This window comes from Callithrix jacchus, chromosome 10, assembly GCF_049354715.1.
Source record: "Callithrix jacchus isolate 240 chromosome 10, calJac240_pri, whole genome shotgun sequence".
Classification (NCBI taxonomy): Eukaryota; Metazoa; Chordata; class Mammalia; order Primates; family Cebidae; genus Callithrix; species Callithrix jacchus.
The window spans coordinates 7,009,917-7,062,947 of record NC_133511.1 but is presented as its reverse complement, the minus strand read 5'-3'; the positions used below and the strand labels follow the sequence as shown (position 1 = coordinate 7,062,947).

At 37.9% G+C, this 53,031-nt stretch overlaps 1 long non-coding RNA gene across 1 annotated transcript; it reads left to right on the top strand.

Annotated features, from left to right (window-relative positions):
* Nucleotides 1–14,697: 14,697 nt before the first annotated feature.
* On the top strand, nt 14,698–27,548 carry LOC144578029 (uncharacterized). Its single transcript, XR_013523001.1, has 2 exons — nt 14,698–16,468; nt 21,856–27,548. It is a non-coding gene; the product is annotated as an uncharacterized LOC144578029 (long non-coding RNA).
* The last annotated feature ends 25,483 nt before the right edge of the window (nt 27,549–53,031 follow it).

The following is a 53,031-nucleotide window of genomic DNA, read 5'->3' as shown; positions in this document are numbered from 1 at the left end:
CTGTACATTTTTGCAGTTCCTAAAACGCATCTTACATCTTTTTCATAAAGGAAAATCTGAGTAGATAACTAGTTATATTCTAATTTAGTCCCCAGGAAGCTTGGTATACTATAGAGTGTTATCTTAAGAAGGCTGCGCATGTCTTGCTTGTGTCAGTGATTACAATGTAACCTACGCTTCTGCTGCGCAAGGACAGATTCCTAACTGATCCTTTATGTTTTATTGACTCTTTTGCCCTCTCATGGTTGCAAGAACATGAACTTTGTAAAACAAATATATTCCTATGAGATTTTGTGGTGAGGTTTGTTTTTTTGCAAACACAAAGATAAAAACAAAACCAAAACAAAATCACTAGTGAGGAGATTAGAGCCTGAAGAGAATGAGCCAAAGTCTGGAGAGGAGAGGAGGTCAGAGGGTTCCCAAGGTAGGGTGGGAATCCAGTGTTAAGTGAGGCTAATGTTTCTAATGACCTTCCCGTTTTCTAAATCATTTTTTAAAAAAAAACAATAACAACATCCCAGCACTTTGGGAGGGCGAGGTGGGTGGATCACGAGGTCAAGAGATCGAGACCATCCTGGTCAACATGGTGAAACCCCGTCTCTACTAAAAATACAAAAAATGAGCTGGGCATGGTGGTGCATGCCTGTAATCCCAGCTACTCGGGAGGCTGAGGCAGGAGAATCGCCTGAACCCAGGAGGTGGAGGTTGTGGTGAGCCGAGATCGCGCCATTGCACTCCAGCCTGGGTAACAAGAGCGAAACTCTGTCTCAAAAAACAAAAACAAAAACAAAACAAACCTTTGCAGCAACATAGATGAGTTGGAAGCCACAATCCTAAGGAAATTAATAGAGGAACAGATAACTAAATACCATATACTCTCACTTATAAGTGGGAACTAAGCATTGAGCACACAGGGACATCAACATGGGAAAAATAAACACTGTGGACTAGTATGGGGGAGGAAGGGAAGAATGGGTTGAAAAACTACCTATTGGGCACTATGCTCGCTACCTGGGTGCTTGGGTGATGGAATCTGTACCCTAATCTTTAGCCTCACACAATATTGCCATATAACAAACCTGTACATTGACCTCTTGTATCTAAAGTAAAAGTTAATTAAAAATAAAACAGAAACACCTCAAGGCCTCCAAGGTTTTAAGCCTAGATGATTTACATTTATCTGAGTAGCCACATTCTTCTAACTCTTGATTTATATTGGGACAAAAATACCCTTAGAATTAAGGCCCTGAAAGCCCCTTGCAGGACAAGCTGTTATCAAGGGTCATCTGGGAAGGGAAACTCAATAATACATTAAAATTCATCAGATTCTTGCTGAGATTAGCTGCCACCTAGCAAGACATCGAGGGAAAGGACATTAAAGCAGGTAAGGAGGAAAAGATCAGGAAAGGTTCCTGGGGAAACTTTGCTGGGCAGAGCAAGAGGAATCCATCAGGAAACTGCCTGAGGGCCCGAACTGTTGGTGGTTCGGGGCTGCTTAGAAGGTGGTAGAAAGACAGTGACCTACAAAGAGACTTAGACTCCCACACAGTAATAGTGGGAGACTTTAACGCTTCACTGTCAATATTAGATCGACGAGACAGAAAATTAACAAGGCTATCCAGGACTTGAACTCAGATCTGGACCAAGCAGACCTAATAGACATCTACAGAACTCTCCACCCCAAATCCACAGAATATACATTCTTCTCAGCCCCACATCACACCTACTCTAAAATTGACCACATAATTGGAAGTAAATCATTCCTCAGAAAATGCAAAAGAACGGAAATCATAACAAACAGTCTCTCAGACCACAGAGCAATCAAATTAGAACTCAGGATTAAGAAACTCACTCAGAATCACACAACTTCATGGAAATTGAACAGCTGGCTCCTGAATGTTGACTGGATAAACAATGAAATGAAGGCAGAAATAAAGATGTTCTTCGAAAGCAATGAGAACTAAGACACAATGTACCAGAATCTCTGGGACACATTTTAAGCAGTGTCTAGCAGGAAATTTATAGCAATAAATGCCCACATGAGAAGGGAGGAAAGATCTAAAATCAACACCCTATCATCAAAATGGAAACAGCTAGAGGAAAAAGATAAAAAAAAAAAAACAAAACAAAACTCGAAAGCTAGCAGAAGACAAGAAATAACTAAGATCAGAGAAGAACTGAAGGAGATAGAGACACAAAAACCCTTCAAAAAATCAATAAATCCAGGAGGTGTTTTTTTGAAAAGATCAACAAAATAGATGGACTTCTTGCCAGATTAATAAAAAGGAAAAGAGAGAAGAAGCAAATAGATGCAATAAAAAAACAATAAAGTGGATATCACCACCGATTCCACAGAAATACAAACTACCATCAGAGATGACTACAAACAACTCTATGCACATAAACCAGTAAACCTGGAAAAAATGGGTAAATCCCCGGACACTTGCATCCTCCCAAGCCTAAACCAGGAAGAAGCTGAAACCCTGAATAGACCAATAACAAGGGCTGAAGTTGAGGCAGCAAGTAATAACCTACCAACCAAAAAAGCCCAGGTCCAGATGGGTTCACAGCTGAATTCTACCAGACTTACAAAGAGGAGCTGGTACCACTCCTTCTGAAACTATTCCAAACAATCCAAAAAGAGGGAATCCTTCCCAAATCATTTTATGAGACCAACATCATCCTGATACCAAACCCGGTAGAGACTCACCAAAAAAAGAAAACTTCAGGCCAATATCCATGATGAACATAGATGCAAAAATCTTCAATAAAATACTGGCAAACTGATTGCAACAGCACATCAAAAGGCTTATCCATCACCATCAAGATTACATTTATAGACTTGTATACATTGAACCAGCCTGGCATCATCCCAGGGATGCTTTGCTTTGGGAGGACAATTTCCTGGTAGGCTTCCAGACCCTCTGTGCTGATTTTACATCCATTAGGGCTTTGCTTGTTTGGATTACTGTTGCTGACATTCCTACTTCAAAAGTGGCATTGACCCACTTTGACACCCCTTGTGTCAAAGTGGCTGGTTCAACATATTCAAGTCTATAAACATAATCCACCACACAAACAGAACCAAAAACAAAAAACACATGATTATCTCAATTGATGCAGAGAAGTCCTTTGATAAAATTCCACAGCCCTTTATGCTAAAAACTCTCACAAGGAGCCAAATGTTAATCACCAAGACAATGAAAAAAAAAAAAAAATCTCAATAAACTAGATATCGATAGAGTGTATCTCAAAACAATAAAAGCTATTTACAAAAAACCCCATAGCCAATATCATAGTGAATGGGCAAAAACAAAGCATTCCCTTTGAAATCTGGCATATATAAAGACATATGCACATGTACGTTCATTGCAGCACTGTATACAATAGTAAAGCATTGGAACCAACCCAAATGCCCATCGATGGTAGACTGGACAAGGAAAATGTGGCACATATACACCATGGAATACTGTGCAGCCATAAAAAATGATGAGTTCATGTCCTTTGTAGGGACATGCATCCATGTCCCTACATTTGGAAACTATCATTCTCAGCAAACTGACACAAAAACAGAAAATCAAACACCACATGTTCTCCCTCATCAGTGGGTGATGAACAATGAGAACACATGGACACAGGGAGGGGATTATCACACACTGGGGTCTGTTTTGGGGGCTAGGGGAAGGACAATGGGGGTGGGGAGGTTGGGGAGAGATAACATGGGGAGAAATGCCAGATATAGGTGATGGGGGGATGGAGGCAGCAAACCAACTTGCCATGTATGTGCCTATGCAACAATCCTGCATGATCTGCATATATACCCCAGAATCTAAAGGACAATAAAAAAAAGACAGTGACAAAGAGGGTCATAGAGGGCTTAGCAATAAATTTCTTCAGTGTGTGGTACTGCCCAGCACAATGCATAAAGCATAGTAAGCCAATACCACATATTGGTTAATTTCCTTCCCTCACAACTTCTAGGATGGGCTTGTCCTGCAGTGTCCCAGGGCTTGATTTGGTTGGACTAAGATGAGCTTTGTGGTTTTGATCCTTTTGTTTGATCAGCTCTCTGACTCAGTGTTGTGTTAGTGTCTCCCCTTCCCTATTAGACACTCCATACATTTTGACCTCAATTCAGGACTACCCTAGCACCTCTCTGGTTTGTGTGTGTGTGTGTGTGTGGCTGTAAGACTGCGTGATATCATCCTCCCTGTCATCCTGCTCTCTCCTTCCATGAGTTCCTGTGTCAGGGCCAGAAACATACACCATTCTTATAATTAATGCATTGAGCTTCATAGATATGATGTAGAGCCTAATTTTACATTAAACAGTCTCAAATATTATCAGATTATTCCATCCCAAGTAATCCAATCTTGCAAAAAGTTTTGTTTTTGAAACTAGAGTATAAAGACAAGCTGCTTCCTTAAGAATTGCATTTCAGACGTCTCAAATGTTTGCTTTGGGAGGACAGTTTCCTGGTAGGCTTCCAGACCCTCTGTGCTGATTTTACATCCGTTAGGGGTTTCCTTGTTTGGATTACTGTTGCGGACATTCCTACTTCAAAAGGGGCATTGACCCACTTTGACACCTCTTGTCAGATGTGGACAGAGATCTTTCTGAAAATGGCTTTACAATGGCTGTGTTGAGTGTCCACACTCACTGTATTAAATTATTTGTGATGACAATGGGAAATAATGAGTTTAAAATATCATCTTTAGTGGCATCTTCACAAAATATTGCTTTACTATTTTTGTCAATGTAGTCTGCAGAAAGGGTCTTCAGGTTACTTATAACCGTGAAAATGGCTTCTATGACTGAGAATCTAGGTTCTGCGACTCTGATGTATAATGTGAGTGTTTTGTGCTCTCTTCATAGGCTTCTTTTTCTTCCGTATCCTAGGTCATGTTTTAGTCACAGGAAAGAAAATTTTAAATGTTACCGGGAGATTTCAGCTCAGAAATGGAGCTGAAAATGAAATCTTCCTTGCTTGAAGGATGTGGAAGCCATAGTGGAAGCAGAGCCACTACATTCTGCCATGCTTCCTTAGACCAGAGTTTCTATTTAAACACTTCATACCCAGTACTTGAGAACTACCCCTGCACATCTTATGTTTTCTAGGAAAGTTTGTACCTCTAGTGTACATATCTTACCCTTTTATAGAACTTTTGATCTCTTTAAACACTTTTCCGAAAGGTTGCTCTTTCCTGTTGAAAAATCCCAGTCTCCCTTGCTTTGTTAGGCCAACAGGAAAAGAAATTTTTCTACTCATGTCACCCAGTCAGTTCTATATCCCATATTCTAAGAAATTCTTGGGGGGAATCCCTTAAAAACTATTGTATTCATTGTTAGAAAAATTATTTTTTTCTATTTTCCCTCTACCTCCATACCCTTATTGTCCCATTCCTTTATGGGTTGGAGTTGGGGTCATAATCTATATGCTTTGGATGCTATCTGTATTTTAAATATAATAGTATCTTTGGAATAAAAAAGCAAAACTGTAGGACTCTTTTGGAGAAAGATTTGTTTACTCATCAATTTTCACTATGCTGAAAAATATAATGCAGCTAATTTAAGAACTCCTATGTAGATGGGCTTATACTCCTTCTTTTAGAGGTAAGTAAGGCAAAGGACCTGTCTAAGTGCACCCAAGCTTGAGGCTCACCTTGGTTAATGCTGGCTGTACCCCTATGAACCCAGACACCATGCCAGAATGCCTAAAGTACCCAGCAACAAGCTCACCTGTGAACTGTGGCAGCCAGCCCACCCAGAATCTCTTGATGATCTGACTGGTAAAGGGCTTTCCCTGCCTAACTTGCCTGTAATGATTGAACAAGGTATGTGTTTCTTCATTTGCACAGATACCAACACAAGGTCACAAGGACTGTGAATTATCAGGGAAACATGTCACCACCAGGGGAAAAAAATGAAGTCCATAACCAACCCTTAGAAATGAAAATCTATGAACTACCTAACAATTTTAAATGATCATTTTAAAGAAGCTCAGTGAGCCACAACAGAATGCAGATAGATGATTAAATGGAATCAGGAAAACAATATATGAACTTCAACAAAGAGAAAGTATAAAAAAGGACCAAATAGAAATTCTGGAACTGAAAACCAGAATGGCTGATTAGAAAAAATTCCATAGAGAACTTGAGTAGCAGACCTGATTAAACAAAAGAAATAATTAGTGAGCTGGAAGACCGTCATTTGAAATTACCCAGTCAGAGGAACAAAAAGAATGACTAAGAGTGAAGAAGGTCTATAGGACCTATGGGCTACATCAAGGAAGCCAATATAAGCATTATGGAAATTTTAGAAGAAGCAGAGAAATGAGGATGGGGACAGAATGATTATATACAGAAATAATAAAAGAAAACTTCCAAAATTTGGGTAGGGAAATTAAGCACATTATAATCAAATGCTCAGTGGTCAAAGACAAAGAATTTTAGAAACAGCAAGACAGAAGTGACTCACCAGATAAAAGGGAACCATTATGAAACTACAGTAAATTCCTCAGTAGAACGCTTGTAAGCTTGGAGAGAGTAGCATGACATATTCAAAATTCTGAAGAAAAAAATTCTGCCAACCAAGAATACCAGACTTAGCAAAGCTATCCTTCGGAAGTAAAGGAGACATGAAGACTTCACCAGACAGAAGCTGAGGGAGTTAATCACCACTAGACCTTTCTTAAAAGATATTTTAATGGTAGTTCTTCAAGTTGAAACAAAAGAACACTAACAGCATGAAAATATATGAAAGTATAAATGTCACTGTAAAAGGGAGAATATTATCAAATACAGAATACTCATACTGTAATGGCAATATAAAAGTTAAAGATCAAAAGTATTAAACATAACACAATAGCTATAATAATTTGTTAATGGATTCACAATATCAAAATATATAAATCATGACATCAATAACATAAAATGCAGGAAAAAGTTATAGTGTTTTTTCATGAGTTAAGTTCTTACTAGCTTAATATAGATGATTATAACTATAAGATGTTTTGTGTTTTATCATGGTAAAGAGAAAAATGTAGTAGATTCACAAAAGATGAAGAGAAAGAGAAAGGAATCAATACATACCACTATGTAAAGCTAATGAATCACAATGAAAGGCAGCAAGAGGAAGAAAGGAATCTTTTCAAGCACACACAGAATATTCTTCAGGGTAGACCACAGGTTAAGTCTTGAGAAAAGTCTTAGCAAATTTAAAAAGACTGAAATTATATCAAGTATCTTTGGTGACCACAATAGTATGAAGCTAGAAATCAAAACTAGGCAAAAATGGGAAAATTAACAAATATGTGGAAACTAAAAAACACAATGCTGAATAACCAATGGGTGAAAGAAAAAAATTTTTAAAAATAAAATCTCTTGGCACATGATGGTTAATTTTATGTGTCAGCTTCACTGGGTTAAGGGATACTTAAATAGGTGGTGAAATGTTATTTAAGTATGTGTGCGGATAATTCTGGAAGAAATTCGCATTTGAATCACAGACTGAATAAAGAAAATCTGCCCTTACGAATGTGGGCCACCAGTATCCAATCCACTGAAGGACCACCTGAATAGAACAACCAACCACCTTAGTAGAACGACGAAGTGGAGGAAGGGAAACTTTGCTCTCTCTTCTTGAGCTGGAGCATATTCTTTGCCCTCAGGCATTGAAACTATGGGTTCTTAGACCTTCAGACTGTGGGCTTGAATCGGTGCCCTCCCCACTGCATATTTTCTAGACATCGAATTTGGGCTGAATTTCACCACCAGCCTTCCTTTGTCTCTAGCTTCCAGATAGCATATTATGGGACTTCCTGACCTGCATAATAACCTGAGTCCATTACCATAACATCTCCTCCTATATCTCTCTGTATATCATATTAGTTCATTTTCTCTGAAAATCCCTAATTAATACATGAGACCCAAAATATAAAAGCAACATACTAAAATTTATGGAATGTTCAAAAGTAGTTCTAAGACATTTTATACCATTAAACACGTAAGTGAATAAAAAAAATGAAAGCTCTTAAATAAAGAGCCTAATTTTACATCTCAAGGAACTAGAAAAGGAAGCCCCAAATTAGTAGAAGAAAGGATATAATACATTTAATAAAGATCAATACAGAGATAAATGAAAAAGAGACTGAAGAGTCATAGTAAAGATAAAACTAGTAGTTGTTTTTTTAAAAAGATAAAATCAACAAACCTTTATCTATATTAACTAAAAAAAGGAGGAAAGAAAAATAAAATCAGAAATGAAAGAGGAGATATTACATTGATACCAAGACTCTGGTGAAGATTTCCCGGGCATTTTTTGCTAAAGCTTTGGCTAACTTTCTCAGAATACCCTTGTAATAAGCATATGTTATCATTCTTTGGACTTCTAGAAAGTCAAGAAGAAAAATGCTCTGAGAATCAGAAAAAAAACTCTTGTCATAATACATGCTCTCAACTTGTGTGCTTTTGCCTTGACTGAGCCACTTCCATTTCTTGGTAACCATTGTTTTAATGTACTTGGTCTTCAGAATCATACTGATAAAACCATATTTTAGATCTTGTTACAATTCTTTGGAAGAACTGCTTCAGGATCTTGATCCCAGTTGTTTAAAATTTCCATTGAAATTTTATCTGCTCTTATCTGCAGCTAATCTGGGTACCATGGTTTTGGCACCCAACAAGTGGAAAGTTTCCTCAACTTTAATTTTGTAGTCAGAATTGTGTAAGATGAACTCATTAAGATGACTATGGTGTTGGCTGTTGCTTCTGCTGTTAATTATTGGTCCTTTTCAGTTGGGGAATGAACAAGATTAATTTTTCCTTGTGAATTAATGTGGATGGTCTGCAAATGAATTATTCATTTGTAGATGGTCAGTTTCTTTAGGATATTATCCCCATAAATGTTTTATAAAACTTAAATGATTTCAGTATTCTTCCATCCAAGCTTCACCATAAATTTGATGTTTTTTCTTCCTTCAGTTTTAGCAGAATTCATATCCTTTGATAGGGGCTCTTTCAAACAGATATCCTTTTTAATGCTTCAAACCAGAACTTTTTAGACATGTTGTAATAAGTTAGTGTAAAGTTATTTTGGCACATGAGATTTTGAAATCCATGCGTAATTTTTCCGTAAGATGAAAATTTCACTTTTTTTTTCAAAGACCTCTTGTAGATAAGAAAATCATACCACTCAATAACAAGAAAACAAATAACCATTTTTTTTTTTTTTAATGGGCACAAGACCTGAATAGACATTTTGGTAAAGAGGAGATACAAATGCCCAACACATATATGGAGAAGTGCTTAATATTATTAATCATTAAGGAAATGTAAATCAAAACCACAGTGAAATATCACCTGCTGCCTTTTAGAATGGCTATTATCAAACAGACAAAAGATAGCAATTGTTGATGAGGATGTGGAGCCTTTGTACACTATGAGTGAGAATGGTAAATTGGTGTAGCTATTATAGAAAGCAGTATGGAGTTCCCTAAAACAAATGAAAAGTAAAGTTACCATATGACTCAGCAATCCCACCTCTAGATACATGTCCAAAGGAAATGAAATCACTGTCTTGAAGAGATACTTGAATTTTCGTGTTCATTGAAGCATTATTCTCAATATCCAAGATATGGTATCAACCTAAGTGACCATCAATAGATGCATGGGTACAGAAAATATGGAACATATTACACAATGAAATACTATTCAGCCTTAAGAAAGGAGATTCGCTTATTTGAAACAACATGGATGAACTTGGGGGATACTCTGTTAAGCCAGGCACAGAAGGACTGAGGCCTCATGATGTCACTTACGTGTAGATTCTAAGAAAGTCAGACTCACAGAGGAAGAGAGTAGAATGGTGGTTACCCGCGGCTGGATGGGGCTGGGGGAGATTGCAGAGATGTAGGTCAGAGGGAGCAAACTTTCCTTTAGACGAGAAATAAGTTCCGGAGACGCGCTGTGCAACATGACACTGTAGCCGGTAACTGCATTCTGTACATGTATATAACAATGTATACTGCCTTATGTATGCTATATACAACTTAAAATTCTGTAAAATTACAATTGCTAAGAGAATATACTTACGTGTTCTCACCAAAAAAAAGTATGTGAGATAATACACATATTAATTAACTTGATTTGCCCATCCCACAATATACATCTTTCAAAATATCATGTGGTACCCCATAAATATATCATTTCTACTTGTCAGTTAAATAGCAACAATTTTAATGAAGAAAATCCTGTGATTTGTGACAGTGGTTAAACCTGGATGACGTTATGCTAAATGAAATAAACCAAGAACAGATACTGCATGATCTCACTTATATGGGGAATCTAAAACAGTTGATCTCATGGAAATGGAGAGTAGAATCCTGTGTGCAGGGGCTGGGGCAATGGGGAAAATGCGGCTACAAAGTTGCAGTTACGTAAGATGAATAAATCTGCAGATATACTGTTCAGCAGGGTAACTGTAGTTAATGATCCTATAACGTATACTTACAATTTGCAAATGGAGTAGATCTTAAATATTATTAGGCCACATAAATACATAATAAATTAGCTTTAGCCCTCATAAAGCCCACTTAAATATTATTAGCCCAAATAAATACACCCAAAGGTAGTTACGTGAGGTGATTAATATGTTAGCCAGCTTGTGGTAATGATTTACAATGTACAGATATATCAAAACATCACATATTCTTTAAATATAATTTCTATTTGTCAATTATAACACAATAAAGCTGGGAAAATAATTAAAAATAAAAAGAACACATATGGATAAACGTATACTCCTTTTTTGGATATGATTGCCCACTTCATTCCTGTTTTTCTGTAGACATCTTGGCGGGACTAGACAGTTTTATTATTAGGGAGTGAAGCAATTCTATAGCGACCTGTGAAACCTGCTTTTAGAGAATGGAAATTCCTTTTCTGTTATCAGTTATTAATTGTTATTTCAACAGATCTGAATTTTTCAAGTGCTTGATTTTGTTTTACATTGTAAAAATACTAATTTTTTGTTCTTTTGATGTGGTGGGTGGTTGTACACAAAATGAAAGGCAGAAAGCTAACCTAGGTGGGGCATGCTTATCAAAAACGATGAGAAATTCAAACTTGTTGATAAAAGAATGGAGAGAAAAACCACTTGGCTTTGTTCCACAATCATGGAAAAATCTGGCATTATACCAACTCTCTCTGGATGTCATTTACTTTTTTTTTTTTTTAACTTGTAAGAAATGATCTGAAGGAGTAACATATTATACACCAAAAAATAGAAATAGAAAAGGCAAGTAAAATACTACTCAACACAACAGCATTCCACATGGGCTTATGTGAACTTTACTTGTGTTCGGGTTCACAGAGTCTATCAGCTATCCTCTCACCATCTGGTGCTGCTGATCGAGATCAAACCTGGGCCAATACTGACATTATACAAGCAGCGTTAGCCAAAGAGGCCGGTTGGATATTACATTTTTTGAGCAGAGAAAATTGGCACAGTCGTTTGAGTTCAGAGAGGTGTTACTCCTTTGCGAGGAGTTTCTGCTTACTGATCTCAGCTCTGCGCGGTTACACAGGACTGTATACTTAATATTTTGGCTTCAGCCATTACAGTACTTTTCTTCTTGTCTGCTCTCTATACTGAGCTCTTATGAAATATTTGGTTTGAAGAAAAAATTTTCTGCTCTTAGAATAGGCATGTATCCCACTACTTTATGAATGGCCATATATTTAAAAATAGCATGTAAGTTAATTTATTTTTTGAAAATGAAACACTTTTAAATCGAAGAAGGGAGCTCAGTTTTTTAAATATAACCTCTTCCACTAATTCTTCTAAGATTACTTTTCTTTTGTATGCTTAATGATGATTGCTAATTTGTTTCTGAAAAATCCAAAAATTTAAAAAAATGTTAAGTCCGCCTAAAGGAGAGTGTGTTTATAAAGACAGAGGAATCATGTCTGTCTCCAACTTATCTTCCTTCCCCCAGTCTCCGTATTTGTCCGTAGCTCCGTGCCTTTACTTATAGTCTGTTTGCTCAAATGCTGACTTGTTTCCTCTTAGGCTTTTCAAACTCATCTTTTCTTTAAGGTCCAGCCAAAAGTTCACTCCTTCAACAAATTTCTCTCTGCAGACCGACAGACACTTCATTTTCTTAATGTTTATTTTGTTGTGGAATGAACAGTGGGCATGTGTTCTTAAGCATCTGTTTGTGACTGGTAGTATATTGTGTTGTTATTGACTATTCATTTCCACCAGTGCAGTGAAGACAGTGGAATGAGTCTAACAGCGAAAGGAAATTATTAGTGAGCATCTGCTTAATTCTGGGCAGGGTACTGGATGCTTGCCTGTGCATTAGTTCATGATGCATTGATTAAGTTTGTGGACTCTAGAGTTAGACTCTGGGTTTAAAATGTAGCTCCTTTGCATGTCAGCTGTGTGGTCTTGGACAAGCTTCTCTGTGTTTCAGTTATTGTTTCATATGTAAACTGAGGGTAAAATAACCTCATTTGGTTAATGTGAGGATTAAATTAGATTGTCCATGTCAAAGACTTATAGCACCTGAAACACTGGAAACCCTCAATACATGTTAAATATTTCTATTAAAGAGTCATGCTATGACATAGCCTTTTTTCCATGTTGCAGGTGAAAAACCCAAGCTTGACAGATTAGAGAAATTGCACAAAGTTATGTTCATCTGTGGTAGAGCCAGCATTGACAAACACACATGCTTTATTCCAGAGCCCAATCTCTTTTATATATTTTTATTTTTTATATGGGGTCTCGCTCTGCTGCCCAGGCTGGAGTGCAGTGGTGTGATCTCGGCTCACTGCAACCTCTGCCTCCCAAGCTCAAGTGATTCTCCTGCCTCAGCCCCCTGAGTAGCTGGGATTACAGATGGGCGCCACCATGCCTGGCTAACTTTTTGTATTTTAGTAGAGATGGGGTTTCACCATGTTGTCAGGCTGGTCTCAAACTCCTGACCTCAAGCTTCCCAAAGTGCTAGGATTACAGGCATAAGCCACCATGCCTGGCCCCAAGTTCATTTTAATAACCATATTGTTTTTCTTTAGATTTGTATGGACTTTCTCATGTCATACTACCTCATTACATGACTTTTGCACTTCTTAAAATAGCCAGCTCAATGGTGCAAACTGATAAAGGTCAATTACATGAGATCATAAATGTTAAAGCACCAGGCAAATAGCTTAAAACTTAATATATTTTGGTGGTGCGCACCTGTGGTCCCAGCTACTCGGGAGGCTGAGGCAGGAGAATTGCTTGAACCCGGGAGGCGGAGCTTGCAGTGAGCTGAGATTGCACCACAACGCTCCAGCCTGGTGCTTGGCAACAGAGCAAGACTTTGTCTCAAAAAAAAAAAAAAAAAAACCCAAACAACATATTTGATACTATTACATACCCTCAGTGGGAAACGTCACAAAGCATCATGAATCTGCAATGGGAGGAAGACCTCTTCAGTTATGAGTAGTACAATGGGAAAATTTAGACAAGTAGTTTTTAGAGTGAGATCAGAGGCAGGGGATGTTGAATTATAAAAGGATGGTAGGTCAGTGGTTTTCACGTATTGTTAGGCATGGGATACTTTTTGGTTGAATTAAATCTTATAAGTTCAATCATTAATAACAAAGGTCAAGGTGAAGTTCTTTTGATTAGAACCGATGGAGGGACCACATCATCTCTGGCTTTCGGTCGCTCCCTTCATCCCTGTGGCACCTCCTCAGAACCTTAAGTGGCTTTAAGAAGAGATCCTGCCTTTCATTTTTTACAGTGAAGTAAATAAATCAAAGAGAGCTGAAGTGATTGGTCCAGGATCACAAGCCCAGAGCTCAAGAACTTGATTCTTTCGTTCTGCCATAGTGCCTCAAGGAGACACCTGGTCACCTCTTCTGCTTTTCCTTGTCTACATTTTTGTGACTATTTCTTACAGTTGGCATAATGGAGAACAAAAAGCTACTGCTCTCATCGCCTAGGTAAGAGAGTGCAAACACAACCACCCACATCACTCAGAAACCATGCACTTTGAATTGTTTGGAGGCAGTGAATCACCGCTGCAACAGTTTCCAGAGGAGACCAAGTTTTTAGCCTCTTTCATTTGAATGATTGCATGAAACGAAAAAGGATAAAATGAATATTTCAGTGTCTTTCAAGTAACAATGCATTTCAAAGATTTTTAGCTTAAAGTGATTGGGATAATAAAGGTGGCTGAACTCAGATTTTCAGGTCTAATTCTGAGAACCGTACTTCACATCAGTCAGCTCTCTTTCACGTCACTAGTGTAGGAGTGTTAGGGATATACCATGCCTTTTTAAAATTTACATAATTTCCACCTTTATTTTAGATTCAAGGGGCACATGTACTGGTTTGTTACCTGGGTATATTGCATGATGCTGAGGTTTGGGGTATGAATGATGCTGTCATCCAGGTAGTGAGCATAGCACCCAATGGGTAGTTTTTCAGCCTCCTTTTCCCTCCCTCCCTTCCTCTTCTACTAGTCCCAAAGGTCTATTGTTATCTTTATGTTCATGAGTAGCCAATGTTTAGCTCTCACATGTAGAAGTGAGAACATGCAGTATTTTGTTTTCTGTGCCTGTGTTAATTCACTTAGTATAATGGCCTCCAGTTGCATCCATGTTGCTTCATTCTTTTTATGGCTGCATAGTATTCCATGGTGTGTGCGTGTGTGTATATATATATATGTGTGTGTGTGTGTGTGTGTGTGTGTGTGTATATATATATATATATTCACCACATTTTTTTCTTTAATCCACCTTTGATGGGCACCTAGGTTGATTTCATGTTTTTGCTATTTTGAATAGTGCTGAAATAAACAAATGAGTGCAAGTGTCTTTTTGGTAGAATGATTTATTTTCTTTTGGATATGTACTGATAATAAGATTGCTGGCTCAAATGGTATTTCTGTCTGAAATTCTTTTAGATATTTTCAAACTGTTTTCCACAGTGCTTGAACTCATTTACATTCCCACCAACAATGTATAAGTGTTCCTTTTTCTTTGCAGCCTTGCCAGTTTTTTGATTTTTGATAATAACCATTCTGACTAGTGTGAGATGGTATCTCGTTGTAGTTTGAATTTGCATTGATAGACGATGTCTTCAAGGGAAAATATAATATGTGGAATAAAGCTGCAGCCTGGAACACCCTATAACATCAGGGAAATTTATCAGTCAGATAAATTCGAATTCATTCAGTTCCATCAATAAATGATTCATTTATATTCAACTGGGTTGGGATGAGAGGTGATATAAATGTACGCCATTGAAATGGTATATATTAAACCAACATATTAGGAATAACTACCAGGAACCTAGCACTAGGAATTTGAAAATGAACAGAGTCATGATTTGGCTTTTGTACTCAAAAAAGGGCTCAGTCTCAGTGATAGGGTTTGGATTTGTATCCTCACCCAAATCTCATGATGAATCATAATCCCCAGTGTTGGAGGAGGGGCCTGGTGGGAGGTGATGGGATCATGAGGTGGATTCCCTTCTTGCTGTTCTCCTGATAGTGAGTTCTTATAAGATCTTGTTTAAAAGTATGTAGCATACCCCCTCCTCCTTCCTCTAGCTCTGACTGTGTGAAGATTTGCCTTCTTTTCCTTTGCCTTTTGCCAATGTTTGTACAGTACCTGAGGCCTCACCAGCCATGTTTCCTCTACAGCATGAGGAACAATGAGCCCATTAAACCTCTTTTCTTTGTGAATTACCCAGTCTCAGTTGTTTCAACATAGCAGTGCTAGAGTGGACTAATATACTCAGATTACTTGCGCTAATCTCACATTTTGCACACATTAGATGAGCTGTTTTGTGGTTTAAACTGACACTAAGGAAGGAGGTTCAGGTTTTTAGGAGAGGTTGTAGACTTGCACAGTGTCCCGGAAGGACAATGTGGAAATGCATGTGGGAAGAGTATGGGATCTTGATTTAGAGGACTGAGCTAATCTCTTCTTGCTTGTATGACTTTGGACAACATGTCTAGATTTTATGGGCCTTAGTTATCTTGTCTGTAAATTGGAACTTGGACTAATATTCATTTTTGTGTTACCGTGGAGACTAATTAGATTATGAATTCTAAAGTGCCTTGTAAACTCTTTTAATACAAACATCATTTGGGGCCTTTCCAACCTGGCTTCTCCATGGCTCTTCTTAGCTGGGGCCTTGACCCAGATATGTCATGAAATGTAGTGAAATGTCTTTGTGAATTGCTCCCAAAATAATTGACTGGCACCAAACATTTCATGTGGTCATGAAGGGGGTCAAATCAACCTCTGACCATTTTAATGTTTATCTCTCTGTCCTAGATTTCTTCCAGGAGCTTCCACTCTTTTGTCATCTGTTACATAAAATATCTCCTCATTTTGAGAAGCGTAGGTGCCAAGACAACTCTAAGGTCCTGGGATTCCGCTTCCCTTCCAAGTGCTTTTCAGTGAGTTTTTCCAATAATATATCTTTCTTCATCAGCTACATTCAGCCTCTAACACTACAAAGTATTAAAACACATTTTATTGTTTTGTGCTATTACAATTTTTAAAATTGTGTTAAAATACATAATATAAAATCTACCATCTTAACCATTTTTAAGTGCATAGTTTAGTAGTGTTGAGTATACCCACATTGGAGACGTTTCACAACATCTGAGACTGGGTAATTCACACAAAAAAAGAGGTTTAATTGGCTCATGGTTCTTCAGGCTGTCAAGGAAGCATGGCTGGGGAGTCCTCAGGTAATGCACAACCATTGGCAAAAGGCAAAGGAGAAGCAGGCACATCTTCACACGGCCAGAGCTGGAGGAAGGAGGACGGAGGAAGGGGGAAGGAGGAAGGGACGTGCTACATACTTTTGAACAAGATCTCGTGAGAACTCACTATCAGGATCTTGTGAGAACTCTCTAACATTGTTGTGAAACATCTCCAGAACTTTTTCATCATAGCCATTAAACCACAACTCCGTTTCCCCCGCCCTCCATTACAATTATTTGAAAAATGTCTTAGGATAACAGCAATACTTACCTGGGGTTGCTCTTTGAATAAAGATAATGTGATAATATTAAAATATTTTTAGGAAGATGGAAAAAATTGTCAAGTAGTATAATTTGAATGAATGAATGAGTAATGAAGGAAAGGTAATTATTCTTAGTTTGGTCAGTGCTCTCCCTAGAAAGAAATGTGAGTGTGAGGTCAAATGTATCCTGAAACACAGGTAATTTTAGAAAGCACAAATCAATCTGGAACCAAATCTTAATGTTAGATCCAACTAATAACTGACCTGTGATGAATTTCCCAGTTCCACATTTGTCTTTTCTTCAGACTCAGATAATCTTTGCAGGAATCAAATGATCCTAAAATTTTTAAATTAGAATTCTTTTAGCTGCAAAAGAAATGTACTTCAAAGAAAGGTAACTAAAAGAACTTATGTATCTTGAGAGGCTTTTTCTATGTAATGTCTCAGATGCCACCTAACAGTACCGTGTTTTATATGGGCCATAGGCTTATGCTTTCTGTAGGAGAGACATTCTCCCTCAGCTCCCTATAAACTTTTGGTAAATAACTGTCATTGGCTATACGTGGGTCATGAATCTGCCCCTGGGCCAGTCTTGGAGCATGGTGTTCTTTGATTGAACAGCCTGGGTCATATGACTTCTCTTACGGTGAGGGAGGAAGGACCATGTGATTGATAATTCTATCAGGTGAGGACTAAAACAGCAGATGTAAACTATAGGGCTTTTCTTTTTTCAAGTCATTCTCTGGGCTGGAGAGGAACCACAAGGGCCCAAATCCCTAGAAATTCGGCTCAAGTGCCTGGATGCTGATTATTCCCTAGCTTGCTTTGTGAAGATCACCAGCTCTGTTTTAATTTTACAAAAAAGCATGATGAGCTTTTGAAAGATAATTATTTTAATAGATGATGATGACCAATACTATTATTTATAAATTTGTGCTTCTGTTTTAAACACATCAATGGCAATGTTTCACTGAGTTGGGAAACTCTAGTTTTGTGGTGTCCCTAAAATTTTATGGCATTAGTACCTAAAATTGTCTCTTGAATCATCTACATTTACGAGAAAGATAGAAGTTTGAAAAAACACCGCAGTGGCTCACACCTGTAATCCCAGCACTTTGGGAGGCCGAGGCAGACAAATCACCAGAGGTCAGGAGTTTGAGACCATGGTGAAACCTCGTCTTTATTAAAAATACAAAATAATTAGCTTGATGTGGTGGCATGGGCCTGTCATTCCAACTGCTTGGGAGGCTGAGGCTGGACAATCTCTTGAATCTGAGAGGCAGAGGTTGCAGTGAACCAAGAATGCACCGTTGCACTCCAGTCTGGGCAGCTGAGCAAGACTACATCTCAAAAAAAACAAACAAACAACAACAACAACAAAAAAAGAAAAATAGGTCTTTGATTTGTGGCTCTAGCCATATCCTGAAAACTTTAAAAATATTCTCTAAATTCTCTGAGCCTGTCCTGCTGTGACTCTGAGGTCTAATAAATGTTACCTCTCACACCTGACCCCCAATCCAGTAGCTCAGACAGAGCTTCAGCAGGTAGGATAAATTAACCCCAGTTAGGTTTTTGCCTCTCTGCTTGTTGATGTGATACATATATATATATCTATATATATATCTATATATATATATATCTTTTTTTTTGACAGAGTCTTGCTCTGTCATCCAGGGTGGAGTGTAGTGGCATGATCTCGTCTTACTACAACCTCTGCCTCCTGGGTTGAAGCCATCCTCCTATATCAGCCTCTCGAGTAGCTGGGACTACAGGCGCCTGCCACCACACCCAGCTTACTTTTGGATTTTTTTGTTAGAGATGGGGTTTCTCCATGTTGGCCAGGCTGGTCTCCAACTCCTGGCCTCAAGTGATCTGCCTGCCTTGGCCTCCCAGAGTGCTGGGATTGAGTGTAAGCCAGCATGCCAGGCCTGTGTTTCATATCGTTAGTATTGGCTCTGACATCTGAATTCAGTTTTGCAGTTTTTTCTGTTCCAATGGGCCTATTAGAAATTCAAGGTTAGGGGCTGGGCGCGGTGGCTCAAGCCTGTAATCCCAGCACTTTGGGAGGCCGAGGCGGGTGAATCACGAGGTCAAGAGATCGAGACCATCCTGGTCAACATGGTGAAACCCCGTCTCTACTAAAAACACAAAAAGTTAGCTGGGCATGGTGGCGCGTGCCTGTAATCCCAGCTACTCAGGAGGCTGAGGCAGGAGAATTGCTTGAACCCAGGAGGCGGAGGTTGCGGTGAGCCAAGATGGCGCCATTGCACTCCAGCCTGGGTAACAAAAGCGAAACTCCATCTTACAAAAAAAAAAAAAAAAAAAAAAAGAAATTCAAGGTTAGTTACCTGGATGACCAATTAATCCAACTGTGGAGGTCCACGCTGCTTAGGCCATTTCCATGCAGTTGCATCTGAAGTGAGGTATTTAATGAGCTTCTTCTAGCTACCTAGATACAGACCTGGGGAAGTCAAGCTTTGGTAGAAATGATGGTAGGAAATTATGTATATTTGCCATGATGCAGGGAAGAATATAGTCTTTGGGTATAATCAATCATAATCATTCTAATCACAAGGGTGCATGTAGAGGGATTTTCACTGAGACTTTTTTTTTTAATAGTCAAAGCTTAAAAATAATTGAACTCTACAATGAGAGAAGATTTGCTCAATAACTTATGGTGGTATTCACACCACAAAGTCATGAATATAGGTAAAAAAATTAAAAATGAAGCAGACATGTTTATGTATATATTCATCAATATGTATGATCAGGGTCGTTTATTAACTGATAGTTAATAAGTTGTTATGTACAGCATAATTTCATTATTTATAAAATAAATGAGTATTACTTGTGTGTATTTTTAGAGATTAGAGGTGAGAATTTGGTATTGCTGTAATGGTATTATGGTCAGGGATGCAGGGCTATGAAGATTCTGTCATGCTGATCATGTGTCTTTCTCAGGGTGTTGCCAACCAAACTAGTGATACTCAAGAAATGATAAGAGACGGTATTGTTTATTAGTAACTGGATAAACACCTAGTTCACCCTGTGAGCTTTCTGTTAAAAGATGGATAGGAGGCCAGGTGCGGTGGCTCACGCCTGTAATCCCAGCACTTTGGGAGGCCGAGGCGGGTGGATCAGGAGGTCAAGAGATCGAGACCATCCTGGTCAACATGGTGAAACCCTGTCTCTACTAAAAATACAAATTAGCTGGGCATGGTGGCGAATGCCTGTAATCCCAGCTGCTCGGGAGGCTGAGGCAGGAGAATTGCCTGAACCCAGGAGGCGGAGGTTGCGGTGAGCCGAGATCGCGCCATTGCACTCCAGCCTGGGTAACAAGAGCGAAACTCCGACTCAAAAAAAAAAAAAAAAAAAAGATGGATAGGAGAACGTGGTTATATCCAGAGATCTTTAAGTGAAGGCTCCTGCATCTACGTTGGCTGAGTAAATAGAATCTGCCTCTATTTAATTATAATTACGGAGTAGATGGGATGGGGACACACACACACACACACACACACGAACAACACTCTTTCTATTCCTTGGTTTTCTTGTCACTGAGTCATAGAAAGAAGTGAGCCAAAGGAAGACTTGGGGTCTGTAAGGAATAATAACTTGGTCCACTGGTTAAATATGGCTCAGTGACCATTCTGAACTCTGGCCGATCAGATGAAAATGATCTCTTCCTAAGAGACGTTCCCGTGGGGTATGTGTGGAGTGAGTTAGGGGAGAAGCAGAAGGGCCCATGCGTTTCTCTCGGAGTATGCATGTGTACAGGAAAGACTGGAAACATTTACATCAAAATATCATAGTACTTTTTTAAATGGGTAGTGAAATTACAGCTGATTATAATTTGTATACATTATTGATTGTCTATACTTTCTAAGTTTCTTCAGTGAACATAGAATTCTTGTATAATAAGCCATTTATAAAAGTTCAGCTTTAGTGTCATTTTAAGCAAACACTCCCACCTTCCAGAACTAAACTCTGATGTTTGCATCTGCATGACAGTTTGCCTATAGTCATCTAGGGGCACTCTGAAGAGGTAACCTCCTTCTCTCTCTTTTTTTTTTTTTTTTTTTGAGACAGAGTTTCGCTCTTGTTGCCCAGGCTGGAGTGCAATGGCATGATCTCGGCTCACTGCAACCTCTGCCTCCTGGGTTCAGGCAATTCTTCTGCCTCAGCCTCCTGAGTGGCTGAGATTACAGGCACACACAACCATGCCCAGCTAATTTTTGTATTTTTAGTAGAGATGGGGTTTCACCATGTTGACCAGGATGGTCTCGATCTCTTGACCTCGTGATCCACCCGCCTCGGCCTCCCAAAGTGCTGGGATTACAGGCACGCACCACCATGCCCTGCTAATTTTTGTATTTTTAGTAGAGACGGGGTTTCACCTTGTTGACCAGGATGGTCTCGATCTCTTGACCTCGTGATCCACCCTCCTCGGCCTCCCACAGTGCTGGGATTACAGGCTGAGCCACCACACTTCCCTTTTCAACGGGAAACATTCCTCTAGCCCATTATTCAGATGAGGCTTAACAGGTCTTATGAGCTCTGATCGGGACCTTTGCTGAATGGCCATGATGCTGCTGCCCTGATGGGCCTGAGATGTGAGCACGTACAAGGAACATTATAACTTGATTGGAAACTTCAGGGAAGGCTGCTGGGGGAAAGCAGCAAACCAATAATGATTGAAGAAGTTCATACTGAGCTAGGGCTTGCTGTGTAGCAGGGACTGGTAAAAGCTTTACTTAACCCATTTGGTCCTTGCGACTCCATTAATTAGAAATTATTACTCTCATTTTGCAGAAAAAGTTCCAGGGGGTTAAAGGATTTGTTAAAGCTCATTAAGCTCAGAACTGGCCGAGGGAGAATCCAGACCCAAGCATCTGTTAACCAGTGTCCAGTCATCAACCACTCAGCGATGCAAGACTGGCTGCAGGTGGGACTCCTCATTCCACAGCTAACTCCTACTTGCTTTTCAGGTTAACCTAATGCCATCAGTTTATCCAGAAGATTCCCCAATTTTATTCCATAGTATCCAAGGCACTTGTCATATTGAGTTGTGATTTTTTTTTAAAAACATATTCCCTCTGCTATACTGTGAGATCTTTGAAGATGGAAGTGGTGACTTGGGATTGTCTTCCAGGCGATTACCACATTGGCTGACTCCTAAATGTGCTCAATTAATACTGGGTGAATATTTAATCCGCTAGGCATGGTGGACACATTAATTTCACAAACTGCAAAATTCCACTGAATCAAAAGTAGGAATTGAAAATATGCCTAGGGGACTATCTAGATAGTGTCCTGTCAGGATAGAATGTGGCTCATTGAATTGCCAATATGCATGGTCCTGGGCTTGGTTACAGGCCAGGTTAACTAGGTGTTATCTCTACTCTCTAAGAATTTACAGTCTAAGGAAGCAGGCATGAAGTTACCATTATACCTATCAAGACAACAGTGTTTTTGCTCCGGGTCGAATATCACACTTTGTACTTTGAGGAATAGAGAAAAAAGGAACACAGCCACAATGTTAAAAAAAAAAAAGTTTATAATTATTGAGACAAAAACCATACTCATTGCTTTGCTTTTTTCTTCATAATTATCTGTAGTATACACAAATAAATTTGTGGTTCTGTTCTTAGAGTTAGCGTTTCTCATCGGCAGTTTTGATAGTGTTATTTGTATTTAAATGCGTTACTTGTCTTAGTCTTTGCAGTAGCAGTCTGAGGAAGACACTGTTATTATCCGTATTTTTGAGATGTGATTCCAGCGTTTGAGGAACAAAGAACACAATTCCATTTTAATGATTTTAATGATTTTATCTGAAAAAGTAATAAAAGATAATCTAGAATTTTATTTTTTAAAAAAACACAGGATAAAATGTCTCATTACATTCCAAATCCAAGATAGTAATGTACTATTAACAAGCACTTTACTCAGTTTTGCTTTTTCAAGTCAAACTGTTGCAACTTGTTGCTAAGCACGGGAAGAATCGGAAGGGAAGTGTTTCTTGGAGGAGATGGCTCCGAGTTGGTCTTTGCAAGATTTTTTTTTAAAAGTTTAATGTTTCTTAAAAGAGATTTTATTTTCAAGTTAAAAACTGTCTACAATTGTTCATTTTTTTGTTCTTTGTTGCTGACTAGTCTGCAGATGGGCAGAGGATTCTGTGCAAACGGACTGGTTTGTGCATAGACTGCAATGTTTATTATTTTCAGAGGTTTATGCTCCGTCACTGAGAATTAGGATGTTAATTTGATAAGTTAGGGACTCTCTAAATTATCTTCTATTTACTCCTAATAGCTGTTATTGGATTTCTAAACTTAAAGGCAAGAAGGGTGGGGAAATTATATTTAGTGACTCTCAGTTGGAGGAAGTAAAAAAATGGAAACATGTACAAAGTCTATTACAAGAGATGATTGAAAATTCTGAGGCAATGTAGTGGCATGCTGTCTTCTCCAGATTTTTCTTTAAAAAAAATCCTCGAAGATACAGAAAATTTTCAAAAGCACTGGGAATGAATAAGAGTGCACTCTAAATTAACATCTGGGAGGAGTTCTCAGGAATTGAAAAGCTGACTGGGTTAGATTGAGAAACACTTTCCTAGGCTACGCATGCTGACTCCATTGCATGAGAAGGGTTTGATTAATTTAATCTACCTAATTCTAGCCCAGGAAGAAAGGCTGTACTTGTCAAGCAGGCCACCCTATACCGCACAGGAAGTATTTTCTGAAGTAGAAAAGGTCTTAAATCAGTGTCTCGGTGTTTCACCTCCTGCTCTAACCCAGGAAAACAAATAGTCTCTTCTGACACTGATTTTACACTGCAGCTTTTAGTATACAAAGCAGGGAAAAGAGGATGTGTATTAACTTTTTACATTCCAGGATATGTATTTTATTATCTAACATGGAGAATTCAACAGCAAAGAAGAATATTTTAACATATTTCAGCAGAGCCACAAGGTATCAATGCTTGCTACACACCATAAATTGGATTAAGGATATACTCATTACTATGTTTCTAAGTTTAGATTTGAGATAAGCTATCTAATGCCCCAAATGCCTAATAAAGAGATGCTTAAGGACAAACAATTTACCATGTCTGTTGGTAATGCTAGACCTAAAGAAATCTCAACTCAGTCAGGCATAAATATAAACAAATAAGCAAAGAAAAGCAAAATTGAGTCTATAAAATATTCTATAGCACCAAAAGTTATGTTAACCTGAAGGCTCAAAGGAAAAATATGCCTCTAAAATTTATTTGTGACAAGAAATAGCGGAATATCTAGATAATATCTGATCAAACATATACAAAGCATAATTACAGAAATAAGCAATATTATAATATGAATCTGGATTTTGAACAATTGATTACCGGCACTTTTGGTTCCAGTCACAATAGAGTAGCTAGTATTGGATTTAATTTCCTGTAGTAAACAACTATAAACTAGAAGATAGGCAAGAAACAGGACTTTTAGGCATTGCACATTGGATAGCAGGAATTTGCAATATTGGAGTGAAGCATACAAGGTAAGATCTATATTCCGTCAAGTTTTCTGTTAGGGAGCGTTTCCTAGAGTTTAACAGTGACATACTACTCAGGCAGGGAATCTTAGCCTCTCTGGGCAGAGGAATCAGAGTTTGGACTTTGTGGTTGCTTAAACAGCAGCTGAATTGAAAGGGCAGAGTACCAGAGAGAAAGAGCTGCAAAGAAGATTTGGAAATTTGTGTAGGGGTTTCTCTTAAGTTCTTGAACAAATCCTAACTAAATTGTGTATAGGTAGGATAAGACTGCTGAACAGGACCTATAGGGCTAGCAGAGAATTGCTGCTGGGGTAGAAGAGAGATTGCGTAATGCTAAAGAGGTATTGGAGCCAGAGTAGAGAGATCGTAGTGCACATCCTGATCAAATTTAAGACCTCAGGGAAATAGTTTTCAGAGTAGCTGCCATATCCTAGGGATAATTGCTATTAACAAACATGGATGCCCTTAGGTATTTAGGACTAACTTCAACATTAAACAAATCCTCAAAAAACCTAAAATCAAATACCTATAGGATCAAAGTGGTTCACCCGTAATTTATTGTCTATTAGACAAAATATAGCCCTTATTGAAGGAAGATGAAATAATCCAGAATCTACATAGTATTCTATCTACAACATTCATGATACAATAAGAAAATTACTAGATATGTAAAGAAGAAGGAGACTGTGGCACATAGCCAAGACAAAAATCAGTCTATAGAAGAAGGTCCAGAGATGCTAAAGACTTTAAATTATCATTATAAAAATATTATTTATATAAAATAATTTGGAGAAAAAAAATATGTGCAGTCAAACAGATGTGACATTTTAGCAGAGAAACAAAGTATTTAAAAAAAGTTAAATGGACATTTTAGAACTAAAAATTACATCTAGAATAAAAAATTAATTGGATGGACTTATAAGCATATTGAATAGTACACAGAAAGAAGTAGTAATCTCAAAGAAAGGGAAACAAATTATTCAAACTGAAGTAAATAGAGAAAAGACAGTGTAAAAATTAAAATGAACAAACATAAAAACCCCAGCATCTATCACAACATTAAATGGTTTAATGTATGTTTATTTGGAACCCCACGAAGAGAGAAGAGATAGAATATGGTAGAAGAAGTGGGTACAGATTTTCTAACACTGATGAAAGACGCCAAATTCAAAATGTATTCCCTTTTTGCTTAGCAAAAGAACAAAGCAGGCAGTGTCATGCTACCCAACTTCAAACTGTACTCCAGGGCTGTAGTACCTGAAACAGCAGGATACCAGCACAAACCAGACACGTAGACCAATGGAACAGAATAGAGAACCCAGGAAGAAGTCCACATACCCACAACCACCTGATCTTTGACAAAGCTGACAAAAACAAGTGATGGGAAAAAAGCTTCCTCTTTAGTAAATGGTGGGGAGAACTGGCTAGCCATATGCAGAAGATTAAAACAGCTTCTTCCTTACACCATATTAAAACATCAACTCAAGATAGATTAAGGACTTAAATGTAAACCCCAAACCATAAAAACTCTGGAAGACAACCTAGGCAATACCATCTACACATAAGAACTGGCAAAGATTTCGTGATGAAGATGCCAAAAGCAATTGCAACAAAAGCAAAACCTGACAAATGGGATCTAACTAAGCTAAAGAGCTTCTGCAAAGCAAAAGAAACTATCAACAGAGTGAACAAACATCCTACAGAATGGGAGAAAATATTTGCAAACTATGCATCTGACAAAGGTCTTATATCCAGTATCTATAAGCAACCTAAACTAATTTACAAGAAAAAAAACCAAACCCCATTGAAGAGTGGACTAAGGACATGAGCAGACAGTTTTCAAAAGAAGACATACATGTGACCAACAGCATATGAAAAAAAGTTCAACATCACTGATCATTAGACAAATGCAGATCAAAGCTACAGTGAGATACTAACACCCACCAGAATAACTCGTGTTAAAAACTACAAAAAATGACGTGCTAGAGAGGTTGTGGAGAAAAGGGAATGCTTATACATTGTTGGTGGGATTGTAAATTAGTTAAACCGTTATGAAAGATGGTGTGGCGATTCCTCTAAAAGCTAAAAACAAAACTATCATTCGACCCAGCGGTCTCATTACTGGGTATGTGCCCCGAGGAATAGAAACTGTTTTCTCATGAACACTCACATGTGCATATGTTCATTGCAGCTATTCACAATAGTAAGAACATGGAGTCTACCTAAATGTCCATCAGTGGACATACACACCATAGTATGCTATGCGGCCACAAAAATGGATGAGATCGTGACCTTTTAGGAACATGGATGGAGCTGGGGGCCATTATCTTTAGCAAACTAACATTGGAACAGAAAACCAAACACTGCATGTTCTCACTTATCAGTGAGAGCTAAATGATAAGAACACATGGACACATCAAGGGGACCAACAGACACTGGAGCCCCCCAGAGGGAGGAGGGTGGGAGAAGGAAATTCTACAGCCAGTAAAAATGTTCCTTAAAAATGAAGATAAAATTAAAGGATTTTAAGATGAAGAAAAAAATAATTATTGTTACTAGGTTTTGCACCTGGGTGATAAAATAATCTGTACATCAAATACCCATGACCCGAGTTTACCTATATAACAAACCTGCATGTGCACCCTTGAACCCAAACTAAAAGTTTAAAACAATTTCAGCTGGGCACGGTGGCTCATGCCTGTAATTCTAGCACTTTGGGAGGCTGAGGTGGACAGATCACTTGAGCTTCAGAGTCCAAGACAAGCCTGGGCAACATTGTGAGTTTCCAGCTCTAGAAAAAAAAAAAAATAGGCAGGCGAGATTGTGCATGCCTGTAGTCAGCTACCCAGGAGGCTGAGGTGGGAGGATCACTTGAGCCTGGGAGGTTGAGGCTGCAGGTAGTCATGATCGTGCTTCTGCACTCCAGCCTGGGTGATGAAGTGAGGTCCTGTCTCAAAAAGAAACAAACAAACAAAACATCATTAAAAAAGCAATTCTTTAGGCAGGATAAACACAAAGACCTCCACCCATTACTTCATAGGTTAGTTGCTGAAAAATAAAAATATAAAAATTTATAATACCAACCAGAGAAAGAGTACAAACTTTTTAGATAAGAAAGTGACTTCTTGTTGAAAATAAAAAGAAGCTAGAATAATAGAATGCGATCTTTAAAATCTTGAGGGAAAAAAGCTGTCACTGGAAATTCTACAGCCAGTAAAAATGTTCCTTAAAAATGAAGATGAAATGAAAGGATTTTAAGATGAAGAGAAACCAGGACAACCTGTTGCTATCAGAAACATCCTACAGGAAATAGTAGTAGGAACTTCTTCAGGCTGAAGACGATAATACAAGGTGAAAGCACAGCTCTTCAGAAAGGAAAGCAGAGTACTGGCATATATGTGCATTAAAAAGTTCACTAAAATACCCTTAAATTGTTCAGAGTGGAAATAATGAACAATGTGTGATAAGAGTTATATAGATTTTAGAGGCATACGACGAGAGTGACACACAGGACAAAGAAAGTTAAAGGGAGTTTTCTGATATAGGTTCTTACATTTTACGCTATGTCAAATAACAGTAATTAAATGTAACCTATGACTGCAAAAGATTAACAATTCATATTCTGATCTCCAGAACAACCATGAAAGACAATACAAAAAAGTACAGCTAAAAGACCAATAAAAAAGTGAAAACACACGCCTGTAATCCCAGCACTTTGGGAGGCCAAGGTGGGTGGATCACGAGGTCAAGAGATCAAGACCATCCTGGTCAACATGGTGAAACCCCGTCTCTACTAAAAATACAAAAAATTAGCTGGGCACGGTGGCGCGTGCCTGTAATCCCAGCTACTCGGGAGGCTGAGGCAGGAGAATTGCCTGAACCCAGGAGGCGGAGGTTGCGGTGAGCCGAGATCGCACCATTGCACTCCAGCCTGGGTAACAAGAGCGAAACTCCGTCTCAAAAAAAAAAAAAAAAAAAAAAAGTGAAAACAGAAGACCAAAGAAATCAATTTTTCTATCCACAGTAGTAACTACATTAAAGGTAGATGCACTAACTTTCTAGTTATAAGGCAGATATTGTCAGACTGTCTAGTTAAAAGGCCCAGCTATATGTTGTTTACAAGAGATGGCACCTTAGATAAAAGAACAGCATTGAGCTGAACATGAAGAAACAGGAAAATATATATCATACAAATACCACCTTTAAGGAAAATAATGAAGCTACGTTAATGTCAGACAAAAAGATGTTGAGACAAAAAATATTACCAGATATAAGAAAAATTCTCACTTTGAAGGGAAATTGATAATAGTCTAACAGCATTACATGTGAATTCACCTTTGACCCAGCAATTCTACTTTAATATTATATTTCAAGGGTGACTGGTAAAACTACCTAAAGGTATATGAATGAGTTATTCATTATACACATTATTTGTAATAGCTAAAGTCTGGAAAGATAGGAAATGTTTTTCAAAAGGGTGTAGTAAGCAATGAAACATTCATACAATGGATGACCAAGGAGCTAAAAGAGGAAAAGAGGAATCTATGTCTTTAGGATTCCTTAAATGACAAAAACAGTTGAAGAGCTGTGTGGTACTTGTCCTGGGAAAGATGGCAGGCAGACACACATTTAATAAACTATAACATTTTAATGAAAGGCCATGGATGGGAGAAAGTAAGTACTGGGGGATGAAAACTGGATTTCCTTTATGAAAACCTTTTTTTTAGAACCTATTTGAAATCATGTAAATATTTTTCCAGTTATCAAGGTTAAATTTAAAAAGCAATTTTTAATAATTGAAAACAAAATGCAATAAGTGAACTTTATTTATATCGAGTTGGCATAACCAACAGTTATCAAGGTTAAATTTAAAAAGCAATTTTTAATAATTAAAAACAAAATGCAATAAGTGAACTTTATTTTATGTAGAGTTGGTGGCATAACCAAACAGAAAGTTACAATTTTAAGTTTTTAGAATCCAGTAAGTTGTACCACCTTAGTGAAATTATGTTGGCATTGTGGAGAGCCAAGGTGTTTGGCGCTCTCGAAAGGGTATGAAGAGGTAATGTTGAGAAGGGTAAGTAAAAATCTAATTCTGTCGTGAATTTGATTGGAAGTGTCAACTTTATATTATGATTTATTTTGTCTTAAAAATGCGTTCTTTCTAGGTCTGTCCAGGAGCAACAAGCATATCCACACCGGGATCGTGTTCTCTAAATGCCATTTCCCTAGCAAAAGTGAAAAAACTGGGTTTCTTGGAAAAATTGCTAATTACAAAGTTTAGGGGACAAAGCATGGAAGATGAATCTGTCATATCGAAAAGCAAGGAAGTTATTAAAGACTAGCATGGTGTAGGAAAGGACTTGGAGTTCAACCTAAACAGGTTCTCACTGGTTAAAGATAGTAGCATCTTGAGCCACAGTAAGAATAATAACTGCAATAGATTGACACACATCAAATATGTTTAAGTCCAGAGTTTGTACTGATACTAAAATTTAACAAACACAAAATGTATTGAGATTTTGGAAAATTCTAAGAAATCAACTTTTTATTTTGAAAACTGATAAATGAAGGGAAAGATAAGACATGGCTTTCTTGTATACACTGTACTATAGGATAACCAAGTGGTTGACGTAAGAAAGGTATTCCAACTAAGTAAAAAATGGCGATGGAATGAGAATATTACCATCTTATAAACCCTCTGCGTCCTGATGTTTCTCTTGATACTTAGGGGAAAATTTCCTGCTCTCAAGTTACCTAATCCTCCTCTTCTCCCAGGGGTCTGATCTCTTCTAATTGTGGGAGTCAAGGAGAGTTGGTGAACATGTTAGCCACTTTACATCACAGAGGCTGTGCCCACGGCCCAAACATTGGCAGCAGGAGTCATGTGTCCAGATCCTCCAAGACACTGTTGTTTAGAATAAGGCAGATCAAACATCTGATCCAAGGTGGTACAATAATATTCTTTTTTCTGGGGATTAGGACACATATTTTCTGGTTAGTGTCCAACAAATACTTGAAATGGGAGGTCAAGTGATGCCCATTAAGTCTAATGTAAACACCAGAAGCTTGGTGTATACATTTTTAAATAGATTTTATTTTTTAAATGATGAACATGTTGTGTCATTCCACTTAAGAGTATAGTTTCTAATTTCTTCATATTTTAATTGGCAAATCAAAATTACATACATTTATGGGGTACAAATTATGGGGTATGTGATGTTTTGATATATGTAAACAATGTGGAATGATTAAATCTAGTAATTAATATATCTATAATCTCACTAATTTTTATGGCAATATATTTGAAATTTATTCTCTGTTTTTTGAAATATGCCGTATTATTGACAGTTGTCACCGTGTTGTTCAATAATCTCAAAAAGTATTTCTTCTATTTGAAACTTAGTACTCCTTGACCATTACCCTTGCCCTCACTGCTAACCATAATTCTACTGTCTAGTTCCGTGAATTCAACTTTTTTAGATTCCACATGTAAGTGAGATTATGCAATATGTCTTTCTTGCCTGGCTCATTTCACTTAGCATGGTGTCCTTCAGATTTACCCATGTTTTCACAAATGACAGAATGTCTTTGTTTTTTAGGCTGCGTAGTATTCCATTGTGTATATGGCCCACATTTTCTCCATCCACTCATCCGTTGATGGACACAGGTTGATTTCATGTCTTGGCTATTGTGAATAAAGCTACATTAAACAGAGGAGTACAGGAATCTCTTGATGTGTTGATTTCAGTTCTTTTGGCTATATATTCAGTAGTGGGATTGCTGGATCATATGCTAGTTCTACTTTTAGTTTTTTGAGGAATCTTTATGGCATTTTCCATAATGAATGTATTAATTTACATTTTCACCAACAATGTACAAGAGTTATTTTTTTCTCCACACCCTTGTGTACATAGGTGATCTTTTGACTTTTTGATAAAAGTTATTTTGATAACTGGAAGGTGACATCCCATTGTGATTTTAATTTGCATTTCACTAATGATTAGTGATGCTGGGCATTTCTTCATGTACCTGTTGTTCATTTGCATGGTTTTTGAGAAATGTCTATTCAGGTTGTTTGCTCATTTTTGAATTTGGTTATTTGTTCTCTTGCTGTTGAGTTGTTTGTGTTCCTCACATATTTTGGATATTAACCTCTTATCAGATTTATGGTTTGCAAACATTTTCTTCTATTCTGTACATTGTCTTTTCACTCTGTTGATAGTTTCTTTTCCTATGCAAAAACTTTATAGTTTGGTGCAATACAGTTTGTTTATTTTTGGTTTTGTTGTCTATCTTTTCTGGGTTGTGTCTGAAAAATCACTGTCGATTTCCCATCATGTTTTCTTCTAGTAGTTTTACCACTTTGGGTCTTAGATTTAAGTCTTTAACCTATTTTGAGTACATTTTTTGTACATGGTCTAAGATAGGGATCAAATTTTATTCTCCTGCATGTGGGTAATCAGTTTTTCCATCTCATTTATTAAACACTGTTGTCCTGTTATGTGCTTTTGGTATCTTTGTTAAAAATCAATTGACCATAAATGTGTGGATTTATTTCTGGTCTTTCTCTCCTTTCAGTTGATATAGGTGTGTGTTTTTATGCCAGTGATTTGCTATTTTGATTGCGACCATATTAGCATATATTTTGCAATCATGCAGTATAATGCCTTCAGCTTTGTTCTTTTTGCCGAAGAATGTATTGAATATGCATCCTCTTTGCCAATTCGTATCAATTTAAGGACTGGTTTTTCCCTACTTCTGTGAAAAATGACATTGTAAGTTTGATAGAAACGGACTAAATCTGTAGATTGCTTTGGGTAGTATGGACATGTTAACAGTATTAATTCTTTCAGTCTGTGGACATAGGATATCTTTCCACTTATTTGTATGTTTTTTTCTATTTATTTCATTAGTATTTTATAGTTTTCACTGTATAGTTCTTTCCATTTCTTTGTTAAATTTACACCTAAATATTTTTGTGGTTTTTGGTGCTATTGTAAATGGGATTGTTTTCTTAATTTTCTTTTCAGATAGTTTGTTATTAGTACATAGAAACTAGACTTTTATTTATTTATTTTTTGCTTAATTGCTCTGGCTAGCTTTTTCATTACCATATCGAAAAGAAGTGGTTTTTTGCTTAGGAATCGTCCCAGCTTCTAGCACTTGTAGTGGCAGCCCTGCCCCTAGGACTCTGCATTAGGTAGGGGAGAAAAACCAAATTGAGACAATGTGGGGAAGAAAGAAAACATTGTAATAATTACAACAGCATATTCCTCTGTTGGCAACAATTGCCTACTTATACCAGCATCCTTCCCCACCCCTTTCCCCAGATCCACCAGAAAAAACAAAGGAAAATATAGTGGGGATACTATTCTAGCTCGATTCATGTTGAGTGTGAGCACACACTTGTGAAGGTGTGTAAGCCAACCATTCATGCTTTTATCTTCCCCTGATTTAGTCAATTAATTTTTTTTTTTTTTGAGACAGAGTTTCGCTCTTGTTACCCAGGCTGGAGTGCAATGGCGCGATCTCGGCTCACCGCAACCTCCGCCTCCTGGGTTCAGGCAATTCTCCTGCCTCAGCCTCCCGAGTAGCTGGGACTACAGGCACGCGCCACCACGCCCAGCTAATTTTTTGTATTTTTAGTAGAGTCGGGGTTTCACCATGTTGACCAGGATGGTCTCGATCTCTTGACCTCATGATCCACCCGCCTCGGCCTCCCAAAGTGCTGGGATTACAGTCTTGAGCCATCGCCTTCAGCTTCAATTAATGTTTTAATTGCAGATTCTATGTCTCTATCAAACCATTACTCTGAGGAGGTTACCTCTATGACTACTGTTGAACATTATGGGATCTATAGTATATTCCTTGGTCTAAGGCAATAATGGTTGGCCATCCAGATCCATGCAATATCTTCTGTTCTTGTTCGTTTATTTAACTAGCACTCTGAGCATTTTTACCTTCCACTGGTAAGCAAAATCCAGCCTGGATTTGGGGTCTATTCCTGTGAAGACTTCTATTTGTACTTCCTTCCGGTTACCAGCACCGGAGACTAGCAAGTCTCACTTGCTAGCTATGTTTGAGCCTTCCCCCTATGGAATCTGCCCCGTAGTCATCGGCAATCTCTGTCTCTTTTGCTGGCAGACTGAACAGTTTTTATTAGCATTATGCACCTGAGAGGATGCAAAAGGAAAATGTTTAGGCTTAGCCCATCTCTGTACTGCTACAATAGCCTCAGGACCACTTCTCTCTTGGACCCACATGGCCGTGTCAAATCCATACACAGGAATATCTGCTTGTCAATTCAAATCAGCTCCTGAACCTGGGCAATGCTAGCCATTGAAATTTAATGCACTTTTCAAATTTCCCTAAGGCTGTGGTCCATGTGAGCATTCCCTTAATAGCCAGGTTTCCATGTCCTTTGCCTCTCTGGCTGACCGTTGGCCGCTGACCACGGGTTAGTTAAAAACTCAAGCACAGGGGCTTTTAACACTGTTCTGTTCAGCTGCTGCTGGAAAAACAGCATGTAACTCAGCCCGCCAATCTGATTTGTTTTTACCTTCCCCGGAGTAGCAGCCCTAAAAAGCATGTTGTCCATTCACCTGAGAATTACCATCTGCAAACCCAGCAGCTCTTGAATCGTCAGTTTAGATTGTTTACAGGACACTATGGAATCCGGCAGCTCCTCACACATTTACAGAGTCAGTCCTAGGGGAAAAGAGGCTCTCTGCTTGTGAGTATTTCCTCTTCGCATTTCTCAGATAGCATGATCTTGTATCAGCCATTTCCATTTTATTATGGAACTCCTCTGGGCACTAGCATCCCCATTGAGAGTGTTTCTGTGACATAATTTAGGACATCACAGGTATTTCAGGTTTCAAGATCACTTAATGTCCTTCAGTCAGAAGGCTAGCTTCAGTTAATGTCCCATAGCAAGGTAATGGTATGAAGTGGAGATTCTCTATTTCGGATTCCCAGTAGTAATTGCCGGGAGTTGTTCAGAGTCTTTTGCCATGGGCCATAGTCTAGGCTTTACATACGGCTAGCACACACACAGAATTTGTTCCTACCATTGCTCGAGCTTCTGTTCTACACTGTGTTGACTCAGGGACTCTTACTGGTTCCCTTTAGCATATCCAATTAAGATTGTTTGAAGGGCAGATTTCTATGCCTTTTGTTTTACAATACTAGGTGGAGGAAGTATTCCCCAGCCAGATATAATATCCATTCCCACAGAGCATACAGGTAGAGGAGACACAACTTCTTAAAATAAACGTTTAAATGTCCCAACTTTCATAATCCTTTTAACCTTTGCATTTTTATGTTCTCTTGATCTAACTGTCATCCTAACTACTGCTTCACCAATGATTCCTAGAACCACAGCGCATGGGGCTCCCATATCAAGGGTTCCCAGGAATATTTCATCACCACTTTCTGTGACATTATTCACTTGTGTACATAAGGCTTTGGATCCCCAGTAGGGGATTGAGCAAAGAGACCCTTGCCTTTCTCAATCTTTGTTTTGATTAATTTGCCTGTTTATTGCCCCAGGCAATTACAGATTTCTGTTTGAAATCTTTGCCTTCTGATTTTTAAAATTTCTCCAAACTGGGGTAAATACAGCGTCAGCTTAGACAGCACAGAGAGAAAAGGTATCTAAAGGAAAATAATATTTATCTGGGAATAAGGGCATCACAATGAAAATACATAAGCCATAGTATAAACTATGTGCATATGCAGGGAGGTAAAGGAAGACAAAGCTTGTAACAAAAATATGAGGAGGATTCCATAATTGTCTTGAGATCATTACTCTTGGCTACAAGGGTCAGTAATAAATGTGACAATAGTCCAAGGTTGGACGGGCGGTTGCTGGGCAGATGACCTTTCAGAAGTATTTGTGTGCAAGGTTGCAGTTTTTGCCTAGCCTTTTGTGATCGTTTTTGTTATCAAGCATTTACTCATGAGGATCCTTCTCTTCATGGCCTTCCCTGGTTCTATCTGTCAGGTTTAGCTGCTGTTGCTGTGTTGTTTTTAACACAAGTGACTCCATTTCGATTCTGACAACTTTCGCATTTCTCTATTTTAATCAAGATCTTTCTCTGAAAGCATCAGTAATCAATCACCCCGTGGTTAGGTTTCGATTGTCCCTCAGTTCCAAGATGGCCCTATCTCAGTTTGTTTCTCTGGTCTTGTGTTGGAGAAAGTGAATGGTGACTAGGAGACAGTGTGAACAAAGGTTTTAGACACATTTCAGCAAGCAGAGAGTTTAGTGGCTCTCAGACTACGTCACCTGGAGTCCATTATTAAGTTATCAGTTTTGTCTGTCCTGTAGTGTTTTACTGTCATCTCAAAATGTTGGGCCAACATTATTCTGTTAGGAGTTGTACTTCCACAAACATTTAACAATAATATGTACAAGTTTATAAAGGAAAAATAAAAAGTAAAATTTATAGCAATATGTAATACAAGTTTGCATAGTAGTTTTGAGCTATGAACCTAGACTTAAAAGCAACCAATTGAACAAGTCAAGTGACCATTATCCTGGTAATTAAAAAAGATAGGCATTAAGAAAAGTAAGAGTCTTATTACAGAATGAAGTGTTATTCTGATATCTTGGGAAAAGCTGTCTATAGCATGAAAACATCAACTTCTTATCCTGGTTTATAGTTAGAGGGTCACAGGTTATGACATCAGGTGGTTTGGTAAACTTTTCATACGGCCCATACATTAGGCATGAGACTTGTTCCTTAAAATTCATGTAGTTTTAGCTTACAGGGCCTTAGAAACAGAATATTTTTCATTTTTCATAATTCTATGGAAGAAATTTGGATTAGAGAAATCTGCAAGAACTCAATATATAGTCTAGCCTATAGGCAGATAACTAGATCCAGAAAACAATGCACAGAGCTTTAATCTAATGACAGGTGTATTATCGTCTCTGTCTCTCTCTCTCTCTTTTTTTTTTTTTTTTTTTTTTTCAGAAACATCACTTTTTCTCTTACATTGGTAGCATAGAAATCTCAGATTTAAAATCTCTTGTAGCTAGGAAGCCAAGCCAAGGCAGACTTTAGGTTTTACCTACGGTCTTAAGGTTCCAGGGCCTGCCAGGAAGTGATGATTTTGAGCTACTCACTGTTAAGGGTGGGAAGCACTGAAACCAGGTAATATAAGACTATTCACAAATGTGACATTTCAGTAAAAACAGGAATAAAAGACATTGGTAATGTAATCAGTGTTTCCAGTTGTATTCTGCTATAGAGAGACAGTAAATTTCATTGAGCTTATGCAAATAACCTTTTTACCATAAAAATACTCACAAATAGTTTATAAAATCTGGAGGACTCAAGTAGGAAGAAAAAGCAAATGCTTTCATCTTAGTCCACAAAAGTATATTTTACCAAGTTGCTGTAAACTACAGACAGCTTAAGAGAGATTTCTCTAAATAACCAATAAAGTTTTAAATAAAAGTCATAAAAAATTATCTTCAGTTTTTTATTTATTTAGAGACAGGATCTCACTTTGTTGCTCAGGCTGCAGTGCAGTGGCATAATCACAGCTCACTGTAGCCTCAGCCTCCTAGGCTCAAGCAGTCCTCCTGCCTCAGCCTCTCAGGTAACTGGCTAATTTTTTTACTTTTTCTAGAGACAGGGTTTGCCACGTTGCCCAGGTCTTGAACTCATAGGCTCAGTCAACTCACCTCAGCCTTCCAAAGTGCTGGGATTATGCCACAAGCAGGAGCCGCCATGCCTGGCTTAACTTTCATTATTTAATCTCATTAATTTTGTTCCGCTTGGTCTTGATTAACAGTTTTATAACCCTGTCAGTTTCTTCAAGTTTTGAAAAAATTTCATTTAATCCATTAATCTTAAAGTTATTAGAAACCTGTATTTAAGATTGCTGGTTAGAGTTTTCCACAAATCTGAGTGCAAACTATTTTAGAGAAGAATTTTTAAAATAACTGTGGATAATAAATATTTAGAATAGTTAAAATTAAAATACAATGAAAGTTTATTATAATCGGTAGTTAACAAGGAGATCTAGTTATTTTTATGACATGACTGATGACATTAAATTTCTAAGTTTTATACAATATTGGAACATTCATATCAATAACGTACCGCATAAACGTAACCGAAAGATCTGGCATTACTTATCATTTGCCAATGTTTCCTATACAATTTACCAAATAAGCCTTATCATTTAATGTCTCTACAAGATGAGAGGCATATTCTTTTGGGCTTTCCAGGGACTTCACTGGAAAAGACCAAAGTTATTTCTAGGTCAAAAATACTTAATTTGGAATTTTGATCCTGGAGAAACCTGCCAAAGATGTCAAAAAGTTCAAAATACTTGATCAAACTAGGGTCACAGGTCACTGTGAAATAACTGTCATTCATTCAACCGGAGTGATAATCCGAAGTCTTTAAAAGCGGTGCAGAAAGTTACAAGGATTAACAACAACGAAACACAAACCCTTAACCCTTTCAAAGCCTAGCTTTCCTAAGTAATAATAAACCTAGTAAAGACAACATCAGAAATTATTTTGATGAAGTGTAATTTTTTTTTTAGGCCAGTGATATGGTGTGGCTCTGTGTCCCCACCCAAATCTCCTTTTGAATTGTAAACCCCATAATCCCCTGTGCTGAGGGCAGGACCTAGTGGGAGGTGATCAGATCATGGGGGCAGTTTCCCCCATGCTGTTCTCATGATAGTGAGTGAGTTCTCATGAGATGGATTTATAAGCGTTTGACAGTTCCTCATACAAGTGCATTTTCTCTCTCACCTGTCACCATGTAAGTCACTCCTCTTCTTCTTCCACCGTGATTGTAAAGTTCCTGAAGCCTTCCCAGCCGTGCACTGTGAGTGAATTAAGCCTTTTTCTTTTGTAAATTACCCAGTCTCAGGTATTTCCTTACAGTCATGTGAGAAGGGACTAATACAGCCAGTTACCAAAAAGGTAAAACAAACAACAACAACAACAAAAATCCCTCCTGCAATTTGATTGCTTCGTCTTATGGAAAGTCCATTTAGATAACCTGGAAGTTGAATCTAATGAAAGTGTTCTTGAATTTAGTCAGACATAGGAAGAATGTGTGTCTAGTTACAAGGAATAATTTGGACATATCAGGAAATACCAAGAGTGTAGAATCAAGTTATGCTGGGGGAAAAAATTGCTTTTAAAAAAATGCCTTTAAGAAAAACTTTTCAGCATTAGGTCATAACAGCAGAGTTACAGGAGCTTTCAAAAAAGTTGAAGAAGAGACTTATCCCGGGTCATCTCAAGAAGATAAAGAACTGAAGACGATGATACATGAATTACAAATTATGTGCTGCAAGATACAGCAAGAGTTGAACTTCTGAGATATTAATCTGATTGATTTGAATATTGCCCTAGGCAATTTCAGATTTCTCTTTGAAATCTTTGTCTTCTGATTTTTAAATTTCCCCAAAAAGGCTTGAAGAGAAAAAACTATACCTCAAGAAATGAAATTACCATTCTAAATGAAAAGGACAGCATTTCTGACCTGACACTAGGGGAATTAAGTGGATCTACGGAAGAAATGTGACAGAAATAGACGCTACCTGCAGTTTAAAAGATGGCTTTTAAAGAACTAGATTTTAGAACTAAAAGTCAAAACCTCTTGGAATTTTTACTACTAACAGATCAATGCTTGAAAAAGTTTCTAGCATAGGAACCAAACAGGGTTCTACCATAGGGGATCAAATTTGCAGTTTTGTATTAGTGTATTTTTAAAATCAAAGTTCGTTGTTTAGAAAGACTTACCAATAATTCTCTTCTAATTATAGCAACCTGATCGCATAAAAGTTCCTCTCATAAATTCATCCTTCATGCACGTTCCCGTGGCTTGCTCAGACCTCTGGTGACGTAATTAAACTTCCTGCTTTGCCCTAGATTTCCTCTTTCTTAAATAAGCGGTCATTATACTTTAGGAAAAAAATTGTTATCACGCAAGATTCTTTCTCATACAAAATGATTCTTTTTTTTCTTTGTGACCTTCCATACCATAAATACATCTTCATGCCTGTAGCTTTCTTCACATCTCCCTCTCTCTCCTACTTGCTGGTTCCTTTTTATCTTGTTTCTATTTCCTTCTCATTTTTTTTCTCAATAAAAACACATTTTATGTCTTTCTGGTAATTTTTTTTTCATTAAAAAACACATCTTACTTTCCTGGCACACTTTATAGGCAGAACTATGTATTTTAATTAGAATTTTAACTCTTAGTAACCTTAATTTATAGAAAGTAATTTTGAATTATCTGTCACATATTAGTATTTCATAGAAAAGAACCATTTTGTAATTTTTAGAAATGTTTTTCCATAACATAATCTTCACATGTATACTGAGACCCAAATATATTTAATCTTTCTATAAAATGGAAGAAGCCAAGAAAAACATATTTATGTTCATCAATTTATTTCCATATTTAAAAATGACATAGAACTTTAATGATTATCTATTATGTAATTTAACATAATTTTTTTTTTTTTTTTTTTTTTGAGTTGGAGTTTCGCTCTTGTTACCCAGGCTGGAGTGCAATGGCGTGATCTTGGCTCACTGCAACCTCCGCCTTCTGGGTTCAGGCAATTCTTCTGCCTCAGCCTCCCGAGTAGCTCGGATTACAGGCACGCGCCACCATGCCCAGCTAATTTTTTGTATTTTTAGCAGAGACGGGGTTTCACCATGTTGACCAGGATGGTCTCAATCTCTTGACGTCGTGATCCACCCGCCTCAGCCTCCCAAAGTGCTGGGATTACAGGGGTGAGCCACCGTACCCAGCCCAATTTAACATAATTTTAAGATTTTAAATTACATGAAAAGCTCATTTATAAATGTTTATTTCATTTAAGTTTACTAAATTTATTTATTTTAAACAATTTATGAAAACTGAGATATTAGATGGAGTTAGTCATCATTTCAAGTTATTTTCCTATTAACCATATTTATAGTCTGTGAGTATCAGATGTTTACCTAAGAAAGAAACTTAAAGCTACATAAGTGGATATTTTGCTGATAACTCAAACCATATAGCTGTTTTCATTAAACCAACTATATTACATTAGTTGTACTTATTAAGGTATTATACAAACAAAGATCATTCTGTTTCAGGCTGGGTTTATAGTTTTATAACCTTAGTGTCAAACCCGGATATGTTAAAACATTTATCAGAAACATACACACAACTATTTGACCAGTAAACAGGTAAAATGTATGCTAACAATTTTGAAGACGTTTCTATTTTTATTTTACCAACAATTTTAAAACCAACTTATTTATTAAAAATTTACTTAAGTCGTCTGAACTAAAAGGCATTTGAGTCCTCTTGATCCACTTCCAGCTCATCTTCAGAAGGTGTGAGACTCCAGGTTCCTCCTAGCCCTTTTCTATCTGATTTGTCCTTTATGACTAGACCTACAGTGTAAATTAAAAATTCTAACTCATACACTGTAAAGCCCAGAAACCATGCCTCTTGATATTTACATTTTCTGTAGTTTTCTCCCATATTGTCTTTGGACTTTGATCAATGGGACATTAGCTTGTATGACACACTAAGAGGCTTTAAAAGCACTTGCACACTGGGACATGTACTCATGGACTGCACAGTTTTGGAGCCCTGAGTCACCAGATAAAGAGGTCTGGCTGTTTTATTCGAGAGGCCACACACAGAGAGTGAAAGAGATGCTGTAACAGCTGGAACTGAACCAGTGGTTCCAGCCATCCTAACTGTGGTGCTAGGTATGTGAAGGGAGTCATCTTGACTGACCCAGCACCAATAGAAAAAATGTCAACCGAAGTCCACTGGGACTGCAGAGTGGCGGAAAATAATGAGCCATTATAGTTATAAGCACTAAGTCTGGTGACGATATGTTATACACAATACATAAATAAAATACTCTCTTTTTTTTTTTGCCAAATATGGAACTGCTCATCTTGTTTGTGCACTTTCTTGTACCTGTTACAGAAGTCAGGATGAGTGTTCAATTATCAAGAGATGCTTCTGCTCTATTTCTGACGCAATAAGAAGGTAAAATGTCAAGGTGTCAAGAAACTCACTCTGCAGTGGGACTGGCGATATCCAAGTCTATTTTCTTTCCGATGGTGTTGATGTCTGTCTATATGTGATGTCCTGTAAGCTGTGAGATGTTGGCTTTCAGAGCTTCAGTTCTCTCAGAGGGTGTTATGAGAATTTCATGTGACGATGCACATAAAACATCAGGTAGGGAGTCTATTCATAGTGGCTATCATGCTTTTCAATCTTATCTCCTTCTTTTAAGATTTCCTAGGCTCCTGAATTTTCTATCTTGCCCCAGGAATACAGATAACTGACTAGAAATTTGCAAGTGGAGTTGGGATCCATCTCTATCTAACTGACTGAGGATTTTAGGACTTTTGTTCTTAACTTTGAGAGCAGCAAATTTTTGAAAACATTTGTCAAGTAACCTGAATTTTACAAAGATGACAAAATTTCATGGAAAGGCATTAGATATGGAAAAATACGAGCAGATACTTGCCATATCAGTGAGAAATAAGTCTTAATATTGTAAAGATGTACATTCTCCTCAAATTGACCCACAGAGCACAATCCTGTCAATACCATCTTCCTGTTTGTGGCCCTTGTTACTTTCTTCTCTATGATCTCTTTTATACAGTCTTCATTTTAAAGCAATCGCTTTTGTCAGTCTTTTTTTTATACTTAGTGATTGTTTTGGTTTTGTACAATAAGTCATATGAACTATAGCTGTATAGTTAATATCTAAGAGAGCAAGTCTTCTCAACCTTTCTTGGGGCTTTGCTCTTGTATGCCAATTTCAAAGTCAGCTTGTCAGTTCCTCTAAAAACATGTTGAGCCTTCTGCTGAAACTTCATTACTGTATAAGTGAATTTGAGTAAAATCGATGTCTTCAGAATGGTGAGTTTTCCTATTCATAAACACAGTGTATATCTCATTTATTCAGTCTGTTTAATGTTTCCAAGAAAGTTTTAATATTTTTCAGTGTTGAGTTTGTGGGTATTCATTTTTTGGTTCTAGCTTCATAACTTATATGTTATGCATCATATATTAAATATAAATTGTGGAAATATGTCTTAAGTGAAATGCAGCCATTTAAAATGATGGATCATTTAGTGATATGGAAAGATCCATAGTACACTAGTAAGTAAGAAAAAAACCTTTCCATAATAGCATATGTTTTATGTAAATGCCATTGATATAAATATATGTAAAATTATGAGTGTGAAATAGAGATATTTGGAAGGTTGTTAAAAATGAAAAGTCGGACACAAGATGCATTCCAGATGAAGAAACACCACTGCAATGATAGAATAAGGACTTTTGAAAATTCACTACTCTAGAAAAGCAATGAGAACACTGAAAAAAATTATCAAACTCAAAATGTTCAGGACTCTGAAAATTAAAAATTGCAACATTCCAAGGAATATTTATTCAATAAGATCAGCTGGATCATGGTAAAAATGGTAAGTTTTGTGGTGTGTGAAGTTGCTCTAGTACCATCTTTTTTTCCCTAGATCTGCAGTAGACATGAAAACTAACACCTTCGCCACTAGAGCAGCTATAATTGCAAACTAGCAGCTACTAGCGGAGGTGGAATTGGTTTACGACTCCCTAAAAGTCCCATTTTTAGAAATTTGACATGATTTAACCTGTCTGGTAGCTTATTTAAAAGACCCTCTATTCCCAGGATTTGTCTTTATTTAACCTGGCTTAGAGCTTACTCTCTGTATTTGTCAAAAATAATCAGTGGTAACAGTATAACACTGCCCAAGGTTGCATTTCCAGTTGAGATTAGAAGAGGTAGACCACAACATTTAAAAGAAAACATTTTGGAATGAGATGTCCTCACTGGGCTTTGAAAAGTTCCAACATATTCCTGGCAATCTAGGCATCCATGCATGTGTGCTTTCACATGTGCGTACATAGGAAAGACCAGAGAAGCCCTGAATTTGCATCTTTGGCTGATCTTGACTCTGTGCAATTGGGAAGTGAAGGCTAGGGAAGAGCTATAAACTGCCTGCTAGAGCATTGATGATATACCCCAACACACACACAGCCTCTCTACAAAGACTAGGACACTTACTGGTTCAAGGCACTTAAGAAAATCTCTGTTCAATAATTAATCGCTAAGTTAATTTAGCAGAGGCTCCAATGTCCATGCACAACAGACAATAGAGTACAGAATCATAGTCATGTGATGCTTAACAACTAGTTCATCTGAGAAATGCATTGTCAGAAGATTTTGTCATTGTGCAAACGTCATAGAGTATACTTACATAAACCTTGATGTTACAGCCGTAGCCTACTGTACACCCTATTGCACCTCAGCCACTGACCTGTAGAGCGCGTTACTATGCTGAATACTGTAGACAATTGTGATACAATGGTAAGTATTTGTGTGAATCTAAACATATCTGAGCGTATCTAGGCATAGAAAGCATAGAGTAAACATATGATGGTGTAACCTTCTGGGAACACTGTTACATATACTGTTCATTGTTGCACAAAACATTGTTATGTGGAGCATGATTATAGTTCCAAAAAGTCACCAAACAAGCAACAGTAATACCCGGGGAGGGCGGATATTAGATTTCCAGAGATGCCACATTATAGTGGTTAAAATGTATACTTTATAATGAAAATTAAGAAACATAAAAAGAAAATAGAAAGTGTGTTCATATACAGGAAAAAAGGCATTAAAAAAACTGTCCCCAAGAAATCCAGACATTGGACTTACTACAATTATTTTAAATCAGCTATTTTAAATATACTCAAATAAACCATGCCTAAAAACCTAAAGAAAAGTATAAGGACAATGTCTTGCGAAATAGAGAATATCAAGAGAGAGAGAAATGATCAACGGGAACCAAATAGAAATTCTGGAGTTGAAAAGTGTAACTGAAAAGTAGAAATCACTAGAAGAGCTCAACATTGGATTTGAGCATCCCAAAGAATCAGATAAATTGAAGATAGATTGATAGGGATTATATAATGTGGGGAAGGAAAAGAAAAAATAATAAAGAAAAATGAGCAGAGCTTCAGAGAGCTCTGTGACATCACTGAGCATAGCAGCATGAATATTGGGATTCCCCAGAAAGAGGAGAGGAGAAAAGGAGCACAAATAATATTTGAAGAAAGAATGACAAAAAATTCCCAAATTTGATGAAAATCTTTATGCATCTTAGAAACTCAACAAGCACTAAATAGGACAAATTCGAAGTGATTCATATCCATATCTAGACACATCATAGTCAAACTGTTTTGTTTTGTTCTGTTTTGTTTTTTGAGACAGAGTCTCACTCTGTTGCCCAGGCTGGAGTACAGTGGTTTGATATTGGCTCACTGCAACCTCTGCCGCCCGGGCTCAAGTGATTCTTCTACCTCAGCCTCCCAAGTAGCTGGGACTACAGGTGCATGCCACCATGCCCAGCTAAGTTTTGTATTTTTATTAGAGACGGGGTTTTACCATTGGCCAGGCTGGTTTCGAACTCCTGACCTCAGGTAATCCGACTGCCTTGGCCTCCCAAAGTGCTGGGATTACATGCGTGGGCCATTGCGTCCAACCAGTCAAACTGTTGAAAAACAAAGAAAGAATCTCGAAAGCAGCAAGAGCAAAGTGACTTATCATGTAGAAAAGATTCTCAATAAGAATAATAGATTACTTTTCTAATCAGAAGCCATGGACACAAGAAAGCAGCAAAATGATGTATCTAAAGTGCTACAAGAAAACAACTGTCGGTGGGAGGCCGAGGCGGGTGGATCATGAGGTCAAGAGATCGAGACCATCCTGGTCAACATGGTGAAACCCCGTCTCTACTAAAAATTCAAAAAATTAGCTGGGCGTGGTGGCACGTGCCTGTAATCCCAGCTACTTGGGAGGCTGAGGCAGGAGAATTGCCTGAACCCAGGAGGTGGAGGTTGCGGTGAGCCGAGATCGCGCCATTGCACTCCAGCCTGGGTAACAAGAGTGAAACTCCATCTCAAAAAAAAAAAAAAAAAAAAAAAAAGAAAACAACTGTCGGTCAAGATTGACAGCAAATCTGTGTTTTAAATCTGTGATTAGCAACATTGTGATTTAAAAATGAAGAAAAAATCAAAGCCTTTCCAAATAAATAAAATCTGAGAGAATTTGCTGCTGGCAGAAATACCATACAAGAAATACTAGAGAGAGTATGTCAGGCTGAAAAGAAAGGACAACAGATGAATCCACAAAAAGCTATGCAAGTGCATATAGTAATATAATAGTATAAATGAAAAGATTATTTTCTGTCTACTATCTAATTAGAAAGAAAACTACATAAACAATAAGTATAAACCTGCATGAATGGGCTTAAAACTTATAAAGGTATTTGTATGACAATAATAGCACAAAGGAAGTGGTATCAAAGCTCATTGGAACAAAGCCTTTGTGTGCTATTGAAATTAAGTTGTTCGTATCTAAACTAGAAGATTTTAAGTTGTTACTTTTAGTACACTGGGACAACCACTGAGATATATAACAAAAATTGCATAGTAAAAGACACAATGAGGGAATTCAAATGCTGTACTGGAAAATATTTATTAAGCACAATAGAAGTAGTAACAGAAGAAGAGAAAGAAAAAAGGCATGTAGAAAACAAATTTTAAAATGACAAACATGAATCTTGCCTTGTCAATAACTACATTAAATGTTAATGGACTAAACACTTCAATTAAAAATCAGAGGTTGGCAGAATGAATACAAAATAGAATGCAACTATATTCTTTCTCTTTTTCTGGCGGTTATTTCTTCTTCTTATTATTATTATACTTTAAGTTCTGGGGTACATGTGCAGATCTTGCAGGATTGTTACATAGGTATACACATGCCATGGTGGTTTGCTGCCTCCATCCCCGCTTCACCTACATTAGGTATTTCTCTTAATGTTATCCCTCCTCAACTTCCCTATCCCCTGCTATGGCTCCCCTAGTCTCACAGCCCCCAACAGACCCCAGTGTGTGATGTTCCCTTCCCTGTGTCCATGTGTTCCCATTGTTCAACACCCACTTATGAGTGAGAACATGTGGTGTTTGATTTTCTGCTGTTGTGTCAGTTTGCTGAGATTGATGGTTTCCAGATTCATCCATGTCCCTGCAAAGGGCAGGAACTCATCCTTTTTTATGGCTGCATAGTATTCCATGATGTATATGTGCCACATTTTCTTTAAGCAGTTCATCATTCATAGGCATTTGAGTTGGTTCCAAGACTTTGCTATTGTGAAGAGGCCACATTGAACATACGTGTGCATGTGTCTTTATAATAAAATGATTTTTAATCCTTTGGGCGTATACCCGGTAATGGGATTGCTGGGTCAAATGGTATTTCTTGTTCTAGATCTTTGAGGAATTGTCACACTGTCTTCCACAATGGTTGAACTAATTTACACTCTCACCAACAGTGTAAAAACATTCCTATTTCTCCACATCCTCTCCAGCATCTGTTGTCTTTATATTTTTTAATGATCACCATTCTAACTGGTGTGAGATGGTATTCCAATGTGGTTTTGATTTGCATTTCTCTAATGACCAGTGATGATGAGCATTTTTTCATATGTTTTTTGTCCACATAAATGTCTTCTTTTGAAAAGTACCTGTTCATATCCTTTGCCCACTTTTTGATGGGGTTGTTTTCTTTCTTGTATATTTGTTTTAGTTCTTTGTAGATTTTGGATATTAGCCTTTGTCAGATGGGTAGCTTGCAAAAATTTTTTCCCATTCTGTTCATTGCCAGTTCACTGTAATGATTGATTCTTTCGCTGTGCAGAAGCTCTTAAGTTTAATTAGATTCCATTTATTTTGGCTTTTGTTACCATTGCTTTTGATGTTTTAGTCATGAAGTCCTTGCATATGCCTGTGGCCTGAGTGGTATTGCCTAGGTTTCCTTCTAGGGTTTTTATGGTGTTGCTGACTGTAGTCCCTCTATTAGGAGCACACGTTATTTATTTAACTTTTTTGTTTCTTGGATTTTGAGACAGGATCTTGCTATGTTGCCCAGGCTGGTTTTGAACTTTTAACTTAAGTGATCTTCCCACCTCAGCCTCCTGAGTAGCTGGGATTATAAGAACATGCCACCATGCTTGGCTTAGAAGCACACTTTAGATGTAAAGATCAAGTAAGTTGAAAGTAAATGAATGGAAAATGATACCACATGACTACTCTAAAGAGAGCTAAAATGGCTATACTAATATCAGATAGAACAGGCTTTAATAACAAAAAAAAAGTCACTAGAGGAAAAGAAGGATATTTTATAATGATAAGAGGGTTAATCCATTCCAAAATTATTGAGATGCAGGAAAAGCAGTATGTAGAGGGAAATTTATAGCTATAATTGTAAATTTATAGCAGAAAATTAATAAATGAGTTAGGAAGGTTGCAGAGTACAATATCAATACACAAAAATCAATTGAATTGTTATGTGCTAGCAATGCATAAATCGAAAGGAAATTCAGAAGCATAATTAAGATATTAAGAAAATTTTAAAAATCTTTAGAATCAAAAAACTTAGGAATAAATTTAACGAAAGAAATACGAAATAAACAGTGAAAACCACAAAATTTTGTTATAAGAATTATTGGTGAAAATGTAGAGAGATTGGCTACTTCATATATTGCTGATGGAAATGTTAAAGCTGATTTGGAAAATAATTTTCAGTTTTTCAAAATGTTAAACACTGAGTTACCATATGACTCAGCAATTCCATTTCTAAATATATCTCCAAAAGCCCTGAAAACATATGATCACACAAAAACTAATACACAAAATTTCATAGCTGCATTACTCATAATATTATAAAGGGGGAAACAAGCCACGTGATTAGGTAAACAAAACGTAGCATAGCCGTGCGGCAGAATACTATTTAGCCATGAAAAGGAATGAAGTACTGATACATTCTACACGTGGGTGAAACTTCATTACATTATACTAAGTGAAATAAGTCACAAAAGGCCACATACCATATAATGCTATTTAAACGAAATGTTTGGAATATGCAAATCCTTAAAGACAGAAAGTAGGTTAGTACTTGTCATGGACTGGAGACGGGGAGAACAGGGCGTGACTGCTAAGGGCGTAAGATTTCTTTGGTAGGTAATGAAAATTTTCCGAAATGTGGTGATGGTTGCACAGTTCTGTGAATATACTGCAAATCAGTGAATTGTACACATGAAATAGTTGAATTTTAAGTTGTGCAAGTTTTGTGTCCATAAAGCAGTTACTTTATAAAGGATACATTCTGAGATCCGTTTTCGGGCTGATATTTCGTTTGAAGAAGAGCGGTCCTATCCTGAAGCATTGTAAACACAGGTGATGCCATATAGAAACAAAATCTTAAAAGGTGAATTTATTATATTTAAAAAGTTATGTTGAAAATAAATCTATGTAATTTATAAAATATTCAGTAATTACAAAAGAAAAATCATCCTTTGTCTCTAAACCTCATTTCACTCCCAAGAAGTAACCACAGCCAAGGAGTTACTATAATATTCTGCCAGTCATTTGCCTATTTGCGCTCAGACCAAGTCTCTATCTTTCTTTGCTCCATTCTGTAGTGCAGGGTACTCATCTTCCATCCTCTGATTATCCTATGGTTTCCAGGTAGCGTTAGCCAATGGAATGCACCGGTGGGGGACTGTAGAGAGGGAAGAAGGAGAAACTCACCTTCTTGGGTGGCATCCCTAAGGCAAATGCCTGTATTCTGGGGAGGCCCATCATGATTCCAGCTTCCTGTGAGTGGCCTAAGCACAGAGCCACCTTTGGTGATGACACCGTCCCCTCCCTTTGTTTCTCCAGCCTGAGGATTGTAGTGACTTTCTGCTTTTGTTAAAGCCTGCATTATCTCACTCTACTCTAGCTTCTCAGCTTTTTTCTCAGTCTGTTAAACAGGTGTGTTAAGTTCCTCTATTTTAAGTACCTAGGATAGTTTGTTTTCCGACTGGACATTGATCGATACTAGAAAATTTCCATGACTGGAAATTTTAGATACGTAACTATTCTTTTTAAATATATATGAGATCGCAGGATTTGTAGATTGACTTTTTACTTAACTATATATGTTGGCGGCCTTTCCTATTAGCCTTTGCAAATCGATGTCTACTTTTCAAACAGCTGGATATTCTTTCGTTGCAGGGATATACCGTGCTGTATTTAATCAGTGCCCTATTGGTGGAACGTTAGGTTGCTTTCAGTGTTACGTTATTACCAACACGGATGCATATACACGTTGTTGTATATGTGGGAAAATTTGGATTTTGAAATAAATTGCTAAATGGATTGCTAAAGAGATTACCCAGGTGTATACTCCTAGCAATGGTGTATGTAACATCTGTTTCCTCGTTTTCTTATACTCACTGTGTATTGTCAAACTTTTAAACCTTTCCAGTTTGGTAGAGAAAAAAAAACTTTGACATTTTACTGTTTTAATGGTAATTTTCAAATTATTGATGATATTAAGGGAGCCCTTGTCCTTCCTAATGTACAGAAGCCCTAGGACATGACCTGGAAGTCGTAAGTTGAACATACTGAAGGCTGCCACGTCCTGTCTGAGAACGAAAAGCCAAAGGTGGGGTGTGTGCAATTCGTGGAGATTCTCTTTCTTCAGTACAAATCATTAACAAATGAACTCTGGGAACAAATGGTTATCTTATGACGCTGTGTTGTGTGTCTGTCCTGGCATGCTCCTGTTGCATTTGAGGTCCTATCGACTCCCTGGAACCTTAGGCAGAGCCCCCGTTTAGCACCTCACACTGACTTGGAGGACAAAACTTAGTCTAGAACCTCTTGTCTAATCTCTTCTGTGGAGTCACTGTTAAGTAGCTTAGACAACAGAAAGAATTAACTCCTGAAGGTTAATTTGTAAAATGAGAACAGCCCCCAAGTGTGACTGTGGTTTGGGGCAACCAGTCAGTGGTGTTTTTCCGTATAAGCTTTAGAGTCACACATTGGAGCTTTGATGATGGAATTATTTGCTCAAAGAAGGGCAGATGCCAGGAAAGGAAAGAAAACCTCGGATTCAGTTTGCGGCCCTGGAGTTCCAGGGGGTGCCAGTAAACACGCAGGCAGTAGAAGATGGGGTAGGGGAGGCAGGAGCTTCAGATGTAGGGGAAAAGGTTCCAGGAGGACACCACCCAGGAGCAGATGGTGGGAAGGAGTCTTGGGGGAGGCTGATCTGTGCAGCAGTGACCCTTTTCACTAGTAGCGACCCCACATGTCATTTGGCCAGGGGACGGAGAGGGTGTAAGGAAACAATCAGGAAAAGGTGACTGTATGATGTTCTAATGGTCACATTTATCCACTTCAGGGATTTCTTCTTTCTCCTTCTCCATACCCTTCAAAAGCTACAGATTTAGTATTTTTCCATTTCAAAGCTATTTTAAAACATCTCAGCAGAGAGCTTATTCTATGTAGCATGGGTTTCTAGTTACTTTGAATGAAGGAGGAAAAAGAGGGAAAGGGGAAGTCGTTGGAAGAAATAGTTGTGGAAGTGGGGGAAGGAGGAGGAAGAGGAGGGGGATCCAATGCTCTAAATGAGTCTCTCACTTAAGGGTAATTGCTAATTAATTATTTTTGGGACCCAATTCCCTGTCAGTTTGTCATATAGATAAGGTTCTCTTTACTCAGTCCCCTCAGTCACTGTTCGTACTAGGGTTCCTGTTCAAAGTGGGATTGCTTCTTCGTTTTCTCTATGGGTAAAACTATCTCTGAATTTCTGTTCATCAGTTACAGAGAAACTGCCATGTTTCCAAGCATCCTTTTCCCCACAGAAAGAAACCAAGCACCATGACCATCCTATACTTTCTACTGACCTCTCGGAAGGAGAGCCTTGCCAAGGTAAACAGCACCATCATCGATCGCTTTCACCCCACAAGGATCTTCTAAGAAGGAAGAATTCACAGCTGCCAAATGAAACAAGCTACAACTAGAAGAGTAATAAATGGTATTTTCCTGCCTCTAGGAGTGTACTACAAAAATAGAAGCTGAAAGTTAGAAAAAATGAAAAATTCTCTGCTGTAATGCGGTGGATAGAATCGAAATTTCCCTTAAGCATTTTGGTTTCAGGAAACCCATTCTTGCAACTTTCATAATATCTTGAGAGTGAGATTAAAATCCTCAATAAATATCTTCTTTAGTTGCAGACAGTTGCGTCAACACACGCGGCTGTCACTCAGTTTCTTCCTTCTTTGCCATCTTCTGATTAAGAGTAATTTTCAGCTAGGCCCACCTGGACTCCTTTCTAGCTAACCTGGAGTTACCTTGGCCTCCGGGCTAGATGTTACTTAACTGGATTGCGTGTCATTTAAATGATTTTGCATATTTTCCTGCAAATTATTTAAAAATACCAGTGAACAAACTTGTGACCCCTGAGTTTGCTGTTAGAAAACACAGCTGCCAAAGGAAGCACATGGATTTCCAGATATACCATTTGCACAATTACATTAAACAGTGAATTTCCCCGCTGGAGTTGGAACAAGTCAGACACAAGGAAGCCTGACTGTCAGGGACTCAGAGGTAACAGGTTGACTGAGAAGCAGGAACATGTTCCTTGTACCAGGGGACCGTGTGCAGCTGGAGTGAACTCACATCAAATGAGATGTCACACTTCAGAAGCAGTGGAGAGGCATTTAACTCAGGCAAGATTTCTGCTGCACATGCTCCCTTTCCCCAAACAGCATGTCGGTGCTGAGAGCTGAATTTATAAAACACCACAGTGAGGCTGGCAGGCGAACAGGCAGTGGGAATTGGAAGAAGAGGAGAGATGCTGCTCCTGGGACCTGGTAGAAGTGGGTTGGCCTCATCTTTCTATGGCGTTACAGGGGAAGTGCGCAGGACCTAGTTGCTCAATGTTTGTTGCATGCAGAGAAGGTCTTGTGACTGGTGCTGAGCAAAACATGGAATGCAAGATGCTATCTCTAGATAACAGTGTTTTCACCGTGGACTTTTGGAGCTATTGTTTCTAGCTTTGCTGCCCAGTGTGGAGTGTGGCATAGAGTGGGGATTTCAGGCAGGCCAGGCCAGCGGGCCATGTTCATCTTTACCGCAGGATACTTGATTAGGTCCCCTGTTTGTCATTTGTGTGGTGTCCAGTGCTCTCAGTAAGGTAGTCTTGGGCAGTGCCTGCTTTGTCCCTTTATCACTTGCTTTGTCTTTTAAAATAACAACCTAATCCTGTCTCAGGTCTCTCCCAATTCCAGTGCCACTGTGAGCCGCACACTGTGCTCGGTCCTAGGGACGTATACTGTAGACAGAGGTGCAGCCCCTTCCATTAAGGATTTTTCAGTGTTTATGGAAAAACAACCAGGAAAGAGACCAATTAACTAAACTTCAACTAGAGTAGCCAAAGATATAGACTACGTGCTGGAAGAATGTCAAGCATTTTTTTTTTTTTCCCAGTAAGCCCTTGAGATGGT